The sequence below is a fragment of the Pholcus phalangioides genome, unplaced genomic scaffold (genome assembly GCF_987345545.1).
Source record: "Pholcus phalangioides strain wild (caught in Gottingen) unplaced genomic scaffold, Ppha-v1.0 ptg000012l_1, whole genome shotgun sequence".
Taxonomy (NCBI): domain Eukaryota; kingdom Metazoa; phylum Arthropoda; class Arachnida; order Araneae; family Pholcidae; genus Pholcus; species Pholcus phalangioides.
The window spans coordinates 14873789-14934736 of NW_028301605.1; the positions used below are offsets into that span (position 1 = coordinate 14873789).

Consider the following 60948-nt stretch of genomic DNA (forward strand, 5'->3'; position numbering starts at 1 on the left):
CACATGCCCCGTTTCTCCCTTGAATTTTTCTAAGCTCTCTATCAGCTGGATTTTCACACCGAAATTCAAGTTTTTATACTTCAAATTCGTCAGCCAGACACTATGCCGTGCCCGAGTGGCATGGTGGTAAGATGCTCGTCTACCATCGTGAAGGTTGCTGTCAGGGTCCCGGGTTCGAACCCCAGGGAGGATATAGATAAGATATTTTCCCCTAACGAACTCGATTCGACCACCGATAGACAGCGCCTTCACTTCCAACCCATCTCACTAATGGCAGTATATAGCGATATGGCCAGAGTTGGTGTTTGGTGAAGTAGCCAGACACTATCAGTCTAAAAATTTGCCCTATTCTTTTTCCAACATTTCACCCCTCGCTTTCTAAATCTAGTAACCTGCATGTAAACGAAATATCGTCACATTCTACGCCTGCTCAACAACTCAAAAATTACCATGTTAATTCATGTCCTACATTCTTCTACCTCATGATTCATCGTCAAGAAACGAAAGGTTCACGCTAAACAAAATCATGAGGGGGGAAAAACAAAAAATGGCCGCTTTCGCCGAGGGACTTGTCAGTTCTTATCCTCAAAAATATCGTTAATATCAAGCTCGAAACAGAAAAACTATTTTGAAACTCTATGGTTTTTGATTGGCACATCAATTTCAGACCCGAAATTAAAAAATAAAAAAAAGACCGCACCAGTAAAGATCGGTATTCGGGTAATTAAGATGCCAACTAATTAAAATGACCCGGTACGCAGCGCTCTCTCTACATAAACCTATATAACCGGCCTGTTTCATATTATTAATAATATTATTCTTCAAATAAATCAAAAACGAAATAGAGTTTCTCTTCTCAAAGAATTTAGATTAAGACTAATGTTTTATACGGGGTTTGGGGGAGGGGGGGGTTTGTACGGGGGGGGGGAATGGATAGATGGATGGGCCCCGTAGGAGAAGGCCATATCACGTGTCAAGTCCGGCCTTCTTACTAATAGCCGACTCGTGCCATCCTCTATTAAACTCCTTAAACAACCCCTTAATCATCTTCTTTTCATTTCAGAATATATATAAAGTCACTCCGGCCCCCAAATTAACTTCCTGCCCTTTTACATTATTATTATTATTATTTTTTTTTTTTTTGGTACTCCATTTAATACCTCAGGCGGCCTACCTTCTTCATGGCCTAGGCGTCCTATTCTGCAGCGAAATAGTTAAGGCGTGGGATGGTCTTTAATTAGTAGTTGACTTTGTTATTGAGCGGAACTTTGCGATCTCGACCCCATTCGCTTACGCCCACATGTTATATTACGATACCTAATACATATATACGTATATATCTATATTGTATGCGTGTATGTAGTACGTGTTTAATATATATGTACAAGAGGAACTCATTTTCCGATTTTTGTGTACCTTCTTCAGATAACTGAAGATTTTTGGAGCTGGGATCGTTTTCGATTTTCCGGCTGATGTTTTCGAGCTTTGGCCGATTTCTTTTATGCCTCTCACGTTGCTCACACGCGTTACCGGTGAATATAACATACACACATATTTGTAAAACTTCTATCGGTGATCAGAAATGCTCCCTGTAATTTCTATGGGGATGTTTCAACACGAGTAGAAAATGTGCCGTGATCATCATTTTCAATTGGATGATGTAGGTCTCACTGAATCAGTGTTCTTCAATCTTTTTACAGCTGCGGACCTGTGGAAGGAGTTGAAAAATTATGTGGAACGGCGGAACTGAGAGAAAATAATTTGCGTACCTAAAAAAAAATGAATGACCAGGAGAAATAATCTGCGAAGCGGACCGGCAAAAAAAATGAATAAATAGGATGATTAATTTTGTGGACCGAAAAAAATGGAAAAGTAGGTGGAATAATCCGCTGGCAGACAAAAAAAATAAATAAATAGGATGAATAATTTGCTTACCGAAAAATCGAATTAAGTAGAGGAAATAATTTGCGGACAGGGCAAAAATTGAATAAATAGGATGAATAATTTGGGGAACGAAAAAAATTAGTAATTAGACGGAATAATTTGTTGACTGGCAAAAAATGAACAAATAGGATGAATTATTTGCGGACCGAAAAAATGAATAAGCAGAGGGAATAATCTGCGGACAGGCCAAAAAAAACAATAAATAGGATGAACTATTTGTAAGATAGTGTAAATCATTTTAGTAATTAGTAATGCAAGTGTAAAGTTCATATTATCATAACGTTATTTTTAATAAATGTTTGTTCTGCTATGTGTGACTATCAAATAAGTGAACTCCCAAAAACAGTGAACTATCAAATAAGAATTGGTTTTTCCCAGACCTTATCAGGTAAGAAGCAGTTAAGCACCCTTGATGACAATAGGAATAGTCCCATCTTTGGCGGTTCTCAATTCTTGGGTGAAAATAACAAGTCCTCAAAAATGATTCTACCTGATGTAAAAAAAAAGAATCTGTTCTTAAAAAGGCACCCCCCCCTCCCCCCCCCCACAGACTGGGTTTATTGCCAAAGAGTGAAGACCATTCGATTCCCGTATGCAATTGAATTTTGATTTATTGGTAGCTTCACATTCAAAAATGAACTATGTAGTTCACTTGAACCAGTTCATTGAACTAGTTCAATAAAAAGATCGATCTCAAAAGGAACAGTTCCGTGTAAAAAGTACGACTTTGCCCATCTCTAGTGTCGCGAGTCACGACGTAACATACCTGAACGACCCCTTAATATACAATTATGGGGTCGTTATAAAATAATTGCATTTTATTGCAAATGGAATGCGAAAAACAAACACATTTTTGACTGATTTTGCATTTGTACAACGTTTTGTTTATATATATCTATATATTTTTTTTTTCAAATACGTTTCATTCAAATTTTTCTATGAAATGAACATTTTTAGAAACTAAAAGGTCTAATGAGTGTCATAGTATTCTTTTTTTCATTTGTTTGCGATGAAATTTGATTTTTTATGATTTTTTCACAAAAATGAAATTTTCAGAAATGTTATTCTGATCTTCTATCTGAAATTATTTTTTCTGACCCTGAACAGAAATATTTTTTTTAAAAATAGAAAAAAAACGAACTTCTACCCAAATTTTTTTTATGTCACATGGTACACGAGGTTTCCTCAAAATTATAATTATTAATCATGTTGTTTAAACTAAGGTAATTAATTTACATTAACTAGAAAGTTAATAGTTAATAAATCGTAAATTTACATATAAAAATACGCTAAGGGGCCGTTCAAGTATTACGTAAGCAAATTTTTAGCCCTTTTTCACCTCCCCCCCCCCTACTCCCCCGCCCTTGCCAGCAAAAGTCAGCAAAACTCTGACACCCCCCCCCCCCACTTGTGAGCAAACATTCGGCATTAGCTCTGCCCCTCTGAATCCTAACGCATATTGGTGGGATCAGAGACGTGCACTGGAAGGGGGGGGGGCATAGGGTGCTCGTGTGCCCCCCCCCCTCCCCCGACGATCAAAAATTTATTTTTTTAATGCAAAAATTTTTTTATTTTAATTGAAATTTCGGAAGAAAATACCTTTATTGATTATACCATTATAATCAATTTCTATGAATTTCAATGCTATTTGAAGGTTATGAACTCAAAATTTATCTTTAATAAATTCATTGCGACCCACCTTCTAAGCCATATGCGATAAATCGCATAAAGGTCCTTGGCCAGCGGACCAAATATGGCCCCGGGGGTTATCTGATGCGGCCTGCCCTCCTCAAACCTAATTTTGTAAAAATTAACTAAGTGGCACATTTTTACAGATTGCTTAAGTGTCCCGTGGTACAATTCCACAACATTTAAGCGGCCCGTGGCACATTTTCAGATAACTTAAATGACCCGAGGCACAGTTCCAGAATACTTAAGTGATCTGTGGCACATCTAGAGATCCGCCATGTGGTACAGGTTTTGGATCAGCAAAGCCGTGACTTACACCGTTTAACGAGTCACTCCGCTTATGAGGTCATATTTTTTGGTCTTCCAAGAGTGACTTATTAAGGAGGTTTCACTTTACAAGGCGTCAACTTGGGCGATATATCTGGTCTTTGCTTCTGAGAGGGTTAAGACGCAGACAAAATTCGTTCATTTTTACAAAATTAGGTTTGAGGAGGGCAGGCCGCATCAGATAACCCCCAGGGCCATAATTAGTCCGCGGGCCAAGAGCGTTTCTGCCATTTGTCATTTTATATGGCTTAGAGGGTGGGTCGCAATGAATTTATTAAAGATAAATTTTGAGTTCATAACCTTCAAATAGCATTGAAATTCATAGAAATTCATTACAATAACATATAAAGACATTTCCTTCGGAAATTTTAATTAAGAAAAAAAAATGTTTGCATTAAAAAATAAATTTTTGATCGTCGGGGAGGGAGGAAGGGAGGGGGCACGAGCCCCCTATTGCCCATCTCCCCCCCCCCCCCCCGTGTACGTCTCTGATCCCACCAATATGCGTTAGGATTCAGAGGGGCAGAGCTGGTGACGAAATTTTGCTGACAAGAAGGGAAGGTGTCCAAGTTTTTTGCTGACTTTTGCTGACAATCGTCGGGGGGCCACGACCGTCCTATGCCCCCTTCCTCCCCCCTTCCGCGTACGTCTCTGATCCCACCAATATGCGTCACGATTCAGAGAAGCAGAGCGGATGACGAAAAATTTTGCTGACAAAGGGGGGAGGGGGGGTCCGAGTTCTGCTGACTTTTGCTGACAAGGGCGGGGGAGGAAGAGGAGGGGGGGAACCAAAAATGGCTAAAAATTTTGCTTACGTAATACTCGAACGGCCCCATATCCAAACCAGCAAACCTGATTATACATCATAACAAAACTTCACCAACTGGAGAACCCCATTACACACGAATCCTTTAAAAGATGCCGTGTGTGCCAATCACGTATAATACGCTCTTTATAGATCCGAGGAACTCGGTAGTAAGTACGTAAATTAAATTCTCTGAATATATCTCGTTTCAAGCTAGTTTTAGAGAATGACTACTTATAAAATCCTTTAAAATTCTAGACTCGGATCACACAGCCGAAAGTTTAATGGCAAAATTAACTATACCATCTACACACAACAACCACATCTCGTTATATTATAATATATATAGATTTTTTTGTTTTACTTTATTTTAATGTTCTTATTCGGTTATGCAATAGTTATTTTTACATCCTAGATGGCTTTTGTTGTTGTTTTTTAAAATGCAATTACCCTAGTTCAATTTCAATTTCAATCACGGATATCAGTTTCTTGAGCCTGTGTAAAAAGGGAGCATCAGCCTCATCTTCTCCCGTTGGATATTCCATTTACTGTAACTTGGTGCGACTAAGAGACCGGTTGGTTGCCTCGCCATGTTGTCTATTATAATTGAAATCTCTTATTATTATTATTATTATCATCATCATCATCATCATCTTTCCGTGCATCTTCGCGGTCATCTCTCCGAGAACTGACCATTCGAGAAACGCGGCGATGTTTTTTCCTTTATTTAATGTAGTCTGGGACTGATTTTTCTGTGTAGGTGGATGAGGGCTGTTTGGAGCAACAAATTTAGTTTTGTTTTTTCGTACGGGCAAGTGGTAGAGTGGCATTTTGACGAGGGAGCCTCGTGTGTAACTGTGTGTTCTCTTCCAACTTTTCGCTCCTGGTGTTTGTCTCCTGTGCATTTAGCTGAAGGAAATTTTACGCCGAACATTTCACCTGTCCTGACGGTGTGAGTGACTAAGTGCGTGACCATACGAGTGAGTGATCATATGAGTTACCAAGTGAGTGAGCGTGTTAGTGGTGGAGATAGTGACAGGATGAGTGACCTCGTGGTCACTCTCGTATGATTACTCACATGATACTCATACGACCATTCACTTGACCAGTCATACTATCACTCGCTTGATCATTCATATGGGCACTCACTGTGGATGAGACACCGAGTGAGTGACCGGCTCGTATGGTTACTCACATGATACTCATACGACCATTCACTTGACCAGTCATACGATCACTCGCTTGATCATTCATACGCTCACTCAGTATGGATGAGACACCGAGTTAGTGACCGGCTTAGTGATCAAGTAAATGATCGGATTAGTGGCCAAGTTCTTGAGCACGTGTTCACTAACACACTCATATGGTCACTCACTTGGTCACTAATACGGTCACTCACACCGTCACTCTATCATTCATATGATCCTTCACTCAATCATACAGTCACTCACTTCATCATGAGGTCACTCGCACTCACTTACTCATGCGGTCATTTGCACTCACTTACTCATGCGGTCATTCGCACTCACTCATGCAGTCACTCACACTCACTTACTCATGTGGTCACTCACACTCACTTACTCATACAGTCACCCACACTCACTTATTCTCGCCGTCACTCACTTCTTCAATCACTCACTTGGTCACTCACCCACTATATGGCCATTCATATGGTTAATCACCAAATTACTCAATCACTTGGTCACGAACTCGGTCACTCATATAGCCACGGGGGGTTTTTCCTGGGGAGGGGGTGGGGGAAATGTACCGGGGATGAAATGTGCTGGGGGAAAAATTTCGAAGGTGAAATTTCCGGATCCCATGTTACGCGTACCACCATGGGTACGGGGGGAGCACGCGAAAACCAATTAGAAGACAATAAAAGGTAATCAGTGAAAACATGTAAAACACTTTTTACGACAAAGACAGTCGGTAACAGGCACCCAGTGCTGTTAACAGTTTCTGCTAACAGTGTCCGTTAATACGAGAGAGATATGCCCTGAAGCTCTGTTTCGCGGCTTCAAAGGTGTCCATTAACGGGAGGAGCCCGCTAACGGGGGATTGTCCGTTAACGAAGGTTCCACTGTATATACATGAGTACTCAAGCTTGCCGAACGCTTTCTGTGAATTTCTACGCAAACCTCCTGGGTATTTCTAGGCTTAGATACATCTAACACACATTTCCAGACACGCCACAAAGTCTCCTATCTTACGCATTTAAAGATGTACTCACGCATTCTATGCCATGGGCGGATACGGAGGGGGGGGGGGGGGATCCCCCCCCCCCCGTTCAGTTATAAAATTTTATTATTGTAATAGGTTGGATGGGAGGAAGTGGACATTCATCGTTGTACTTTGTTTAAGAGGACCCTGTATTCGTTTATATTCACGCAATCCTAAGTGTAGGTAGGTTTCTTCCAAATATCTAGTTGTGAGTAAACCTCTCGTTTCAAGGACTCCCACTCCTCTTCCGCATTTCTAGCATTACGATTTCTGCGCTGGTATAGGGTTGCATACGCTACCTGAGCATAGGGCCAAAGAATAGGTACCAAGAGTTCTATGCGTTTTCCTAGGAATACGCACACTTTTCACGATTCTTTTTTTTTGTGGAGGTTTTCAAACGCCTGCAGTGTATTTTCAGGGATACGCAAACATCTGACACATTTCTGGGCTCAAGCGCACAAAAAAACACGTATTTCTAAGCCTATAAGCGCACCTAATACAAATTTCCAGACATACCAAGTACAAGCATTGTACGCAATTCTTCGTCTGGCAAGGTTTCTACACATGTCTAGGAGTGCGCAACCGTCCTACTCAATTCAAGGACTATGTGAACTTCCCACGTATTTCTAAGAATACGGAAGCCTATCTACATGCCCACCTGCGCATATCTAGCAAATTTGAAGTGTGCATCTACTACACATATCTTCGGTTATATTATATCTACGCATTTCTTAGCAGTATACGAAACCCTCCCATGAATTTCAAGTGCAGCGCGAGCGTTCTACACACGCTTATCTGGAATTACTTATACTATGTACGCCGCAGCATACGCAACCCTTCTAAACATTTCAAGGGAAGCGCATGCGTTTTACGCTTGTCTGTAGTTACTTACACACGCCACCTACTCATTTCTTAATAGTATACGAAACCATCCCACGCATTTCAAGGTAAACGCATGCGTTCTAATCTTACCTGCAGTTACTTACGTCGTCTACGCATTTCTAGCTCCCAAGCATTTCAAGGGAAGCGCATGCGTTCTACACTACCTGCAGTTACTTACTCCACCTATGCATTTCTAGCTGTATACGCCACCCTCCCACGCATTTCAAGGGAAGGGCATGCGATCTACGCTTGTCTGGAGTTACTTACGCCACCTACGAATTTCCAGCAGTATATATATATACGCAATCCTCCCACGCATTTCAAAGAATGCGTTTGCCCTCTACGCTCATCTAGAATTACTTTCGCCTCCTACGAATTTCTAGCACTATACGCAACTCTTCCACCCATTTTAAGCACATTTTTAGGGGAATACTCAACGCTCTCTCTCCTGCGCATTTCATGGAATGCTCATACGCATTTCAGGGAATGCTGATGCCTTATACGCATTTCAAGGAATGCTCACGTTCATGCCTTATAAGCATTTATAGGGGGGTACTCTCTGGAAGCTTTTGAGCAAAACCCTAATTCCTACGCTCAAGTCAAAGTCGAAGATCCTAACTGAAATAAAATTATTGGTATACCACGTAATACCCCAAACTTCTTTTAAACGTAAATTACGCAATATTTTTCTTTACGCTACAATCAGGCGCCACTTGTTGTTGTTATTATTATGATCGTCATCGTTATTGTTATCATTATTACAGCTTTGTTCTTCGGTCCGTGTGGCATCCACAAGTTGGCTACGGAATCATTCGAGTTTTGTTCAGGTTGGTTAACAAAGTCTAAAACTCGAACAAAAGGAGACCGAGACCGGAAAGTTGTCGGAATGCATGGGTGCTCGTCAAAAGATAGAAAAAAAAAATCCTATCTCTTCTATTACAACCACAGCATGTGATGCTACTTACCTCTGCCACCAACACCATCATCATCATGTTGAGAAGCAAAGAAAAAAAAAGGGCATTTTGTCGGTGTGTCCAGTGCAGTGCAACGATCGTACTTGAGGAGTAAAACAAAATCGAAAGTTCAGAAGTGACTTTTCAATTGAAAATACAATAAAAAAAACTCGGTTATAACGACATCGGAGATTCCGCGAAATCTTGTCTTTATAACTGAGGTATGTCGTTACAAACGAGGTTGTTCTTCAAGGCACTTTAAACTTTAAACATGAAAATATAATCAAATCCGAAAAGGAAATTATTTTACAATGATTAAAGTGATCATTTTTATGAAGAAAAATCCGGGAAATGGGTCTAAACACGGACTATTGCCCTTTCTCGCCAAAAATGTCACCAATTATCGCCATGCCATTACCAATTATCGCCATGACAACACCAATTATCGCCATGACAACACCAATTATCGCCATGACATCACCAATCATCACCAAAATATGTCCGATTAGCACTAAAAATGTTGCCGATAATCAGCTAAAAAATTCGCAATTATTGCTTAAAATAATTCTAGGCTACAATAGCAAGACTTGCTGCTGTATCAGTTTAGCTAAATACAGCAAGTCTGAAAAGAAAAAAAAATTCTATACAACACAAAATGAGAAATGGATATTTATATAAGAGATCTCGCCACAACGAAACTCGATATAACGATAAATCCCCCTATGACGATATTTTTCCACGCCTTGTTTGGAAATGCCTATGTGCAGGGTGCATAGGTAACAGAACGCATGGCATTTTACTGGCGAACCGTTGAACCCTAGAGGCATACTTCCAGTTACAAAAAGTATCCAAATAACGTATAGATTGTAAATTTTACCCCATTTAATGTTGCTATTTCCAAACTTCCCTCCGTTTTTCAAATTTGAATGTCCCCTGTGAATATTGCACTTAGCAACGTGAATTTTTTTGACATAAGGAGATACAGGGCAACAACTTCTTAATTGGGGGTTTTGGGTACACAGGGACGGTATAAAAATTTGATTTTTTTCATTTTAATAATAATACAACCCTTTGAATTATGAATGAAATATCTGAGTTACTGCACGTTATTTGGGCCCTTTTTGTAATTGGGAGGATGAACGGTTCACCAGTAAAATGTCATGCGCCCTGTATACTCTAATGTTAAACTCCTATCCATCGATATATAACACACTAATCCCTCTACAATGATATTTTTTCTTGATTCGCAGGACATCGTTATATCAAGATTTCACTACAATCACATTCATTATAATATAATTTATAAATTATGCAAATTATGCAAAGATGCCTATACCACAAATATGGATATCATATACTTCGAAAATACAACAACCCAATTAAAAATGCAATTATAAACAATATATATAACGAGAGGGGGACAGTTGGCCCCCTCTCGATAGGAGGCTCTAAGGTAGAGAGCAATGTAGGCATGTGTAGTGCTTTCAATGACTTTTTCGCGTCGGTTTTTAATGGAGATAATGATATTCGATATACGGGTGTTGCATGGGGTAATAGAACCCTCAACGATATTCAAGTAGAAGACGTGGAGGTCCTAAATCTTCTAAGAAATGTATGTGCAAGCAAAGCACCAGGACCAGATGATATCTATCCCAGGGTTCTCAGGGAAGGTGCTAATGAATTGTTGGGGCCAGTCGCACAGATATACAGGAGTAGTGTTGCTGAGGGTATCGTCCCGAGAGATTGGAAACTGGCTAACGTTGTTCCGATATTTAAGAAGGGTAGTAGAGAAGTGGTGTCTAATTATCGTCCAGTGAGTTTGACGAGCTCCATCTCGAAAATTTTGGAAATTATCATCCAAAGGCAGTTTGTGAAGTGGATATACGAGAATGTATTGTCGGAAAATCAGCATGGGTTCAGGAAGGGGGAAGTCATGTGTAACTAACCTCGTTTGCTTCTATGATTACGTGACTAAGGCTTTGGGTAAGAGCAAAAATGTCGACGTTGTTTACCTAGACTCCCAGAAGGCATTCGATCGGGTCCAACATGGCAAACTCTTGAAGCGTTTACACGAGATTGGAATAGGGGGCAACTTGCTGAATTGGATAGAATCGTGGTTAAGAGATAGGTCGCAACGAGTTATGGTGAACGGGGAATTCTCTGGTTGGACAGACGTCACAAGTGGAGTTCCTCAGGGAAGTGTCCTTGGCCCCATACTTTTTTCACTTTTTATCGACAAACTCGATCAGGGTATCGATGGAATTACTAGCAAATTCGCAGATGATGTGAAGCTAATGGGGGTAATCGGGAATGAAAGCGATAGGGAGTTGCTCCAGACCAACTTAAACAAGATTGCAGCATGGGCAAATGAATGGAGCATGACGTTTAGCGTAGATAAGTGCATGGTCGCTCATTTTGGTTCGAACAACCCACGGTTATCTTACGAGTTGAATGGTGTCACTATCCCGGATGCAACTAGAGTCACCGATTTGGGAATTCTCATTGACGAGCGACTTAAGTTTTCTGAACATTGTTCAACGGTTGTCAAAAAATCGAATAGAATGCTTGGTCTCATTTTCAAAAAGGTCTCTTCGCGTTCTCCTAAAGTCATTCTTCCGCTTTTTCGAGGCTTAGTTCGTTCTGGACTGGAGTATGCGGTAAGGTTTTGGAGACCATACCTACAGAGGGACATAGACTTGATTGAAGGGGTGCAGAGAAGAGCTACGGGTGTCCTTATTGGCACACAAGGGCTTGAGTTATGAAGAGAGACTTCATTTTTTGAATGTGTTTACATTGGATGAATGCAGGTGTCGAGGAGATATGATCGAAGTGTTCAAAATTTTCAACGGGATGGATAGGATGGACCATGAACTTTTAGTACACCGCCAATCGACTGCTTTTACAAGGGAACACCAGTATCGATTAGTAAGGGACAATGCAAGGCTATGGTGTCGCAGGGAATTTTTCTCTAATAGGGTTGTTAATAAATGGAATAGCTTACCCCCGGAGGTAGTAAATTGTAACACAATTGACACGTTTAAAAAGAAATACGATAAACATGTTGGGGTAAATCGAGAAGCTATCCATTCTTAGAATAAGACAACCATAAGTATTCTTTATGGGCATTGTATAATATTTTATCATGTGTATATATTGTTTATAATTTGTGTTAATTGCATTTTTAATGGGGTTGCTGTATTTTTGAAATATATGACATCCATATTTTTATGGGCATCTTTTTATCAGCCACCTCGTTGGGCATTTTGCCTGTTGTGGCGTTGTATTTGTATTTGTATTTGTATTTGTATATATACACATGATAAAATATTATACAATGCCCATAAAGAATACTTATGGTTGTCTTATTCTAAGAATGGATAGCTTCTCGATTTACCCCAACATGTTTATCGTATTTCTTTTTAAACGTGTCAATTGTGTTAGAATTTACTACCCCCGGGGGTAAGCTATTCCATTTATTAACAGCCCTATTAGACAAAAATTCCCTGCGACACCATAACCTAGAATCGTCCCTTACCAATCGATACTGGTATCCCCTTGTAAAAGCAGTGGATTGGCGGTGTACTAATAATTCATGGTCCATCCCGTTTAAAATTTTTGATCACTTCGGTCATATCTCCCCGACACCTGCGTTAATCCAATGTAAACATATTCAAAAAATGAAGTCTGTCTTCTGAAAATGAGACCACGCAACGCATTCTATTCGCTTTTTTGGCCACCGCTGAACAATGTTCAGAAAACCTCTGACGCTTGTCAATGAGATTTCCCAAATCGGTGACCCTAGTTGCATCCGGGATAGTGACACCATTCAACTCGTAAGAGAATCGTAGGTTGTTCGAACCAAAGTGAGCGACCATGCACTTGTCAACGCTAAACGTCATGCAGCATTTGCCCATGCTACAGTCCTGTTTAAGTTGGTCTGGAGCAACTCTCTATCGCACAACAGGTAAAATGTAATGTGAACTTGGTATATACGCTATATGGACCAGGGGAAAATGTAAATTGCAATAAAAAGCATCACTTTTTCATTTGGTGGTCGAAAATTGAACTTTTTTTTTTTAATTTCATAAATCTCTCTTCCACGGACTCATTAAGACAGTGTTTCCCGAAGTGAGCAGCAGCGCCTCATGATGGGAGATGGAATAGAAGCTAGATGCGATAGAAGCTACTGGTAAACAATGGATCGTATGGTTCTGCTTAAGTTGAAGGGCGATAAGAGAAAAAATTTCTGAAGGAGGCGGCAATGGGAAACAAAAATTTTGGGAAATTTTTTGATATCCTAAATTTTAGGTATCTCAAAAATTTGTATATATATTCGGGTATGCAGTTTTTGAGAAACCCTGAGATCTTAATCACCCTGTATTCACTTCAGGAGCCCTTGATTTCTATATTCAACATGTAACTTGACACTTGTCAAGGTAAAAAAATCTCCAAGGTTATGCACGCCAATATATCCTTGGCGTGTTATAACACGTAGGTGATGAGGATTTCAATTACACAGCGGATGTCATACAACTCTTTTCATCCGGGAAACTCCAACTACCTGTGAAATGAAAGTAAAGCATAGAAACCTTAGATTAGCGTTGCGTTTTTGCATACAAGTAAACAGTGTATAAAAAATTTTAAACGTGTGAATGCTATTTTTGACATTTTATCGGAGTTTGATACATGGTTTATAAATATCTATTCATTGTATCATTACGAAATTTTAATATAATATTCTGCTATACAGAGTGTCCTGTAAGTGCTTATGGGGCCTTTATGTCACCAACCGTCCGTCTCTCCTTGAAGTACGTTGCATATTCTTGAAAACCGTTTGGAACAAGAAAAATTATGCTTTTAACAACGGCCGGGTGCAGATTATGTGATTAAAGAGATTTTAAGGATGTGAAATGGATAAAAAATATGTTTGTATCATAGCTATTGATAGAATTGCGAAAAACATTATATGGATTTCACGATTCATTGAAAGACTGCTTATTTGTGGAGATGAATATTATAATGAAGAGAAATCATCACTGCCCCACGCGGGGAGTCTAACCCCGTTCTCTCGCTTGCTGAACGAGTGCTCTACCATCTAAGCTATGGAAGCAGATAGAATGTTTCAACCTTGGAGCGTATATATATGTTGAAAGGCTCCGTACATATGGACGGCGGCAGCAATCAACTAATAGCTCGTAATGACATATGCCTCCAGATGACCTCTCCACTTTTTAATACAAGATTCATGAAGATCAAGATTAATGAATCAAGGAATTAACAATTGGAGAGGACATTTCTATATGCATGTGGCCATCTCGTGGCCTATATCATTCACGAGCTATTCGCCGCGGAATCTAGTCGATTGCTGCCGCCGTCCATGTACAGAGCCTTTCACCATATATATACGCTCCAAGGTTGAAATCTACTATCTGCTACCGTAGCTTAAATGGTAGAGCACTCGTCCGGCAAGCGAGAAACCGGGGTTCGAGTCCCGTCGGGGCCGTGATGAGTTTTCTTCCTTGTAATCTTTATCTCCATAAATAACAAGCCCTTCAATGAATCTTGTATTAACAAGTGGAGAGGACATTTCTATATAACAGGCATTTGTTCATGATATCCCATCATCACGTATATAATATTTCAATCGCAGTAAGATGTTAGAATACTGCTGAGGTGGCATTAATAAACCTATAATGACACAGAGCATGCGAAAAATTAAGAATTCACAAAGAAGTTAAAATAAAAACACATAGAACGTAATTTAAACAAGGAATTTACAATAAAATGCTTGTGATGGATGGAAAAATGTTTCTTTATAAAATCTTATGGTAACAATTTAATATATAAATGTATATAATATAAATGTATAGCGTATAGTATATAAATGTATAGCATAATAATGTAATTATGGTCATAACCAGTTAAAATTCCCGACTCTTTTTGCCCAGTTTTTCTCAAAATACTAGGGGTATTGAAGAAATGAGAAACCCTTGTTAAGGAATAGACAAGTCTTAGACGCATTTTAGGGAATCACGGCACCATTTTATAAAAAAGTTGCAGGAAAGGTAGTCCCGCGCGCACCGGATACCTTAATGTTTTTTTTTTTTTGTTCTTAAGGACATGTGCAAGTCCAGAAAACATATTGGAGATTTTGCTCAGGAATTTCATGTGGTTAATATCTCAAAACTAAAGGAACAGAATAGAGAAATAACAGGAAAAAAAATCCGAGAAAATTAAATTCAAATATCTTAATTCGGCTGGTAAAAGGTGAACATAAGGGGGATCATTCAAGTATTACGTCAGCATCGATATGGGGGGGGGGGGGTTCCGATTTGCTGACTTTTAATGACAAAGTGCGAGGAGTTTGAATGGTGGTTACGTCATCAATCACTCTTTATAAAAATATGAAATATTCTTAGAGGCTTCTTTACTCAGTGTGCCAAACACGAGGGGAAAAAAACCTTTCCTTTGTTCGTTTGTGGGCACCTGAACTAATATTCCCCTCCCCCCCCCCATTGATATGTGCTCTATAGAGCCACGTTAGTGATCTCTAAATTTCCAGCGGATTCTTCAAGTGCTCTAGAAATGTGTCGCGGGCTGCTTAAGTGCTCTGGAATTGTGCCGCGCGTCGTTCAAATGATTCGTAAATATGCCGCGGAACAATTAAGTAATCAAGGAATGTGACACGTGTAACGTGAGTGATGTAGAACTTCACTGCGGGCCGCTTAAGTGCTCTAAAACTGTGTCGCATGTCACTTAAGGGGAATCTCCAAATGTGCCGCGAACCACTTAAGTGTTCTGGAACTGTGTCGCCGATCACTTAAGCCAGCTGTGAATGTGTGGTCTACACATACCTACTTGTGTGATCTGGAAAATGTGCCAAGGGCGTACTTGAGTGATCTGAAAATATGCCACGGGCCACCTAAATACTCTGGAATTGTGCCATGGGTCACCTAAGTGATGTGTTATCGTGCCGCTTAGTTCATTTTTACAAAAATTATGTTTGACGTGGCTGGCCATATCAGATAACCCCGAGGGCCACGTATGACCCGCGGGCTATGGGTTGAATATATATGGCTTGGAGGGCGAGTCGCAAAGAACTTCTCAAAGAGAAAGTTTGAAAAGTAGCCTTTTCAAAAACTGTCATAGAGATTGTAAACTGTCATTTGAAATTAACAGAAATTTATTATAATAACATATAAAGAGAGGTATTTAAATTTTTTTAAATATTTTTTAAATAAATTTTTGATCGTCCGAGAGGGCATGGGGAGGGCTGTTCGTGCCCTCCTCCATGTACGTCTCTGATCCAAATGTGCGTTAGAAGGCAGGAGGCAGGGCTGACGAAATCTTCTCTGACAAGAAGGGCGGGGGAGGGCTGACTTTTGCTTACGGGGAGGAGGCGGTTGTTCAAAAATCGCTAAAAACCAGCTGACGTAATACTTGGATGGACCCTAAAACAGTTTTAACACACTAAACAAATTACAACTTAAAAATATTTCAGATTTTTACGAATTACCGGGTTTTCTTTCTATGCGAGCAAAACGAAACTATACCGCATCGTTATTATTTTTTAGATGAAATTTTGTTTTAAATTCTCTAAATTGTGTGTTTAAGACTATGACAGTTTTCGAAAAGGGGGGGGGAAAGAAACAAAAATGTCGGATGTAATAGAAAAGTAATGAAAACTCATCACATATCCAAGGTCCAAGGTCGACGACGTCATCGCGTCGTCGCACGATCTCCCGCAACGGACGGACACACACACACACAACCGGTCAGCCCCACGCACGCGTACCTTACCGGTTTTCTTCCCCTACCGCGTACGCTTTCACGTGCGTATACATCTCTCTCATCATAGACCTGTTTAAACTCCCCCCCCCCCCCCCCATCCACCAGCGCTTCCGGTTTCCGGTGTTAAAAACAAAAATAATAATAATTGTGGAAGAAAATATTGGAAGATGGAGGACCACAAACACAACGACAAAAAAAAACAAATGGTTTTCCACAAACTAAAGAACTGTGTTTCCGGTCAAAAGTAAAAAGTAAAAAAAAAAAACGGTATGTATTAAGAAAGTGTGGGTGGATTGGTAAAAAGAAAAACTTGTCTTTTTGTGGATTTCTGGCAAAAAACAACAGCAAAAACAAAAATTGCTCACGTACTTTGCACTTCCGTTAGCTCTACGCAAGTATGTATGCGTTGCGAAATTCGTGTCTAGGAATGTTGCCCTCGTATTTGAGAGATGGAGGGCCGGGGGGGGGGAGGCTCTTATTTTTTTTGCCTCGTGTCCTAGAGCGCCCCAGAGTCTTCACCTTGACTGGACAGAGATGTTTCTATGTGTAAAGATCGATCGTTTCGGTTGTTTTCGAAGATCTGTGTTTCTTTGGTTGGGAAAGAGTTGATTACGGGAATCAGCTCTCATCTGGGATCTATTTTGTCATAAGGGGACATTCAAGTATTACGTAAGCAGATTTTCAGCCATTTTTGATTCCCCACCCCCTTGTCAGCTATCCCTACTCAAGGGATCCCTAAATGTGTCACGAATCGCTTAACTGTTCTGGAACTGTGTCGCGGGTTACTTAAGTGATCTATGAATGTGTCACGGGCTGCTCAAATGGTCTGGAATTGTGCCACGGGTGACCAAAGCGATCTCTAAATGTGCCACATATTTCATTTTTACAAAATTAGATTTCACTGATAGGCCATATTTGATCCGTGGCCAAGTTTTATCATACATGGCTTAGAGGTTGGGTCACGATGAATTTCTTAAATAAGAAATTTTGAGTTCTTGCCTTTATGTAGCATTGAAATTAACAGAAAATTGATTATAGTAACGTATAATGATATTTTCTTTCGAAATTTTTATTTTTTTAAATGGTTTTTTGCATCAAAATAAATAAATTTTTGATCGTCGGGAAGGGGCTCGTCTCCAAGCGTGCGTCTCTGATCCCACCAATATGCGTTGAACATGCACGACTTACAGTGTTTCTAGAACGACTCGGGCAACGACATTTCCTCTGATATTTGCGCAGTCTATTGAATACTCTTTCATTTTTTAATGTGATCACAGCACGTATTCCCAAGAGATCGTTACGATCTGTCCAGGAAATTTGTTAGTGTTAGTAAACGTCCGTGCCCGACCCTGGATTCGAACCCAGATCTGCACAGTCAGAAGCTACCTACACTAACCACTGGACTACTACTACTACTACTACTACTAAACCCAGACATGCACCTCGTTCATATTCCTTTGCGGAACCTCTAACGAATTGGTACATGCGGGAATGTGCGTGTACGTGTAGTCAAACCTGATGTGAAGTTTGTTTCTGTGTAATGCTTGTTATGTGTAGTGCCACACTACACCACTGCACTGGCAGGCGTCTTCTATGTATATCGCCATTTTTTTTCTATTACCACTCAGGTAATATCATCACTTGATGGCTCCGGAATACGCCGTTTACACGTAGAATCAAACCCTCATCTTGCAATACTCTTCAACAGTCACCACTACTCCAAACACGATTTACCCTCACTAGAGTATACTGTATATGCAAAAGACAGCCCTAGTAAAACGAAATGGACATGTATGATGATGTTTAAATAGTAAACGCAGAGTAAATCCTAGGCGAAATAGACCGAAACGTCCTAATACCACGATGGTTTCTCCTCCTCCTCCTCCTCCTCATCGACCCTGAATAGTCGGTCTAAAGTCATGATACATAACCGATTGTTTTGAGAAAGGCAACTCCACCTGTGTTTTCGGCCGCAAGCTTGATGGAGGAGGGGGTACAAAGTACATACAAGTGAGGATCGGAGACGGGGGAGAAACAAATTCTTGCCATATATATAAATGTAGTGTACCTAATGTTTGACTGTTCTAAGAGTTTGTCCGAGTGCATATATGCGAGGGCGACCTCCCTTAAACCTTAGAGCAAACATTAACCAACCAAAGGCAATGGACGTACGGCGGAGGGAAAAGGACTCGAGCCCGTGCCTGGTCACCGACATGAAAGAGACCGGCTTCATAAACCTGCCTGAAAAATCAAGAAAATGGTCCACAAAAATCTACAACCTTGAACACGTTGTTTTTTTGATATTTTATTCTTTTCTGCGCTCACTCTTAAATCACGTTTTCGTTCCTGTTTGTCTCATTTTCTCCTTTTTTTTGAAAAAAAAATATATATATTAACTTTTCTTTTTTATTCAGTAGAATTTCACGTGTTTGCTCTGCCTTTTATTTATTCATTTCTGTTCACGTGTACGTTAAGAGCACACAAACTATTCAGTCTGAATGGTCTATTGAAAAGAAAAAGAAAATCATTACGTATAAGAAATTTATTTCATTTTTTTTTTAAAAGGTAAAAGAAATTTTCTAATAAATAAATCGGAGAAAAAAAAATTGATATTTTTAATTAATATAAATATTTACTATAATATCTTTCAAGAGTACTATAAAGTAATGTGGTGACTGGTTATTAATGTGGTTTTTATTTAAACCCATCTGGATATCTAGGAAGCGTGAGGGGAGGATAAAGGTACCTTGGGGGATTTTAATGTTTTTGTTCAGGACGGTAATACCTCTGCTTATATTGAAAAATTTCGCAGCAACGTAAATTTGGGAAAAATATTTTATGCTTCAATTGAAAATTCCAAATTCTTAAAATCCATTAAAGTGTGAGTCACTTGGTCAATCAGTGCGATGTAACCACCTATAAAAAGGGAGGGATGAGAAGGATCATCTTTGCAGACACTCCACCCTCGCACTTTGTCAATCACTCAATCGCTCACTTTGTCAATCACTCAATCACTCACTTCGTCAATCAATCATTCACTCACTGGGTCAATCATACGGTCATTTACTTTATCAATCATACGGTCATTCACTTTATCAATCTTTCGGTCACTCATGCAGTCACTCACTTGGTCACACATTCACTTATGCGTTCCATCACTCAGTAACTCCCTTGGTCACTCACACGGTCAGTTCCCTTGATCACTCACTAGGACACTCGTACCGTCACTCACCTGGTCACATATACAGTCACTCACTTGATTCCAAAGTAAAGTGGAAGAAGTAAATTTAGCCAAGTATATAAGTACATTGTTGCAGAGATAACACTTTTATTTCAGATATGGTTTTCCACCTCAAGCTATAATGTAAGAATTAACGGGAATTCTTTTTATTTTCATTAACGGATGCGACTTTATTGCGGCTTCTTCTTTCATTTGATATTCAAATTTATACAAGGTACATAGCTAACAGCATTTAGCGCAACTTACTGGTGAACAGTTGATCCTAGAGGCACACTTACAGTTAGAAAAAGTATCCGAATGACGTGTAGACTTCACATACATCATTCGTATTGCAGGGATTGATAGTTAACTATTACAATTTCAAAAAAAGTAACTTTTTATACACATTCCCTGTGCTCTAAATCCAAATCAGAAAACTATTGCCCTATCTCCCCCGGGGCCAACAAAAAACATTATGCAATTTTTTTTCCAAGTTCAATAATCACTGAGATATTTGAATTCAAAAATTGGAGAAAAATTAGGAAAGAGCCGAAAAAACTAACGGACAACGCTTGTTTCATTTATATATCTTTAATATTTTTAATTATACAAATATTTACTATAATTCCTTTCAAGAATACTATAAAGTAATCTGGAAGAAGTAAACTTAGCTAAGTATATAAGTACAACATATTGCAGATAACACTTTTTTTTCAGATATGGCTTCCCGCCTCATGCCATAATGTAAAAATTTACAAGAATTACCTTCATTTTCACTAACGAATACGACTTTATTGCTTCTTCTTCTTTCATTTGATATTCAATTTGTTATACAAGGTCCATAGCTAACAGCATTTAGCGCAAATTACTAATGAACAGTTGATCCTACAGGCATACTTCAATTTAGAAAAGGGATCCGAATAACGTATAGACTTCACATACATCATTCGTATTGCAAGGATTGATAATTAACTATTAAAATTCCAAAAATCAGAAAACTATTGCCCTATCTCCCCTGGGGCCAACAAAAAACATTATGCAATTTCTTTTTTTTCAAGTTCAATAATCACTGAGATATTTGAATCCAAAAATTAGGAAAGAACCGAAAAAAAAAAGCTAACGGACAACGCTTCTTTCCCTTATATATCTTTAATATTTTCAATAATATAAATATTTACTATAATACCTTTCGAGAATACTATAAAATTTTCTGGAAGAAGTAAATTTAGCTAAGTATATAAGTACACTGTGTTGCAGATAACACTTTTTTTCAGATATGGTTTTTCACCTCAAGCTATAATGTAAAAATTTACGGGAATTCTTTTCATTTTCGTTAACGAATACGACTTTATTGCGGCTTCTTTTCTTTCATTTGATATTCAAATTTATACAAGGTTCGTAGCTAACAGAACTTAGCGCAAATTACTGGTGAACGGTTGATCCTAGAGGCAAACTTCCAGTTACAAAAAGTATCCGAATGACGTATAGACTTCACTACACATACATCATTTGTATTGCAAGGATTGATAATTAACTATTAAAATTTTTAAAAAAAAATTAACTTTTTACACAGACTCCATGTGCTCAAAATCCAAATCAGAAAACTATTGCCACGTCTCCCCTGGGGCCAACAAAAAAACATTAATCAAATATTAGTCTTCAAGTTCAATAATCACTGAGATATTTGAATTCAAAAATTGGAGAAAAGTAACGGACGATGCTTCTTTCCCTTATATATCCTGCTTTTTCCGAAATTTTTTCTGATTTTTTTTTTTTGAATTCATGTATCTCAGCAAATATTTGACTTGAAAACTTGGAATTTTTTTTCTCTTGACCTTAAAGGGCGCGGTAGCCCGGTCGGTAAGATGCTCGCCTAAAGTACCAAAGGATGTTTAGAGGTTTCGCGAGTTCGATACCCGGTTCGTCCTTGTCAGAAAACTTTCCTGACACAGGGGTGCAACAAAAAAAAACACGGCGACTTGACCGCAGCAAAAAGTTGCTACCGCAGGGAGTTCCCCCATCGAGGGGTTAGCGTACCAACCTCTCGATGAGTATAAAAAACATGCCTGCCGTTCGGAATCGGCAATAAATTGTAGGTCCCGGTCTAATTAGCCCTCGTGTGCAGAAAATGACCGTGGTGCGACAAAAATAATCAAATGATCTCTTGGCCTTAGCAGAGAGACAAGGCAATTGGGTTTTAAACACAGAGTGTGCGTATGAAAAATTATAATTTTTAATTTTAATAACTACAACTCCTTTGCAATATGAATAAGTTCTACACGTTATTTGGATACTTTTTCTAATTGGAAGTGTGCGTTTGGGATCAATGGTTCGTTAGTAATTTGCGGTGCTTGCCGTTAGCTATGCACCCTGTAAAATTTTTAATTTTCTATTCTTTAAGGAAAATTTTACACATTTGTTTATTTTCATTATTCAACTTATGCTATTTATTTTATTTATTTTTCTTTTTTAATCTTATTTATTTATTTTCATTGTATATTTATTTCGAATTCCATTCATTAAATTTGTTCATGTCGCAAATGTTCCAAATGTCACCAATATCATTTATTTGTTTTTACTTTTCAATTTCAGTCAATGATTTTAATATTTTGATTTTATTTTCATTTTTTTTTCATTTTTTACAGTTGATTATTGGAATCATCTTTAATAATCAGTTTTTCCCCAGAATTTATCAAATTCCAAATTTAAGAATATAGTTTTTTAAAGTTTAGAAAATTCGAAATTAAAGTGAAAAAAAAATTGTTTGTAAAAAATTGAGAAAAAAGATTGTAAACAAACATCCAAAGTAAGGGGGGGAAAACATAAATTTATAAGTTATGAGTTTTTGAAAACAAAATGAAATATCTAACAAAGAAATTTAGAAAAAAAAATGAAATATCTAACAAAGAAATTTAGAAAAAAAAATTGGCATGAACTTGAACAAAAAAAAATTAAATTTGGTTTTGTCAGTGTCACCAATATTTAAAATGCCACCAATATTTAAAATGCCACCAATATTTAAAGTGCCACCAATATTTAAAATGTCACCAATATCACTTAATAATTTTCATTTTTCAATGTCAGTTAATGATTTTAATATTTTAACCTTATTTAAATTTTAAATTTATTTTTTTCATTTTTTTATTTTAATGTTTTTAATTATGGAATCTCTAAAAACTGTTTCAAGACATTTACTTTGTATAACTTGTTAATTTCGAATTATTTCTAGTAGTTACGATGAATTCGACGTAAACATTATCCATAAGTTACTTAACGATTTTCTTAGTAATAATTATGGTGTATTTTGTAATCAATGTATAATATTGTTCAAATGAAACTGAAAATTTCTACCTGGAATTATACCAGCTATCTTATTTGTTGGTAAAAATGCATAGAATTCGAAATTTTTTGCCATTAAAATAAATTTATAATAGACACATTGAATTATATTGATTTGAAAAATATCGAAATTTTTTCAAATCAATTATTTTAATACTGTATGTATAATTAAATACAAGTAGTGAATTAAGAAATATGATAATTATATTTCTGAATTTTCGTCTTCAATTGTGTTTTAACAGTTGACTACTTTTTCAAATTTACCATGAATTTACTAAATTTCCAATTTAAGAATGAAATTTTTAAAGTTTAGGAAATTTTAATTCAAGTGCAAAAAAAGTTGACTGCAAAATTGAGAAAAAATTAAGGGAAAAAAGAAAAAAATTACAGAAAAATATTTTAAACAAATTTGATTTTAAGAAGAAAAAAAAATGAATTTTTGAAATTTTAAAAAAAATGTATCGAAGTCAAGAAAGTGATTTAGAAAAAAAATTGTCGAAAGACTTGAGGAAAAAAATTCACGTTTGAATAAAACAATTCACGTTTATGAAGAAACTAAATTTCATGAATAAAATTTAAAAAAATTAAATTTTTACGAATAAAAAAAATTAAATTTTTACGAATAAAAAAAATTAAATTTTTACGAATAAAAAAAATTAAATTTTTACGAATAAAATGTTACAAAAAAATTCAAAAAAATTTAAGAAAATAAAATCTAATTTAAAGGAAAAACAATTTCGTGAAAAAAAAGTTTAGTAGCTTTGAAGTTTTGTATCTTGTGAACATATCATTATCATAACGTGCAATGCTTTTACCATTAAATCTAGTGAATTATTAATTGTTTGAATTTATCGTAGAAAAGAATATTCTGTATATCTTGAGTTAAATATCTTCTCCATTGATGAAAAGAGATTATACGACGTATATTAGATCACGACTCCGAAAAATTTATATAATTCATCGCGATATTTTCTCCTTTCTTATCGAACACAAAAAACAGTCCCGATATCTAGTTGTTCTGGTCTCACAAATAATTTGCATGAGAACGCATCCATTGTGTTACAAAAATGAGCATTTACAACAATAAATCCCGACCTAAAGTGAAAGGAGGCGCAATTGTGAGCGGACGGTGTATTCATAACACGAATTCCCTCCATTGTTATAATATAATCTTCAAACCTTCCCGGTAATGCGGAAGCAGACATTTTGTGTGTGGATGAGGGGAAAAAAAAATAGATATTACCATTATACACCGCGAGTAATATATGCTATTAAGATAAGTTGCGGATCGAGTTTATCTTTTTCTTCTACAATTAAATCTGGACCGTCTTAAGTCGTTCCGTGAGAAATAATCGCGAATATTATAGCATAAAGACGTTCCAACAAGAAAAGGAACATTCATGTTGTTTGTGATGTTTCATGTGAGAGAGAGGAATGAAAACTGTGTCATGATGATGATGAGTTTTTTTTCTTCTCTAGTAAGAAAGGCTCGCCCAAAAATGTATTCTTCTCCAACATAAAGGATGTTGAAGAGCAGTAATTTTAGTAAATTCTTAATTACTGTGTGAAGTATTACGATGCCTGTTTGGATGTAATTAAAATTGTTTTTTTTATTTTTTTCACTTCCTTGGAAATTTAAATACCATTTGGTAATCTTCCTGGTTACCGGAAATTATGTGTGTGTCTTCCCATTGTTCGGATTTGCCGGAAGTTATTACAATAATTGTGGTTTTTAACAAAATATTGTTTTCGATATACATCCTACTTTTTGATTCATTTTACTAAAATGCTGATATTTCTCATTTAGAACCTGTATTATAGTATTTTATATAATATTATGTAATTTTAATAAATAATAAAATGCCGACTGACGTGATTCTAAATCAAGTTATCGGGATAATGAATTACATAAATTTGTGTCGAGCTTAGGCTGGGCTGATTACAAGTCGGAATCCAAGTTCAGCTGGAAATAAATTTATTAAGCCATTGATTTGAATTAGATATAACATCTCAGTATTATGGATCAGTGTTTTTCAACCGCCGGGCCGCGTCCCGGTTCTGGGCCCTGACATCATTTATACCGGGCCGCAAGTGATTAGCCGTTTCATTTTTCGTCGGTCGTGTGCGTGACCGAGCACAAAAGGAATGAAACCGGGCCGCGGGCTTGAAAAGGTTGAGAACCACTGTTATAGATGGTGTATATTTTACGGAAAATGCGATAAATCCGAGTAATCCATATATAAAATATTATGGATATAATATTATATATGGATATGTATACCACATATTAATCCATATATAAATATTATGGAATAATATATGGTATATATATCCATATATACCATATATTAATAACCATAAATAAAATATTATTCATAATCACCGAGCAGTTTGGAAGGTTTGATAAATATCCCTAAATTAATCACTTTTACCGGTGATCATGCATAGTCCCCCAAGCGTCGTTGGTAAATTTAGTAAGCACTAAAAAAATTATCGCTTTTGTCGGCGATTACGCATAGTACCCAATCGTCGTTGGGGAATTTAGTATGTGCTGAAAAAAATTATCACTTTTACCGGAGATTCTGCATAATACCCAAGTGTTAGTTGGGTTATATCGTACTATATGCAACATTCATACATGTGTTACATCATTACATCGGGGTACGATCGTAAAATTTGTTTTCATTATATCGAAGTCCGACTATATTCATCACACATACTAGACTGATTCATTTGGATTTTTCTTTTTCATATTTATCAAATTCACCAATTACTCTAGGCTATTATGCATAATCGGAAATAAAGGCGATAAATTTCAAGTGTTTATCAAATTAACCAACGTCACTTTGTTGTTATGCATAATCGCTGGTAAAAGTGCGTGTGACAATGTTTTTAGTATTTATCAAATTTACCAACGACGTTAGGGCGTCCTGCTTTCATGCTTTCACCTCTGTTCAGAATTATTAAAAATTCGATGTACTTGAACATAATAGTTTCAAATTTAGTAAAAGTCCCAAAAATAATGAAAGAAATATCAGAATGATGCGAAATTAAAATATAGAGTAATTGATTAAAAAACAATAATAAGGTAAATATCTGAATTATCCAAAGAAATAATGTCAGGAATCATAATAGAAACAATGTCAGGAATCATAATAGAAACAATGTCAGGAATCATAATAGAAACAATGTCAGGAATCATAATAGAAACAATGTCAGGAATCATAATAGAAACAATGTCAGGAATCATAATAGAAACAATGTCAGAATTGATAGAAATTCACATTAAATATTCAAAAAATAATAATATATTTAAAAAAAATTATAAAAACAATAATATATATTATTTACAAATAACAAAACTATTATTTTTATTTTTAATAAAATAGTTACAGTCAAACTCGGTCATAACACTGGAAATTCCAGGAAATTTTGTCGTTATAACCGATGTGTCCTTACAACAAAGGTTGGCAGACCTCTTTTATAATCATAGGGAATCAAATTATTTGCATAAATTTTTTATTTCTTTATTATTGGGGTGGGGGTGACCAATTTTATCAAGAAAAACACGAGAAATTGGGATAATTAATACAGGACATCACCGATTTTCGCCAAACATGTTGCCAAATGTCGACGAAATCACTAAATATTGATTATAAATAGCTCTTGGGAAGAAAAAAATATTCTTGGTTAATTGATGAGACGAATATTTATAGTCATTCATTATAACACTTTGTAAATTATGCAAATCAGCTTCATATCCCGATTCTAGTAAAGATTGGGAATTGAAGCAAGCTTTGTTTGAAAAAAGGGGGCATTTTTATGAAAATATAGTCGCGGAAAGGACAAAATATGCGGAAATGTTGTCATGTGAGTGAGCAAATCGGAACGTCAAACATGCAATAAATCTTTTTTTGAACGTTAGGTGTAAATAGGGCAACAGCCTACATTCCCTTCATGTGATTAGCTCTAGTCTTACAGGAATTTCCTGGGGAAAACGTCATTGTGAAACGGAATTAAACGTGGCGAAAGAATGTTCCGTTGTAACCGAGGTGTTTGCTTATCATGGACGTTATAAGCGAGGTTCATTAAAATTATTCTCTATGAGAATCAAGTCAAACCTCCAGTTACTAACGTTATGGTAAAAGGTGTCGTTGTGTCGTTACAACCGAGTTTGACTGAAAAAGTTGTTTTTTATAATTAACAAAAAAATTAATTAATGAATAAGAAAAGTATCAGAAGAATTGGAAATTTATTAAAGTAATTGAAAATCGAATTTCTGAATCAATGAATGAGATAGTTTCAGAGTTGATGAATCCGGAGTGATTGAAAATCCAGGATAACTGAATTAAAAAATAATTCAAAATTCATTTTTTATTTGAAATTCAGAATTAATGAACGGAATAATTTCAACGTCAACGAATTTCGTTAATAATTTTGTGTCCGCCTTTGACTCGCGGCCTTTGGCCCACAGCACCGTGTCCTACTCCCTCACCACTTCCTCGTACTTACTACTACAACTCTTGACATTGATCAGTCAATAATTCGAATAATATAATGAAAATTCGCAGACTCGTAAATTGAAAATCCAATAAATTTAAAAATAAGAATTAACGAATGAGATAATTTAAGAATTAATGAATGAGATAATTGCAGAATCAATGAATGAGATAATTTCAGAATCAATGAATGAGATAATTTCAGAATCAATGAATGAGATAATTTCAGAATCGATGAATGAGATAATTTCAGAATCAATGAATCCAGAGTTATTGAAAATCCAGGATGGACTGAATTAAAAAAATTATTTTTATTGAAAATCCTGTGTCCGCCTTTGACTCGCGGCCCTGGACCCACAGCCCCATGCCCTACCCCCTCACCGCTTCCTCGTATTTATTACTACAACTCTTGACATTGACCAGTCAATGATTCAAATAATATAATGAAAATTCACAGACTCGTAAATTCATTATTAGCTCCCAATGCCGTCATCCAATAGAAAAGAGAAGAAGAAAAGTAAATCACGCACAAATTCTTTACCTTTCCTTTAACAACAGTAAAAAAAATAACAGAACATCTTAAAAGATGTTCCAAGTAAACGAAGTCCCCCCGCCTCAGTAAAAAAATTCGCGCATCACCGCCTCGAAAACTAACAATGGATCCACGCGATTGGCATGCGTCTTGGAGAAAAGGCAACAAATACAAATAAAAACACAAAAAAAAACAACAACAAAATCCTCACGAATCTCCTTTTAACGATCGGCGCGTGTCTTTTCACGTTAATAATAATATAAAAAAAAAACGTTTTCTAACAGTGTTGGTTTCGGTATATCGCGCGGACATGTAACGCTTTCTCTCATTGGCCGCGAGGAAGTTGTTTTCTTGTTCGCTGCCGGGCCAATGAGAACGCGTCATTTCAGCCCCGTACCGTAGCGTAGACTCTCCGAAGGCCATTAGCCAAGTCAGCACGAAGGTGAAATATATATATATTTTTTTGTTATTTTTTTGGTTATGTGGTCTCTAGCTCGGCAACTTTTTCCACCATCATTCGGGATCTGATGATTCGCTGTTGTTGCTGTTGAGAGAGTATAGCGTTTTGTTTTTGTTTTTTTTTCAACCCTGATGTCGGCCGAAGTTGCTCGGTTGCCGTTGCCGCAGCAGCACCAGCAGGGTCCGGCTGCCGCGTATCCCGTGGTGGTGCCGCCGACTTACGATAACGTGCGACAGCCGCCGCTGAATTCGTCGGCGAAATCAGCTGCTGGTAGTGGGATGGCTAATGAAATTATGGCTGATTTTCATGACGTGAGTTTATTATTATTATTTTCATTGATTTGATATTATTCAAAATCAATGACATTATGGAAAACAAATAATAATAATTTTTTTTTTTATGACGAAAATTTAAACAATAAATTTTTTTATTTGATCGTTAATTTTATAATTAATTTACATACTCAAATGTTAATTTTATATTTAGTTTTCATATCCAATTGCTAATTTTGCCTTTAACTTTCATATTTAATTGTTAAGTTTATATTAAATTTTTCTATTTAATTTATATTCAGTACTATTTAATCTACATTCAATCCTATTTAATCTACATTCAATCCTATTTAATCTACATTCAATCCTATTTAATCTACATTCAATCCTATTTAATCTACATTCAATCCTATTTAATCTACATTTAAGTTTGGTTTAACATTTTAAAATAAAATAATTGACATTTTCCATTGATAAAAATTTAAAAACTAAAATAAAATTGAAATTTAAAAAAAACCTATATATAATTTGAATTTTTCATTTTTTCCAGAATGTTCTTTATGTATTTTTCCGACTTTGTTTTCTAAATTTTGAATTTTAAAAACTTTCTAGCAAGAGCTACGAGTAATATTTTATGAGTCACTTATTGTGGGGGAAAATATCTCTTGTTGGTTTCGTGGGAATAATTTTAATTCAAAACTATCATTTCTCAAGCTTACGCCGCTATAAATACGCATTTTTAGTAATTAATAATTAGTGTGTACCTAATAGAGATTCTTGTTGGAGTTTTGCATGTACATGTTTAGGTAGAGATAAATCGGTAATAGCTCATAATCATTCGTCTCTACGAAACATACTGCTAGTACAATCACTAATGAAATTATAGCATGACATGAGTTTCTTTCAAATTAATTTCATCATATAAATAATCAATGCAATTATACAAAAAAAGTATAAATTGTTTTTAATAAAATTTTTAGAATTTTATCATCGAATACTTTTACTTGATTTCATATTTTACACTAAAAATTTAACTTTTCTGGTTGCTTAAACGGTAATGACTTTCCATTTGGTTTTAAATTTCATTTATAATTTTAAATTTTTCAGGGATGTTGAGTTAATTGCTAATATAATTAATTTTGGAAATTTAATTATCAGTGACTTTTATTTGATTTTAAATCTTGCATTCATTTTTGAATCTTCCCGGTAGTTTGATTGCTAATGAAATTAATTTTTAGAATTTAATAATATTAATGGCTTTAATTTTAAATTTTATATGGATTATTGCTAATAAAATTTACATAGAAATAACTTTTTTGTATGGCATTTTAAAATAAAAATATATAAATTTTGTACCGTTTTTTTTATCATTTACTTTCAGGTAAAAATTGGAAATTGAAAATTTATTTTCATATTTAATTTACATTATTCCATTTTTCCCCCAGGATGTCCATTATTCAAAATAATAATATTAATTAAAATGATTTTTAATGTAATTTTAAAAATTTGAATCATAAATGTCTTTTCTTATGTTTGATTATTAATTTTATATTTAAATTTGCCAATGGAATTCGCATAGATATAATTTTACGGCATTATAGCTTTTCAAACTGCATAAAAAAATTGGCATTTTCTACATTTCATACATGATTTTCTTTCACATAAAAATTCGAAATGGAAATGTTATTTTTACGTTTAGTTTACATTATTCCAATTTATTTTTTCAGCATGCAAATAATAATAATGATAAACGGTTTTTAATCAATCTTTTATAAATCTGAATAAATTATTATTATTATTCGATTGTTAATTTTATATTTAATTTTGGATTTTTCCGGTTAAATAGTTTGCATAGATATAATTTTATGGTATTATAACATTTTTAAGCTGAATTGAAATCCATCAGATAACAAATCGAAATTTCATTTACAAATTTATTATCTACAAATTAGTTTTATTCAAATTTATATCATTCTAATTTCTTTCCCTTCAGAATGTTCTTAATGTGTTTTTTTAACTCAAACTTTTCCGTTCTTTTTAAATTTTTTTTTATTTTGTTCTTTTTAATTTTTAAATTTTAAAAACTTTCTACGAAAAATTATAATTATTCATGAGTTTTAAAACTCAGTTAATGTGAAAACACTTTTGTTGTATTTTCCCTGAAATAATTTTAATTTAAAAATTATCGCTCTCCAGCTGATATCAATCATAATTATCAATGATATAATAATTAGTATTTGTAAGAAATAGAATTTCTTGCGGTAATTATGCGTAATTTCCAGTTATCATGCATGATCACCAATCGTCTTCACGAATCCCACTACAGGTAAAATGGATAATGAAATTATGGCTAACTTTTATGATGTGAGTTTGTTTCAATCGGTTTGAATTATCAATGTCACAATGTAAATATAAAAGCAATAATCGTATCCACGTTTAAAATGAATTTTATCTAATTTTCAACAAAATTAATTCATCGATAATTTTTTTCATTACTTTATTAGCAGTATATATTTTTTCAGTAGTTCAATTGATAATAAAATTGGCATGAAAACACCTTCATGGTATAGAATTTAATATTATATTTTATACTGTTTAGCAAATTATACAGTATACCTATGAAATACACTACTGTTCGTACATGATATTTCTAATAATAAAAATTTGAAATTTGATTGTATTTAATTTACATTTTTATTCAATTTTTTCTTTTCTAGAATGCTTGCTTTGTGTGTTTATCATACTTAAATTCAAATTTTGAGAAAATATTTAAAAAATATTTTTATGCAAAACTGTCAGTTAAACTTAAGTTGGGTGTGGATATTATCGGAAAACAGATTACTGTATCCTCTCGGGATATTCCCCTGAATGTGAAATTTGGAGAAACATCAATAATGTTCTTTTTAACTTCTAAATAATGAAAAACAAATTACAAATTTAGTGTATAATATATATGAGCTATAATTCATTTTTCATTGCCAGAAAGATTTGAAACAAAACAATTTTTGTCATAACTACCTTATAATGACAACTTTTAGAGAATATTTACCGAATATTCTTGCTTCTGCGGTTGGTTCATTAAATGTTTTTAGAGGGAATTTCTAAAACCTTCACAGATCATAAAAATTATTTTAAAATGAACAAAAGTTTTAGAAATAAGTTCAAAGCAGAAAATAAAATTAAAATTGATTGGCAAATGAAGAGAGAGCTATTCCTATAGTTACTTTTTTTCTAAGATGCACAAAACTGTGTCATTTCTTCAATGGACATACAGTAATCCCGCTTATCGGATAACATCAAACTACAGAGAAGCGATGTCATTCTCCGCTGCTCAAACGAAAGCCTGAATAACCAAGCGGAGCGATTGGTGGTTCGATTCCCCACAGAGGAATGTAAATTTTCTTTCCGAACTACAACTCGCACTCCGCTAGGTTATCCAGGCTTTCGTATTTGTAAAATTCAACGTAATTATCCTTTCATTTTTGATGTCTGATTCATTCCAGAAGCTTTATTAACCTTTTACTAGCCGAATCAAGATTTAGACTGATTTTTTTTTTTTGTATAATTTTCCCTTTGATTTCCCGTTCTTATAAGAAAAAAAATTAATCAAAATTTTTTTTTCTGGATTCGCCCATGTCATTTGATAAACTGAACGCGCCCCCACTTTAAAATTCTTAGGGAACTTGTAACGTATAGGAGACGCCCTTTACAGCAAAAAAATACACGAGGACGATATCCGAGGTGACATCACGGGTCCTCAAAATCCCAGAAACTGTATCAATTTAAACAAGCAACATGGTGCATGTGCAAACGTGGTTCAAAATATTGCATACAGGATAAGAAGATCAGAAAACAAAATATGTAGGAAAATAAAACACTGTACGAACAGTGAAATTTGCGAATTGTGCATAATATATATGCTCTGAAGAATTATTTATGCATAGCTGGCTCGCCCATGTCCACAGAAGCAACATAAAAATTCGAAACAAAAATATTCTACCTTAAAAATGGGTGATTTAAGGAAATTAAATTCATGGCACAAATGCTGAAATGAATGAAAAACTTGTTCCGTAAATTAAAAATCAAGTACTTTAATATACGAACAATAACTTTTTCTAATTAATAAAACCTTCGGAATACTAGCTGTTAAAACGTTTACATTGATTTTTCATACGTTTTCATTACTAATTATACAAATGGTGTTAAACAGCAATTGAATTTTGTTTCCCGTTTAATCGGATATTGTGTGCTGAAACCGTTGATATCCGTTTAAAAGAGCCCGAATGCATACTCAAATTCGAAATAACTCATATTTATTTGCCATTTTTTCAATTCAGCCATGTTAATTTCATTTCCTTGCTTTTTTTCATATTTCATTTCTTTGCTGACGGAGGGAAGTGATCGTTTTTTTTTTGTTTTTTTTTTTATCATTTCATAAACAACTTATAAATCTTGGATATTTGTTTGTAAAATTAGTAGAGGCTCTTCTCTAAGTTCTCGTAGCATAGATCGAAGCAGCATAATTCACTAGTTGTACACTAGTGGTTAACGAGAAAGAAGAAAGCATCATCAATGGAAGGAAAATAAAGAGATAAGCGGTGAAGCAGCAGCATTATCGTCACAAAGAAAATCCCCATTGAGGAGGAGGGAGGGGAAGTGAAAAGACGGGAAGCTCAGACGGACGGTCCATCGCTAGTGAGCGTGCCGAAAAATTCACACCAAAGTGACGCGTACACTACTTTAGTTTCTTCCCTCGAATAATAACCGATTTGAGACAACGTCCCATCAAAACTTTAATATTGAAGGTTGCAAATTTTAATTTCTTTTCTTGTTGTTACAGCAGTTTTAAAAGATAACTTTCGTCAAATCAATTCATATCAAATCAATTCGATTCAATTCATACTGCGTGCTCCTTTCCAACACTTGGTAGCATTAGACATAGGTTTCCGGAAAAATTCCATTGTCCTCGATTTTGGGGCAGTTCAGATAGAATTTCCATTAATGGAATACCTTCTGTAGTTGCCAAGTGACGAGTTAATTCTGATTTACTCTTATCTTTGAAATTCACGTTTTATCTTTTCTTTTTTATGGAACTTCAAGTGTTATTTTGTATTTATTTCTCAAGACTGAAGCTGATGGAAATTTTTTTGCAAGCTTCCTTGTTAATTTCAGAAAATAAATGTTTCGCAACCATACTAATTTCGAGTGTGGCAGAGGGCTAGTTCCAGACTCTGCCACGAAGCTGGGCTGGAAGCGATCTCGGCAACGGGATAAGTCCAAGGACAAAGTTCTGGTGTTCATTCATTTAGAGTAGGGCTGGGAATCGGTTAACATTTTTAACGGGTTAATCAAAAATTTTTAATCGATTAATCGAATTTTAATCGAATACTTTTCGTAATTATGTAATACTATATAAATTGATGTTATATATAAAAATATATCCTATTCATTTCACGCACCAAAATATACAATAGATTAAAAAATAAAGGTTACCCGCTGAAAGCAATTTAATATGCAGAATATATTTGTGAAATCTTGGAATTTTTTCTCTTGGATCTTGGCGCTTTTTAAAAAACATCGGTTATTTTCCGTTAGTCACTGATTTCGAAACTACTTTCCATCATACTGTCACCTTCAGTATGAAAACGGCGACAGACAAAAAAAGGCAACAGTCACTCTGTTCCTTTTTTTTTCTTAAAACTTATCCCAAATGGTTCTTGCGAGGAGAGGAGCTGATGCTTCCAAGAATACGAAATACTGCTATTCACAGTGGCGACAATAAATTTTGGTCTTGAGTTCTGAAATTCCCATGTAGAAAATGCAGAGATGCAGTAAATATTCTAATCCATTTAACAATAGAACTCTTCGAATTCCAAATTTCAAACACGCAGTCAAAAATATATCTCAGTATAGAACGCAAGAATTAGTTACCAGATATACAGGGTGTTTAAAAAAAAATCATAACTGTTCAGCTTTTAATCCGTTTTGATCGAATAATGTATAGGCAGAAAGAGTAATAATGTATAGGCCGCCATGTCATTTCATGTACAACAAATGGGGAAAAGTGTGTGTGTGTGTGTGGGGAGGGGGTGAAGTTATATGATGGATCCTGCTGCTGGTTGGCTTGTGGCTTGGTGTGGGTGGTTTGCTGGTTTTGGATGCCATTGGATTTTTCCACCGTGGCCCACGTCTCCTGAGACGGACCAGCTTATATCCCCTAGTGGGACAGAGCGGGAGTCACGGTTGGTCTGGTGGTGGCCGCCACTTCAGTGTATGTCAAGATAGCAACTGCAAAACAGAAATCGTTTTGTGCTCTAAGCTTTGCGAAGTGTGAGTCCGCAACAACTGTTCATCGTGCTTTTCGTCGACAATACCCTGGTGTTAAACTTCCTACAGCTCAGAGCATTAGGCGATGGTATAAACAATTCTGAGACACGGGTTGTCCGTGTAAAGCGCTGTCGTGGTGGGTTGGTAGGATACGGAGTTACCGATGGGAAGAGTTCAGGGTGCATGGGTTCAAACCCACACACCTCTAGTGAATTTCACTTTTTTTAAGTCTATTTGGTTCAGTGGTTAGTACACTAGCCTGGAGAACGAAAGTCTTTATCAGTTGTCATGGGTTCGAATCCCGATAGGTCACTAGAATAGTTTATAGTGCCGGACTCGTGATGCGAGGATCCGGGTTCGAACCCCACAGTGGTGGTCGGCTGAAGTTGGTTTTCTGTGGTTCCCAACTTCAAGGCGCAGATGTGAGCCGATCTCCCCGTTAAAAAGTCTCGCCACAGAGAGCAACAGTCCTACAACGGTAAATCATTCAACCATAACACTTCACTCATAGTTAGTAAAACTGGGGGCAGATGACAGCACTACACATAACAAGCATTACACAGAAACAAACTTTACGTTAGGTTGCACTACATGTACACGCACATTCCCGCATGTACCGATTCGTTGGGGGGTTCCGCGGGGGGGTTGCATGTGTGGTGTAGCAGTAGTAGGTAGGGGCTCGGGGATCCATGATGTTCTTAAGTCAGCCACCTCGTTGGGCAATTTGCCTGTTGTGGCGTTGTATTTGTATTTGTAAAGGGAAAGGAAATCCCCTGGCCTTCCCCGCATGTCAGATGAAAATGTGGAGCTCATCCGACACAGTTTCGCACGTAGTCCACAGAAATCCGCGCGCAGTGGATGCAAACATGCTCGCAAAAATTTGAGACGAACTTGACTACCATGTATAGGCAAATGCCGTGCATCCCAAGGTGAAAATATTGAGCACCTTTAATTTGATTTGTAAAAACACTTTATGATTAATTGCCATGTAAATTAGTAAAGTAACTAAAATAAATAAACTAATTAAGCCATGTAATGTAAAATTAATCTTAAGTGTCTATGTTCAATATTTTTCTTAATATACGCATTTCAAATCGGATGATTCCTTTTGAAACGCCCTGTACTATAGTGAATATAATTAGAACGAACAAATGAAATTTGTTTATTGACAGCCACTTCAGTTCCAGTCAGCATTGCAAATTAGTGAATTGTTTTTGTCGAAGTTGCTCAATGAACAACAGTTCTGTGTCCCCCGAGAATGAAGTTGTTGAACTTTTATTTTTTTATTGCAAAGAAATCAAACAAAATATGGGTTTCTTTATTTATTATCGTAGCCCTCGTAGAGCAGTGATTCCCAACGTGGGTGTTAACGCCCCCTGGGGGCAATGGAATATTCCTGGAGCGGGTAGAAGCTACGAGTGTAACATAAGATTCTATGGGTTATACTGCGTTGGGGGCGATGAAAGAAAAAAATTTCTAGGGGCGATGGGGGGACAAAAAAGTCGTGAAACTATGTCCTAGAGAATATTGCCCTCGATTCTCATAGATTATTACGGAAAATTTTTAATATTAGGTCCAACAATGCGATAGAACACACACACACAAGAAGACAAACACAAATGCATGCTCGGAACTCGAGTGGTGAGCGAACGCAATAAAAAAATCGCCGCATAAAAGTCACGCGACTGTGGACGGAAATTCATACCTCGTGTATTTGCAAGAGTTGTTGCCAAAACGACTGAACTCCTTTCGCATTCGGTCCCAATACAGAGGTTCCCCCAACCCATATAATAGCAATTTACGCAACGCCCTGAATGCAATGTATCCGGGTGGGTGTCGTCTAGTCGCATCGCCGTCGTGTTCGACTGATCTCTCCGTCGATTCTGATGCAGACCTTGATTCGAGGTTTTCCCGTAGCTGCTCACATCATTGTGGGACATGTGTAGGATATGCTCCTCTAAGTTCAAGCTCTGACCGAATATAAATTTCTACCCCCCACCCCCTCCTCCCGTATATAGTGTTCTCTGAAGCAGAGACGTATACAGGGGGAGGGGGCATGTGGGCTACGCAGTAAGGGATCTAGGGGGGAATATGTCGGGGGGATTCAATGTGTAGGTTCGTAGAATCATCCTGCATTTTATTAGACAGACCCAATATTTTTCCCATATTATTCAGTTCTTACGGGGGGTTGATCAGCCCATTGCCCCATCTTTCTGGATCTAAGTCTGAGGACATGCCTAAAATACAAAAAAGGAACTAGTTTTGGGGACCTGTAAATTTGCTAGACGTGACACGTACCCCGTTCTCTCGATGCAAGAAACAGGCACTAGACATACCTGGTGTTTTCGGCAATTCACGGCGATTATTATACTGCCGTCTACGTCAATGTTGATGGCTACACTTTTTTAAGCAATTACTCTCTGTAATAATGATTATTTCCTAGTTATAACTTGTCTACACAAATTTACTGATGAATAGGTAGAAACATTTTAGACGTTGTTCCTACCTGTACTAAATGGACTACATCAAAGCCTCTAGAAAAAGAGTGCTATACCTTCTGGAGAGTGCGGGCCGCTTCATTGGTTTGAAAACGTGCCGCGGGACACTTAATTATCTGGAAAGTTATTTGGATCCACAAAAGGCTGGTTGCACTTACATTGTAGGGCTGCTCATGAAATGTGTCGCTGGTTGCTTAAGTGATAAGTAAATGTGCCGCGGACCATTTAATTGAGGTTTAAATATGCCGAAGGGCACTTAAGTGATCTGTAAATGTGCTATAGATCAGTTTGGTGATCTGGGAATGTGCCACGATCAAATTAAGTGATCTGTAAATGTGCTATACGTCACTTTAGTGATCTGGGAATGTGCCAAGAGCAAATTAAGTGATCTTGGAATGTGTCACAGGCTACTGAAGTGATGTGGAACTGCATTACGGTCACTTAAGTGATCTGGAACAGCGTCTCAGGTCACTTAAGTGATCTGTAAATGTGCTGTAGGTCACTTTAGTCATCTGAGAATGCGTTGCGGACCATTTAGGTGATGTGGAAATGTGCCACGAGTGAATCAAGTGACCTTGGAATACGTCACGGGCTATTGAAGTGATGTGAAACTGCATTACGGGTCACTTAAGTGAACTGGTAATGCGCCGCTTAGTTCATTTTTACAAATGTAGGTTTGAGGTCGGGGGGCCACATTTGGTCCGCGGGCCCTGGGGTGAGCATACGGCTGGTTTTCTCTTAAAACCAGCCCTTCGAATAGGTGACTCCTCAATAAAAGTGAAACAACCCCCACATGAAAAATTCCGAAACAGAAAATACGCTCTTCCATGGAAGTGTGGGGCCCTTCAGAGAGGTTCCACCGCGTTTTCGTGTAATCAGTCTTCAGCAACGTCTCGCCGAACCACGTCGCATGTTCCGTTCATCATCATATTTTCTCCTTCTCTCTATTCGACCAATGTAAAAAAAAAAGAAAAATAAGTAATTTGCATATGAATACGATCTCGTGTATGTGCTTTTTCTTTGCTCCGAAGTTATTCATATGCAATTCGTTGAACCTGTTCCATTTACGTCGAAAAAAATAATAACAATAATAATAATAATAAAGAGCTTCTTTTTTATCAACCTGAAATCGTTATCAGGTTGAGTTCCATTAAATATGGTGTTTCGGGTAATAAATCAAAAAAGTGCTCTCTATATAATGTACGGTGTGTATGTGTGTGTGTGTGTGTGTGCAGAACTGGTTTCTGTGAATCAGCATCTGTATAAAAGACCTATTCCATCTTTTATTATTATTATTATTATTGAATTCCTGACTTCATGAAGTATGGTCTGATTTATAAAGACTTCCCTTATCTTTTTTTTTTTTTTTCCTGTATATTTATATGGAAATTCAGTTTATGAGCACTTTTAGCACCTTTAGGAAATACCAGGCGTTACTGAAAGTTCATCGATGACGTATTCTGACCACCCATCACTTAATCATATCCACATTTTGCTATATAGGGTGTTTCAAAATCACATTCAAATCTTTTAAGTTATGGGTACCTTTCAGAGGTAAGTAGGAGTCGTAATGAGAGTGCAGGTCCACCGCAAAGACTGTATTCGTATAGAGAGAGGGGACGAGAAATGATGGAACTGTGTGTAAGGAAAAATGCTGAACGCTGGTGAGAAATGCGTCGAGGATGGGGGAAATGTCCAACGACGTGACTATTCAATGATTGACGCGTACGTTACAAACATTCCGGGCATGTCTCGGACGATTCCTCCAGCTACAGAGCTCAGAGCCTTGCGAGGTCCCCGTCACTTTCAAGCGGGCTGTGATGAATCTTCCTTGTAGCCTCTGCTAAAGTAGGGGGAATAGAGAAGAAGTTATGGTCAGTGTAGATGCCGCACCCCACCTGTTAAAAGGGGTCATTCAAGTATTACGTCAGCATCGATTGGGGGTTTCGGATTTGCTGACTTTTGATGACAAGGGGGGGATTTGAAGGTTGCTTACGTCATTAATCACCCTTTTTGAAGATATGAAATATTATAAGCTGCTGACGAAATTTTGCTGACAAGGGGGGGGGGTCAAATATGGCTAAAAATCTGCTGGCGTAATACTTGAATGGCCCCCAGAATGACTTGATCTTTCTCTCTAAATCATCATTCCGGGGTGCCGTTCATTTCACAGTTCCATTCAGCATACTTGTATACTCACAGTTAGACACACACACACACTTACATTTCCGGTACATCTCACTAGCTAGTAAATTCCCCCATAGATGGTGATAGACCCGAGTTGTGCTCGGTTTGAAAGAAAGAAAGATACTTGTCGGCTCTATGAAAGAAAAGCATCATTGTTTCTGCTGCTATAGGTTCTAGCTCTAGTGCACCATAAAAACAATTTCTTTTGCTGCCAGTGATGACCGGAGACGTCTTTTTCGTATTTCTATGAATCTCTGGAAGCACCAGTGTTTCCATGGGACAACGTGCTGAAATCACCTTGTGTGGTAGAGCCTAGCTGTGTCTCTCGGTCTAGCACATTTGCCCAGATTGGTTCGATTCTTCGAAAGGGAATATAGAATTTCCCTTCAAAAAAAAGAACTCATCGTTACATCGCATCCAGTTATCAGTGTGTTACCAGTTCGGATTGAAGGCCAAACTTTAGGCTGATCTTCATTCTGAGATTTTCAGCCTATTACAAGTGGTGGCTCTAAAGTACACGTATATCATCTCACAGTCCACCAGCTACCACGCTACTGTGGCTCTGCAATTCTATATGCAGAGGGCCTCTTAATTTATGAGGACAGTCATGAGAGGGGGTGTCTCGGGTGCATACAAAGCCTCCATTGTTATAAGATCTTTCTGGTGCTACGATTTTTTAAAGTTTAATGCTTGAATTTGTAGATATATAAAGTGCTTAACTATCAGGAGCGTGTTCGGCTCCCACCCCTCCCAGCCAGAAGAGGAGACAGAACACCACTTTTCCGATCACATATGACGCTGTTGAGATGGCCTTGGCTGCACTGGCGTACGCAAAGGAGAAGGGGGGATTAGGACACCAACCCTCCTCCCCAACCCGAGATTATAATGCTATTTTGCAGGAGAAAACGTAACCCCCCCCCCTTTCAGACGAAAAAAAAATTGAAATCGCCCTCCCGGGAAAATTCTGTGTATGCCTATGCCTGGCTGTATGATTCTGATTTGTCTTTATGTATCCTACCCATCATAGAAATTCGTACACATACTCTTGTTCTGCAGGTAGATCGTTCAAAATTAAAGCCATGATTTCAACTCGAGAGTCGTGCCACCGTCTCATTCTTGGGTAGCTGTTGGTTCAAAGCAGTGTTCCCCAAAGTAGGCAATATCCCCACTCGAGGGGAATGGAATGGTCTGGGGGTGGGAGAAACTGTAGATTTAGTATAGGATCTTATGGGTTAGCTTGAGTCAGGGACAATGAGAACAACAGATTTGTGAAAAAGGGGGCGATGGAATAAAAAAATTGTGGAACTATGGTTTTAAATTAGAACCGCACCTGCCCGTGTGTTAGGATGTCTATTTTGACCTTAACTAAGGGCTAAAAAGGCTTAAGGATTACATTTCCAGGATACTTCCTTCTCTTCAGCTCATTTTACATGATACAGTGTTATTTATTACTTTGGATGATTGTATGACGATAACGTTTGTCTTTCTTTTCCAGATGTGGCAAGATATCGAGAGCGTGCTCCTAGGAGAATCCGGTCATCCAGAGCCGCGCATCCATTGCTACGTCAACCCAAATTTTCAAGCGAATGAGAACTGTATGAGAAGAGTAAATGTCTCAAGCTCCAATTCAGTGAACTCTTTGCCGAAACAGGAGTCCTTGCATCAACTGCAGACGCGGATGTCGACAGAACAGCAGTCGTATATGAACTCTACGGTGAATTCGAGGGTGAACGCGTCTGCAGATCCCATGGGAACTGCGCCAGGGCCCGAATACGGCAGCTGCAGTTCGTTTAGGAGCTATTACAAAAGGGAGCATCCAACAGCGAGAGCATCCAGAGAAAACATGCCAGCGGGAGTTGTTTCATCGTCGGCGTCGTTCCCGAATGAACCACAGCAGTCTCATCGTAACAGCTATGCCCAAAACTCCAACGCTAGTGATTCTAGGGCATTTTTCCATCCGGTAGTAAACGCATCGGCGGGGGATACCGGATATAATGGTGCGACGCAAAGTTACAGTGGACAGTGGACAGCATACAGTAACTCTCAGGTGTCTGGCTTTCCGTCTCAGATGTCTCCACCGGCGTCTCCAGAGAATTCGACGGCACAGACTTACCCTCAAATGAGTGCTAACACCGAAGCGTACCACAACGCGTACCACCACGGTAAATCCTACGGTGCTGCTGCTACACCTCACGTCTACAGCAACGTCGTGTCCCACTCGCAGCACCTGAAGATGGTGACGCCACCTTCCTCGCCGAATTTAGCCGATCTCTTGGTCACGAACGGCAACTGCACGGCAAGCACCAACGGGTACAACACCATGAACAGACACGTGACCAACAACCTTTGCGGTATTTCTGGGTTACACCACCGGCTACAGACTTCCCACATGCTACAGACGTCTCTACCGCCGCTGCCGACGGGCAAGCACCGACGTGGACGGAGGAGCACCGGTAAAAAGAAGGTGACCATACACACGTGTTCTCACCCTGGTTGTGCCAAGACCTACACCAAGAGCTCGCACCTCAAGGCTCATCTGAGGACTCACACTGGAGAGAAGCCCTATCAATGTAACTGGAAAGGTTGCGGGTGGAAGTTCGCTAGGTCCGACGAACTGACCCGCCATTACCGGAAACACACCGGGGATAGGCCTTTCCAATGCCGGCTTTGCGAGAGGGCGTTCTCTAGATCCGACCATTTATCTCTACACATGAAACGACACGCAGCAGTGTAATGATGATCTCAACTCGTATATCACCTTATATCCATCCCGCTGTAAATTATCAGTACTGTAAAATTTCCACGTTTTTGACCGATGTGAAGCGCGCGATTTCGTTACCCGTCAAAATAGGGTCATCTCAACGTTCTATTCCAGATGTGACTTCGAACAATCATCATCATCATCATCATTTTAGATACTCATGACAAAAGTATCCATGTTATGCTCCACGCGCGCGACAGAGACGCCTTAAATCAGGAGGGTTTTTCTCCTGGTGCCTTGAAACAACCTCCGTCCAAAATTTAAAACTATTGAACTTTACACATTCTAGTCAATGATAAGTGGGAACGTTACCGTACAGGAAGATTTACATTATCCACACAGTAATGTCCGATACTTGTAATCTCAAGAAAGATGGTTAACTGAGCTTATGTGTAGTGAATCTTTTGCTGGGTATGGACTTCTTTCTTCATTTGAAGAAAGGTAAGTAATTTTCTTTAGTTATTCAATTGTATATTCATTTGAACTTTACATCCCAAGCTTTTTGTTCCATCGCCCCCTTCTTCAGAAATTTTTTTTCATCTCTCATCGCCCCCAACTCAAGCGAACCCATAGGATCTTATGTTGCACCCCTAGTTACTATCGCCCCCTCCCCCGGTCCATTCCGTTGGTCACCGGGGGACGATACTGCCCACTTTGGGAAACACTGTCGTGTGGTCCAAATGATTTTTTTTGCGCTCTCGTGTCTTTGATTACGAAGTAATTCTGATTGTACCGTCGAATTTCATTGACATTTATAAATAACTAGTACGTTGACGGTACGTGATGTTGTCAGTATATATATATATCACTATGTACAGGGTGATTACTTACTTTACTGGCGAACCGTTGATCCCAGAATTATACTTCTAATTAGGAATAAATATCCAAATAATGTGTAGAATTCAAATATAAGTCATTCATGTTGCAAGGGGCTGTACAGTTATGAAAATAGTATTAAAAAAATATTTTTATACGGGCACCCTATCCTCAGAAACCCAGTTAGAAACTTGCTGCCGTGTCTCTCCTGAGGCCAATAAAAAAAATTCCGCGTTTGTAAGTGGAATATCCACTGAGATATTTGATTTCGAAAAACGGGGGAAAAGTTGGGAAAGAACAGCATAAAAACTAGCAAACAAAGCTTCCCTCCCTCGTTAATCCTGATTTTTTTTTTTCCAAATTTTCTTCTCTTTTTTTTTCAAATTCAAATACCTCAGGAGAGACAGAGCAACAACTCTCTGAGTTCTTGAGGACAGGGTGTCCACATAAAAAGCTAATTTTTTTTTTATTTTAATAACTACACAACCCCTCGCAACATGAGTGATGTATCTGAGTTCTGCACGTTATCTAGATACTTTTTCTAATTGGAAGTATGTCTCTAGGACCACCGGTTCGCCAGTGAAATTCGGAGAAGAGAACTAAGTAAATCCCCGAACTGATGGTCCAAATTTGGTAAAATACACATAAAGAAGCGTTTTTTTGTGTAGCAATGTGGGGTCGGCAATGAAAAGTGTTGGCGGAAAAACCGCGAAATGCCAAGGAAATGAAAAAAAGCTCTTCATTTACATTAGTAATTACAGCAAGCACTCAAATGTGCCACCACCAACATCGATACAGTCCTGGCAGCGGCTAGAAAGTGATTGGCGTATCCATTTCGTGTTTTTCCGCCAACACTTTTCATTTCCAACCCCCCATTGCTATACAAAAAAAAGCTTCTTTACACGTATTTTACCTTCCATTAAGGTTTGGCTTATGAGTTCAGGTACATGAAATTCACAATGCATACTGCGTTAAACGTTACAACGTTTGAGACTCTACGCAACGTTTTAACTTTTTGACGTTATACGTTACCTTGCGAGATATTTAGTATATTATCCGTATAGTATATAAACTAGCGCTCCTTGAAATAGTAGGCCGACTCATTCGCCATCTTTGAGAAGAAGTATGATGTCTGCATTATAGCTATAGCCTATAGAACCACACACATGTGCATTTTTGTGCATTCAGTACGGTATGTTAACCAAAGTAATTCATGGGGCTCTAACTTTTCCCTTTAACAATTACACATCACTTAAAGCGACAAAACCAGTTTTATGTTCAAAGATGGAGAACACTTACTTTTTTCTAGTGTCCGGTAGAATAGTGGTTCTCGACCTGTTCAAGCCCGCGGCCCGGTTTCATTCATTTTTGTGAGTCGAAGGCCCGGTCAAACACACGACCAAAGGAAAATGAATGAGGAAAAATGAAACGTCTAATCACCCGTGGCCCGGTATGAATGATTTCAGGGCCCTGTACCGGGGTCGCGGCCCGGCGGTTGAGAAACACTGCTCCCAAAACGACGCGAGTGATTCGATACTTGCGAGCACGGGGCAATGGGCGGCCACCGCTATAAAATTTTGCTTTTTCCGACACAACTCTGCCTCTTTTGAGGTAACGGAAGTAAGGCTCTTTGTATCAGTCCCGGGTTGTGAGCGGTTCTAATCTATCTAATCTAGTCTCCTCAGTGTGAACCAGCTAATGTTCGCAGAAATGAGTAATTCGCGAGTGTTACAGTGGGAAATAATCTTGGGATGTTCGCTGGTTTTGACAACATCAGAAAATGTCCATGTATCCTGACGTAATAGATTTTGAGGGTCTTGAAACAGTGTCCATCACCATGCCACGTTCGATAGTTTTATAGTCTGGAGACGTTCATGGACCTCGATGGCATCGTTAATTGTTCGCGAATCTTGACACCATAAAGAATCCGCTGGTCTCGTAACATTAACATCAACCTGCCGCCTGCCAGTCGAGTTGTGAGGGAGCTAGCCTATGACTGCGCACGTCTTTGGTTTGGAATATGCATGGATGTCTATTAAACTAACGAATTTCCTGAACAGATCGTGCATATCTCTTGGGAATAGGCGAGTATTACGTTATATTACAAAAATTATTTGTGAAGAAATCTGTATACATTCGCGGATCTTGAGTAATCGTGAATAATTCCCGAGTTTCGAAATAGGTGGTCATCTTGAGACGCGTTCGTTGATATCCACGTAACCAGGGGGTGTTCCAGAACTTTGTCTTCGTGAGAAAATTCGCGGAGTCCTCTAACAGTTGCGTCGCCTAGGGATGCGTGAAGTCCCGACATTATGAAGAGATGTTAGCGGATCGGTGACATCATAAAAAATCAATTGTTTTTGAAATGGTGAGTGTAATCTCCAGCATTTTCTGCTCTCCACCTAACCAGGAGGTGTTCGAGAATTTTAACATCGCAAGGGAATCGCGGAATTTGAAACTGTGACATCATCTGAGGATATTAGCGGGACTTGCAACAGTAGAACAGTAGCATCATCTGGATCCCTAGATGATGACAATGTTGCAAGATATTCGTTGTTACTGAAACACTGAACATAATAAGCGTCTAGGGATGTTTGCTTTGCTTTGTTAGTTTTTTTGGTAGATACTAGAGGAGTTCTGGTTCCATTCGTCGAATTTGGCATCATCAGGCTCTCCGACACCACCCATCCATCTGCAGAAGAGTGCAACACCACATCTCAAAATGGTCTGGGCAGCCAGCAGTCATCTCTGTCTGGGAATGTTTGTGGGTCCTGAAACAGTGGAATCACATTAGGAGGATGACGCGGCTTTTGGAACAGTGGAAATGATTTCTTTGGTGATCGCACCGCACACATTTGTTAAGCGGTCAACAACCAAAAATGTCAGACTTCTCCTGGTGATGACCACCGTGATTATCAACATGATTCTCATCTATGAGATAATCTCATCCATGTTTGATTACGAGCAATACGTAGGATTTTATCCCCTCCACAAACAAGCAATAACACAAAATTCCACGGCTTGTCTCATGACGGACCTACAGCAGGAACATACTAAACGGCTGTTCATTTATGATCCCAATATGTGATCCGAATCCCCAAAATTAAAATGAAAAATAAGTATCAGCCTAGAATGATCTTGATAAATGTTTTATAACAACGCCACCACCATAATGAATAAAATTTTGGTCAAGGTCCTTCCTAAAATGGCCTGTCATCTCTTTTAAATGGTGAGTACCTGGCCTATTCCTTGGCATAAGACAAAAAAAAGAGCAAAATAGGCCTGACCTCAATCGTATCATTCGAGATATTCGGAAAGTGGGCGTTCGATAATCGCTGTTTTTTGCCTCTGTGTGATTCGAATATCTGATTATCCCCCTCTCTTCTCCACCACACTCTAATTTTCAAAATTTATCTCCATCCTCATCCTAGACCGTAGAGAACACTGCGAGAGAGAGAGAGCGAGCGACTACCAGGCGTGGGCCTAACGAAACAATAACTCTAGAGACAGTTGATTCGAAATAATTGAGTCACGTATTCAAACGCGCGCGCGTGCATGCATATTTATTCATGAATACCCTCTCTTACTTTTTTAAGATATGCATTTTTAAGGAACTAGAAAAGAGGGGGAGCGGGTGTGTGCAATGTTTTATCTATTGTGAAAGATAATGCTGACATCTTAAGCTGTCAGATATTGTTTTTCGTTCGTTATGTATGTTCAACAAATTATGCTGTCCTTACCGTATTCATCAATGCCAAATATCTGTGCGATAGTGTAATAATGGTACATCAATCAAAATTTATGTGATTTATTTATTTTTTGAATGCCTTAATTTGAAATAGCAGAGAATGAAATGTAAATTCCATTTCTATAAGTGTGCATTCTCGGATCCAGATTCCTTTGCCAAATGAAGATTATTCTCTCGGGGGGTATTTTCGAGGTTATATAAGTTTCCATCCGAAAATTTAAAACTTGATCACGGGCGCGACTAGACTGCAATTGGCCGATCACTTTCATTCTTCATTATGTCCTCAGCTTTCATTCTTATCATGTCACGGCTTTCATTCTTATCATGTCACGGCTTTCATTCTTCTCGTGTGACGTTCTTTATGAGTTCGTTCTTCCCATGTGAATGTTCTTCTCACGTGTTCATTTTTCTCATGCAAACATTTTTTTCATGTCCAAAGCCTTCATTTTAATCATGTGAACATTCTTCTCATGTCCACAGCGTTCATTTTAATCATGTGAACATTCTTCTCATGTCCACAACTTTCATTCTTCTCATGTAAACATTCTTCTCATGTCCACAACGTTCAGTTTTCTCACGTGAACATTCTTCTCATGTCCACAGCGTTTATTCTTCTCATGTCCACAGCGTTTATTCTTCTCATGTTCACAGCGTTTATTCTTCTCATGTCCACAGCGTTTATTCTTCTCATGTCCACAGCGTTTATTCTTCTCATGTTCACAGCGTTTATTCTTCTCATGTCCACAGCGTTTATTCTTCTCATGTCTACAGCGTTTATTCTTCTCATGTTCACAGCGTTTATTCTTCTCATGTCCACAGCGTTTATTCTTCTCACGTAAACATTCTTCTCCTGTCCACAACTTTCATTCTTCTCATGTAAACATTCTTCTCCTGTCCACAACGTCCATTCTTCTCATGTCCACAACGTCCATTCTTCTCATGTCCACAACGTTCATTCTTCTCATGTCCACAACGTTCAGTTTTCTCACGTGAACATTCTTCTCATGTCCACAGCGTTTATTCTTCTCATGTCCACAGCGTTTATTCTTCTCATGTCCACAGCGTTTATTCTTCTCATGTCCACAGCGTTTATTTTTCTCATGTCTACAGCGTTTATTCTTCTCATGTTCACAGCGTTTATTCTTCTCATGTCCACAGCGTTTATTCTTCTCACGTAAACATTCTTCTCCTGTCCACAACTTTCATTCTTCTCATGTAAACATTCTTCTCCTGTCCACAACGTCCATTCTTCTCATGTCCACAACGTCCATTCTTCTCATGTCCACAACGTTCATTCTTCTCATGTCCACAACGTTCAGTTTTCTCACGTGAACATTCTTCTCATGTCCACAGCGTTTATTCTTCTCATGTCCACAGCGTTTATTCTTCTCATGTCCACAGCGTTTATTTTTCTCATGTCCACAGCGTTTATTCTTCTCACGTAAACATTCTCCTCCTGGCCACAACTTTCATTCTTCTCATGTAAACATTCTTCTCATGCCCATTCATTCTTCTCATGCCCACAACGTTCATTCTTCTCATGGGGATATTCTTCTCACACATTCATTTTTATCTCATGGGGATATTCTTCTCACACATTCATTTTTATCTCATGGGGATATTCTTCTCACACATTCATTTTTATCTCATATAAACATTCTTCTAACGCGTTCGTTTTTCTCCTGTAAACATTCTTCTCATGTCCAGTGCATTCGTTCTTCTCGTGTCCACGGCATTCATTTTTCTCATGCGTTAATGTTTCTCATGTAAACATTCTCCCTACGCGTTCATGCTTGCTATGGGAAAATTTTTCTCATGCGGTAAATCTTATAATGCTTACTTGGCGCTTATACTTGCTTGCTATGGGAAAATTTTTCTCATGCGGTAAATCTTATAATGCTTACTTGGCGCTTATACTTGGTACTCTGATAAGAGATCGGATTATATCATTATTAAATAACATACGCAGTATTTGTGAGTTTCGTGTAGCGGATAGATATGTTTAAGATATTCGAGCTGCCCATATTCTTCACCATATTCATCAAATACAAATACAACGCCACAGCAGGCAAAATGCCCAACGAGGTGGTATCAATACCATGTATGTTTGTGTAATCATGGCACACATCAATCAAAGTTTGTGTTCTTTGTTTTCTTTTAATACCTCTGACTTTATTTGAAATAGCATCGAATAAAAATGTAAATTCGATTTTTATAAGTATGCATTCAGATACAATTCCTTTACCAAATTAGGATTATTCACAGTCGATGGGCATTTAAATATTTCTATCTTAACATTTCTAAACATTTTTTCTTAAGCATTTCTAAACATTTTTTCTTAAGCATTTCTAAACATTTTTTCTTAAGCATTTCTAAACATTTTTTCTTAAGCATTTCTAAACATTTTTTCTTAAGCATTTCTAAACATTTTTTCTTAAGCATTTCTAAACATTTTTTCTTTAGCATTTCTATCCACGATAAGAAACCCAAATACTGCTGACATGATTCAAAATAGTGTCAGTTTCTCCACAAGAGATTCTAGGAGACACTCCGGCTATGCGAAGTCGAGAAACCACTCTCCTTAAAAAAATTCATTGTCGCTAAATGGTTTCTACTTCGAAAATATCTCGAGTAAACTAAGGTCTGAGATGGTTTAAATTATTATGAACTTGTATTTTATCCAATGTGGTCTCTCAGATCATGACAAACATGAATCAATAGTACGTCTCTCTCTCTCTCTCTCTCTCTCTCCTTCTGGATTCATTGCCAGAAAATTCCACGCATAGCTTGCTTCAGAAGTGTGTACTTTTTTCACCACGGTTGAACCAAAAGTCACGAGATTTTTTCAAAAATTCATAAAAATTCAACAATTGGTCGTAAAAGTATGCGGTTTGCTCTAAAATTCTCGTGAATTCAACTTTTTAAATTTTTTATTCAAATTTTGTAGGGCGCGGTAGCCCAGGTCGATAAGACACTCGCCTAAATTACCAAAGGATGTTCAGAGGTATCGCGAGTTTGAAAGCCGGTTCGTCTTTGTCAGAAACTTTTCTGAAACGGGTACAACAGAAGCGACGACATTACCACAGAAAAAGATCGATGCCAAAATGCAAATCCCACACCAACGGATTAGCGCGCCAACATCTCGGTGATTATATTAAAAAAAGGCTGCCGTTCGGAATCGGCAATAAATTATAGGTCCTAGTCTAATTAGCCCTCGTGTGCAGAAAATGTCCAAAAAATTTCAACTTGTAAGAACTCATTAAGATAACTCATTAATTATTTATTTATTTATTTATTTATTTATTATTTAATTATTAGAACTCATTGATTCATAAGAACTCAACTTGTAAGTATGTAATCATAATATACTGGATGAAAAAAAAAAGAAGTTTCGAGGACGACAGCTGTGTTTTCTAATATGATTTCATTTGCACACATATCTGAGTTTCTTATAGAAAAACGCAACCTACAGGCGCAATTTCGAACTAAATTTTGCTTTAATTTCTAAAAATCTATACATGAAAATTTTGATGAAAACTCATAAGAAAATTTATTCACATTTTTTAAGATTTTTTTGTAAATACAGTCGCGAATCCCGTTTTAACCAATACCTTTATAGCGAAAATCTCGTTTTAACGAACACTTTTCTAATCCTTCAGCTAAATTTACATGGGAACAATGCAGAAAGCTGGAATTACCTTATAACGAAATTTCCTTGTAACGAAGTGATTTTTCCGGTATCTTGGAGTTCGTTACAACGGGATTCGACAGTATATATATCTAATGATTTTTGTGGTTCTCCCTGCACATGCTTATATGAATAAATACTCCCCTGAACAAAACCTGAAGTTATCAGGGAACCAAATCTGAAAATATCCTGCATAAATAGTCATCATCACGGTAATCACATATTTCCCAGAATATTTTTTCCCTATTTTTTCTCATTTCACTGCTTGAAAAAATTTGAATATTTCCAATGAGATATTTATTCACATACATACTCCGTGTTTCTATTCAAATTTAATTTCCTTGCATTCATCAATTTCCGATCGAAATAAGAGGACAAAGAATATATTCTCTTTTTGTTGTTAAAATGGATTCTCTTCTTATTTGGTTATGTATACAGCCTTCGAAAAAGTAAGGCCTCCATTTTGTTATTATGGCCCGCGGTCAATAGATATGTGTGTATATACATATATTTATTTCAAAAAGACATCTATTTAATCGTTTGTTGAGAGAAAGGAAAACGTGATTTCGAACACCCCGCTATTAGTTGATAAATCTGATATGATATCGATTTTTTTTTTTTCTAAGAAGCTTCCTTTGTTCGTATGCAAATGAGGCGCGGAAAAAGATTTAGTTTCCGTCCGTTTTCTCTTTTCTCTTAACTGATAAATGGCCGAGATTCGATGAGGAAATGGAGAAACGTGTTAGATACCACATACAGGATCTTCCCATTGAAATGGAAAAAGGGGGGGACTATATTGAGCATCTATATCTCTAAATATGTTGCCCGTGAGCACCGCGGTGCTCGCTGAAGTACCTGTGTTAACCCAATATCCTCCTTGCAAGAGAATTTTTATTATGCTTCTCTGAGTTTTAGCATATGCGAGAGTTGTCGCAGAGGCATGCGCGGACCCGGGGGGGGGATCGTTCATCCCAAGAGCCAAAAAAATCAGGGGGGAATTTATCTGTCCCGTAAAATACGGGATGATTCAACGGACCTAATGTTGTCTGCCTCCACTACATTCGCAGCTGATGGTGCCTGTGCTTTATTCGCGGCTGAATATGTCTGCCTCAGCCCATTCGGAGCTTGAGATATCTGTCTCGGCTAATTCGCAGCTGGAGATGTCTGCCTCCGCTTCCTTTTCAGGCTGGAGATGTCTGTTTCCGCTTTATTTGGAATTAGATATATTGCCACGGCTCCATTCGTAGCTGAAAATGTTAGTACACGTAAAGGTGCTCGCTATAACCGATGTAATTAGGTTCTTTAGAGTAATTTCTCACGGTTCTATCCCATGCGGTAATCCAAGATGATTTTGCCCATCCCATGTTCATTTTTTTCTACGTGGGTTTCTTTATTCAGTTGCATTCAGTAAAACACCTGAAGCTACTGAAGCTACGCGGAAGGCGAGGCCGATGACAACCGCGTATGTCGGGGTACAGTTTTTCATAGAAATACATATAGTATGTACTATGCATATTTTCTCTATACAGGGTGTCCTGTAAGTGCTAGCACGGCTGTTATCTCATCAACCGTCCGTTGTAGAGGTATCATTCCAATTTAAAAAATCCTCAAAAGGCGTTCAAAAATTACCCTGTACCAGTTTCGAGGGTGAAAATACAGTGTGTAACAAAATAAAAAAAAAAATTTAATTTTTTTCATGGTCCCCTCCCCCGTGCTCTAACTTCCATGTGGAAAACTCTTTCCCTGTTTCTCCTGATAGCAATAAAAAAAAGTTCCACGTTTCTAAGTACAATATTCAGAGAGATATTCGAATTCGAAAAGTAAGTAATTTGGGAAGGAACAGCGTTAACTGCGGGGAAAAACCGTTTTACCCGCGTGGTACAGGATAATTTTTGAATGCCTGTTGAGCATTTTTTAAGCTGGAATCATATCTCCGCGACGGACGGTTGATGAGGTTGATATAAAGGTCGTGCTAGCACTTACAGAGAAAGGACACCCTGTATAATATCTACTATTTGACTAGCGTAATTGTGATTGAATTTCATAAATGTGAATTTTTCGCAGAAAATCATGTAACTGGAATAGCGTAAGTCGAGGCATTACTGCATATGCGATGGCGTTTGAATGTGCACTATTTGGCAGATGTGGATGTTGGTCATCTAGAGCAGTGTTCTTCAACTTTTTCATAACCACAGACCGGTGAAAGTAGTTAAACAATTTCGCGGATCAGCGAGAGTAAGAGAAATAATAAATAAGGACCGACAAAAAAATAAATAAATGGGGGGGGGGGAGGGGATAATTTGCGGACTGTGGGCAAATGGGAGAAATAATTTGAAGAGTAGAAAAAAAATAAATAAATGGGAAAAATAATTTACGGACTTAGAGAAATGGAAGAAGTAAACTGAAGACCGGAAAAAAATATATAGATTTAGGAGAAATAATTTGCGGACTACACACACAAATGGGAGAAATAATTCGAGGTCCGGCAAAAAATAAAGATTTAGGAGAAATAGTTTTTATGGGCTACACAAAGGAGAAATAATTTGAGGACCGGCTATATGTGAAGAATTTCCTGACTAGACAAATGAGGGGAATCATTTCAGCACCGGAAAAAAATAACGATTTAGGAGAAATAATTTGCGGACCGGCAAAACAAAGATTTAAGAGAAGAATTTCCTGACTAGACAAATGGGAGGAATGATTTGAGCACCGGCAAAAAATAAAGATTTAGAGGAAATAATTTGCGAATTACACAAATGGGAGAAATAATTTGGGAACCGGCAAAAAATAAAGATTTAGAGGAAATAATTTTCGAATTACACAAATGGGAGAAATGATTTGGGGACCGGCAAAAAATAAAGATTTAGGAGAAATAATTTGGGGACAGGCAAAAAATAAAGATTTACAAGAAATAATTTGAGGACAGGCAAAAATAAAGACCTAGAATAAATAATTTGCGGACTAAACAAATAGGAAAGTTAATTTGAGGACTCTAGCAAATAAATAAATAAATAAATGGAAAAGATAACGAGCCAGTAGTTGATGAACTGATCTAGAGCAGTGTTTCTCAATTTTTCTGAACCCAAGGACTAGTAAAAGTTCTGCAGCACAATGCAATAGACTTAGTTATGTTTAATTCCGTTTGAACATTTCTGTACTAATATTTGTGGCATAAAATTGAATTACGTTCATTTATAAGTCATCCGACTTCGTTGAAACGTCATTTTGGAGGAAAATATCGATTTCTACTTTTTTTTTCTTTCTTTTTAAATATAACAAGCCCTGTTTGTTGTGATTCCAGGGGGCCTTGTTTTGTTTATCTGACGCCTAAAATCGAAGTAACGTTCACTTTAGTGTTGCGTTTGCATACAAGTAACCCGTGAATAAATAAACTTTAAACGTGTTTTACGAAGAATGCTATTTTTTTGACATATTATTGAGTTTGAAGCTTGATTTCTAACATTCTATTCATTGCATCATTGCAAACTTTTAATACGATATTTTGCTATATATTGGTGAGGGTTATGAATCAAAGTCTAAGGTCTATTACATATGTTTTTGTATAATTACAGTATTTTATAGACGATATGTAGCATGAAAGTTGAAAAAAAAATTCACACGTACATTAACAGACTTGATTATATGTTACAAGCATACCATACAACCCTTTGAATTTTAATCTGCACCAATACCATTCTAATTCCATACTATCTGAAAATACTGAGTAAATAACAAAGCATTCTATTCATAGAATTTTTACAATCGTACTGCGAATACAGTGAATCCCTCTTATAACGGTTTTTTTTTAAAAAAAACGTCATAAAAATGCTGTAAGTGGGAAAACACTTTCAACGGGAAATCTTAATGAGAATTACTGAGTTGAGATCACGAAAGTAAGTCGTACTAAGCGGGAAAAACGTTCTAAGTAGGAACGTTATAAGCGCGATCGGCTGTATTGCACGAATTTTGCTTAAAATTTGACATAAATATTACTTTTTCGCAGAAAATACAAAATTTAATATCGTTTTCACCATTTTGGGACACTTCTTATGAAAAAAATGTTATTTAAGTTCACTCGAGTACCATTTTATAGAAAAGTGTTATATCGCACATAGTCGGATCCCTTAATTAGAATTAGATTTTAAAATCTGTTCCAACTTGATTTAGACATTGGATAGAGAAACGTTGATTCAGAATAGTGTTCTTCAACTGCTGGTCTGCGGACTGGTGACGGTCTGTGGAAATTCCCTGCCGGTTCGCGAAACGTTTCTCTCGGTCCACGTAGCCGTTACATAATTGCAGCTTTATTGAATGAAATACGGTTTCTATGTTAGTTTTGAATATTATATTTTTTTCATGCAAAACCCATTATTAAGTTTTCCTTCGAACGTAACACTTTTATATATTTGCAATCGTTATTTTAAAATGAACCGTCTGCTTATATTTTTCTAATTCTTCTGCAATGAGTGTACCGATCTTATTTCATGAGTCTCAGGAATCTTATTTCATGAGTCTCAGGAATCTTATTTCATGAGTCTCAGGAATCTTATTTCATGAGTCTCAGGAATCTTATTTCATGAGTCTCAGGAATCTTATTTCATGAGTCTCAGGAATCTTATTTCATGAGTCTAGCCATCCTTTTTGTTTAACAATCTTATTTCATGAATCTAGCCATCCTTTTTGTCTAGCAATTTTATTTGATCAGTCTAATAATCTTATTTCGTGAGTCTTAATAATCTTATTTCGTGAGTCTTAATAATCTTATTTCGTGAGTCTTAATAATCTTATTTCGTGAGTCTTAATAATCTTATTTCGTGAGTCTTAATAATCTTATTTCGTGAGTCTTAATAATCTTATTTCGTGAGTCTTAATAATCTTATTTCGTGAGTCTTAATAATCTTATTTCGTGAGTCTTAATAATCTTATTTCATGAGATTAGCCATTCTTTTTGTTTAGCAATCTTATTTCATGAGTCTAGCAATCTTATTTCATGGAGTCTTAGCAATCTTATTTCATGGAGTCTTAGCAATCTTATTTCCTGGAGTCTTAGCAATCTTATTTCATGGAGTCTTAGCAATCTTATTTCACGGGGTCTTGGCAATCTCATTTCATTAGTCTAACAATCGTATTTCATGAGTCTAGCCATCTTTTTGTCTAGCAATCTTACTTCCTGAGCCTAACAATCTTATTTCATGACTCAAGTAATCTTATTTCATGACTCAAATAATATTATTGCATGAGTCTAGAATTTTTTTGTCCAGCAGTATTTTTTCCTGACCATTCCACTGCGGCCTATACGATGATATCTTCTCACTTAAGCGAAATTGGCATCTGCAGATTATACGCAGATGTAAAAATTTTGCAAAATTTCATTTTCAAACCTATTAATTTCAGCTTTTTCAACATATCGCTATGGAAAGTCAACGTTTCCTTCATGTCGAAACCCTGACCATCGGCACGGACCAATCACAATTCAGCATCCCAATTATCCTTGGCAAAAAAAAACTCCATATAATAGCTAGTGCAGTACACACAATGATATAGTTTCATTTCGTTTCCTTTAGAATCGCAACGAATCTTTTGTTTTTTGGAACGATTTTCAAGGGTAAGAGCAGATTAATCACCTTTAACCAATTAACTCTATGCGTATCCTCTCTTATAACAACAGTGGCGATCCGGCCAAATCTAGAAAAAAAAAAGAGCGATGTAAGAGCGTGTATCGTATACGCCACTGAGAATTCTTTCTTCGAGTTCTCGCATTTAGTCACGCCAGGAATCACAATAAAAGCGTATCTTTTGTGTCCTCACGAAACAACAGGACACGAATCCTTTTTTTTTTTGTGGTATGATTGCGTGAAATACCTGAAATGCATTACATACAGTAACAATGGTTCCACGGCGGATATGGTGAATATCCGCAGCATGAAAGAACAGAATGTCTTTCATGAAGAAAAAGAACTCTTTAATCGAATATTCTCTAGAAATTTTCTCTCAAATGGATGTTTTTTTGCGTGGGCCTATGGCATAGGTGATAATTCACAGACTTGAAAAATCTGCAGTTTATCTCGTGATAGCACATTCCGCATCGAAGAAAACAAGCCACACAAATAAAAAGGAAAACCAGGGAACTTTCTTCCAAATTTCAACGCGTGACCATATGTAAATCCCGTTTTTCCGGGACGATTTGTTTTGCTGTCCTGATTTTTTTTTTTTGGCAGTAATTGTCCACTTTACATGCTTTTGGCGAAAATCACCGATTTTTCGTACATGAAATCCTCATTCCCAATATTTTTCCTCAGAAACCGCCTAGAGATAGAAGGATTCCGCACAGGTTGCGATAAACGTCATTCAGACTACCTAGCAAGTTTGCCACATTTTGAAACACAGCATCCTATTTCGTTTCTTCTTATTTTGGCGTGGAATCTTCCTGATTGGCTGGCTCACAAATACCGCATAGTCAATGGATAAATTCTGAGCCTGGTCATTTCTTTTCCGCACAACGATGATACTGGCACGAGCAGGGAATTTTTTCCCCTGAATATTCTGAGGGAAAACGGACTACTCACTGACGTCACAGTGTGCGGAGGCCTTCTATCTCTAGGAGGTGCTGGGTCAGCATGAAATTGTAGGGACTGGAAGAGTATTTCCTCTTTAGGGATTTTCTATTCAAACAAAGCACAATTTGAGGACTTTTAGGGATTTTTCTATGAAGATAAGAAAAATCGGAAGAATCGGATTTCCGACCTGATGATTTTAATAAGGCTGAAAAATCGGAAGCATTGGCACCTATGCTATGGGTATTAAACACGGGGCTTCAAAACTTTTTTCGGTTCGTGAGTAGAGAATGGGACGAATGTATTCGGCTGCTATTCGGTATTCGGTCCTTTTGCCGAATATTTTTGGTTCGGCTGAACAATGCTTAGGTATTCGGTAGAATATCTATGTAATTCTCTAAGCACAACAAATAAATTTCAAAAAGATTATGTCAATTGGAATTTTTGGCATAAATTAAAAATTTCTGATTCTGTAAGTAAGAATAAAATGCAATGTAAATTTGATTGTCAGTATCGTGGCTATTGAGAATATTTCAATTACCAGTTTTTTAATATTTATTCAGACAATAAATTGCTTAATTAAATTCAATTTCAGTCATTCGAAATTATCAGTTTTATTTTGAATTGAAAACACCTATTTTATCTATAATTGTGATTTATTTTAAGATATTAATATTCGGGTTCTGTGTTCGGCCAAAACACTATACTTCTCATCACTATTCGTGAGCCGGTGGTGAGTCGGCCAAAGGGTCCCAAACGGAACTGTGGCCCGGAATTATTGTGTGAGAACTTGCCAATAATCTTCAAATTATTTGATTTTTCATAAATTTTTGAGAAATTATGAGTTTTTAATAATTCCGGCTATTCTTGCTCTTATTTAATTAATTTAGAATTTTCATTAGTTCTCATTTTCATTAATTCTGAAATTTTCATTAGTTCTGGAGTTATTTCTTTCATTAATTTTGAAATCTGGACTTATTTCTTTCATTAATTTTGAAATCTGGAGTTATTTCTTTCATTAATTTTAAAATTTCATTATCTATACAAATACAAATACAACGCCACAACAGGCAAATTGCCCAACGAGGTGGCTGACTTAAGAACATCATGGATCCCCGAGCCATTTTTTGGAGGCCCTACCTACTACTGCTACACCACACATGCACCCCGCCTTTTCTGCCGCTCTCAGCCTGCAATTTAGCAACTACACAAAAGAAAACTCTACGCGCCAATACCAAATTTTTAGTCACCATGATGGGACCTAGCGACTGGGATTTGTCGCTGGACCAGCCCTGCATTCGGGTACATATAATATGTGAATGTATGAGAAATCAGTTCATTTACTGTCTTAAAAATTTATATATTTATACTACTTTTATCACATAAATTACGTTTGTTACATAATTCTCCATCTTATTTTCCAGGTAAAACACCTACGATAGCCATGATATGAATTCTCAACATGTTACTGTGTTCATTCCGAAATTGGATGCTCAACCCTGGATCTTGATCTGAACTGAAACACGTGAACTATTTTTCGATTACATATTCCTTCAATATCGTCAATCACGTTGGCCATTATCCTATTATGACTATTATTGGTATGACGTTGTCTCACAGAAATTAAAAATGTATGCTAATAAAAATTTAAATAAAATTTAATAAACAAATTTTATTGAAATAAGTCGATGTTATAATAAAGTGGGTGTTATGTGATACCACCGAAGCTAAAGATGGTTACATCGGGGCTTTCATCATTGAAGGCATAAGCCTAGGCATACACAGTCGGCCTCGATTATTCGGGTAACGGATAAATCATACGGCCCCAAAATTTCTCCCATAGAGACAATGTTGAAGTTTCTCGCTTTCTATGATAATTTCAACTTTTCCTCGCTTAATCGAATAGTATTGCGCTTCACGCGTCAACTGTTGATACACATCAACCACTATACACATAATGTTTTTATTCAATAAAACATTTGAAATTAATAGAAAATATGTTAATAAGTTAAGATAAATACAATTAAGAGCAGATATTGACCTAGTATTCAAGTTGTAATAATACGTATATTTAATTATTTTCGTTCCTTGTGAAGCCAGTAGAGGGCGCTAGCTATCTTAATGAAAAGTAAAAAATCTTAGGTGTGATCAGTGATCATCGTAATTAAATATAATTTTCATTTCATTTTTGATGCCTGATTAATATTAATATTGATCCTTCTTCAGTTTCCAATTTATAAAATGGCAATTCGATTTTTCCCCCGCATGATCAGATGCCGCCCTCAATCGGGTATTGTGGATATAGTGATATCCAATTAAACGGGGCCGACTGTATTTCATCTGAAACATATATTTTTCGAATAGCATATCTATAAGTTTCTAGAACTGGTGAAATTTGACTTCGCGTCAAAATCAAGTATTACATGATCAATGTATTTTAATCGTGTTTTAATGCTCGATGCCACCGCAACATTTAATACTGCGTTATGTATAACTAATGAGACATTCCATTTTCAAGTTACTTGTAGAAACATTTCCTACGCATGCTATTTTTATGTACAATACTTTCAAACATTTATATTGTACAGATTGTAAATATGTCTTTTTTTTAAACTCATTTTTATTGATGGCATTTGAAAAATGTTCGATATTTTGTATACATGTATACTTTTGTATACCCGTTTACACGAATTTTTTTTTTCTTTCAATATTGAATATACTATTTTTTTACTTGTAATAAATGAAAATTGTTCATTTTTTAACTCATGTGTTTTTATTTCATGTCTTTATTTCAATAATTATTTTATTGTGGGTATTTTCCTTTTTGAAACCATTAAATTCTGGTATTAAATTGAGACATGTGCCTATAACATGCCGGGGATGCAGAGAGTATTCAATGTGACATGCGGGACTCTAATAAGGAAGTCGTCGATATACCCAGGGGTTCCATATCCAGGAGCCGAGACAATAGTTGGGATATTTAGTGGGCTCTTTCAAAAGTAAATATATTGTGTTACAAAAAATGTAATTGATTCTGGGGGTCTGAACCGAAGCTCTGTTAGTCCATAGTTCCATGAATTTCCATGGGAGCCATGAATTAAAGAATGAAAGCAAATCCCTCATTCCTAGGCAAACATGAATTTTTGGGAATCAATTCTGACTTGGAAATGTTACGAAATAATGGTATGAGACATTCATGTATGGATAATATTTTGAATGCAAGGTTATGCTAAATTCATGGGACACACTTTAAGAGGTGATATGAGTCACCTAAACAAGCACTTTTGATTACAGTATGTGCGGTGAATCGCAATAGCAAAGGCAGTAGAGGATATTTTTGGAAAGTGCACAATAGCACTTCACCAAAATCAAATATATTTTTCTAACGGATTTGCTGCAATAAGTTGAATCAACCGTTCAAGTGTGCAGGGTA

The 60948-nt window shown here is 37.1% G+C and overlaps 1 protein-coding gene across 1 annotated transcript; it reads left to right on the forward strand.

Moving 5' to 3' along the window:
* The first annotated feature begins 28714 nt into the window (after nt 1-28714).
* On the forward strand, nt 28715-60275 carry LOC149079636 (uncharacterized). Its single transcript, XM_089240232.1, has 3 exons — nt 28715-28975; nt 41444-43150; nt 58940-60275. The coding sequence occupies exons 1-2, from the start codon at nt 28796-28798 to the stop codon at nt 42680-42682; spliced, it is 1419 nt and encodes a 472-aa protein (XP_089096358.1). The 5' UTR covers nt 28715-28795; the 3' UTR covers nt 42683-43150; nt 58940-60275.
* Nucleotides 60276-60948: the final 673 nt, after the last annotated feature.

What these genes read in the sequence shown, in the direction of transcription:
- LOC149079636 (XM_089240232.1), top strand. Translation starts at nt 28,796, where the DNA reads ATGTCGGCCGAAGTTGCTCGGTTGCCGTTGCCGCAGCAGCACCAGCAG. An exon ending in TTATGGCTGATTTTCATGAC is followed by an intron (nt 28,976 to 41,443) that starts GTGAGTTTATTA and finishes TTTCTTTTCCAG; the next exon opens with ATGTGGCAAGATATCGAGAG.